The sequence below is a fragment of the Patella vulgata genome, chromosome 4, assembly GCF_932274485.2.
Source record: "Patella vulgata chromosome 4, xgPatVulg1.2, whole genome shotgun sequence".
Taxonomy (NCBI): Eukaryota; Metazoa; Mollusca; class Gastropoda; family Patellidae; genus Patella; species Patella vulgata.
The window spans coordinates 77,717,862-77,789,950 of NC_065882.2; the positions used below are offsets into that span (position 1 = coordinate 77,717,862).

At 35.9% G+C, this 72,089-nt stretch overlaps 1 protein-coding gene across 1 annotated transcript; it reads right to left on the reverse strand.

Moving 5' to 3' along the window:
• Positions 1–8,006: 8,006 nt before the first annotated feature.
• Positions 8,007–52,498, reverse strand: LOC126818070 (doublesex- and mab-3-related transcription factor dmd-4-like). Its single transcript, XM_050545248.1, has 3 exons — positions 52,138–52,498; positions 33,247–33,590; positions 8,007–8,012 (listed from the first exon to the last, which is right to left on the reverse strand). Exons 1-3 carry the CDS (start codon positions 52,496–52,498, stop codon positions 8,007–8,009), a joined length of 711 nt encoding a protein of 236 aa, XP_050401205.1.
• Positions 52,499–72,089: the final 19,591 nt, after the last annotated feature.

A 72,089-nucleotide genomic window follows, 5' to 3' on the forward strand; every position in this document is an offset into this window, starting at 1 on the left:
AGTTACACCCACGGGCACAACACTAGTTACACCCACAGACACAACACTAGTTACACCCACAGGCTCAACACTAGTAACACCCACGGGCACAACACTAGTTACACCCACAGGCACAACACTAGTTACACCCACAGGCACAACACTAGTTACACCCACAGACACAACACTAGTTCCACCCACAGGCACAACACTAGTTCCACCCACGGGCACAACACTAGTTACACCCACAGACATAACATTAGTTACACCCACGGGCACAACACTAGTTACACCAACAGGCACAACACTAGTTACCCCCACAGGCACAAAACTAGTTACACCCACGGGCACAATACTAGTTACACCAACGGGCACAACACTAGTTCCACCCACAGACACAACACTAGTTACACCCACGGGCACAACACTAGTTACACCCAGAGACACAACACTAGTTACACCCACAGGCACGACACTAGTTACACAAATGCACAACACGAGTTGCATACAAACGCACAACACGAGTTTGTAAACTGGCGTTATAGAACAAAGTATGAATGCCCTGCCCAGTGTCCGACACTGTTACTATTTATAACCAAATGGAACATCTGCACTGTAGAATATCTCAGCTGTTTTCGTTTTAATATGTTATCTGTAATTCTGTATCTTATCCTAAAAGATGTTTACATTTATTATCTTGTGTTGGATATTATCAATAACTGCTCCCTGAGCCTTTATGTTCCTCCATTGTATAAGATATCACCTTCTTCCGTCGATACAGCCAGAGAAGTTTCAACATTTCATAACATAAACGACTCCATCTCCGATATTATAACCAGCCCAGGTCAAAAATAACAAATAATCGCTATATCTTCTTCCTGACACATATATATCTAACTCAAGATGTTACTTATAGTGAAAGTAGATACGTTTTACGACACCCTCTCCTTGCATCTTGGAAATTGATAGAAAACATACATCATCAGCTTAAAGTTACAATTTCATATTTTCTAAGAAAGTCAAAATATAATTATTTCTATGTCTTTTGCTCAATAGGTAGTCAACTCACTATTATGCGTTCATAGGTGTCATTCTCACACTTAAAACTCATTTACACCGGAAATAATAACACAATTACCTCCCAATTACCTCCCCTGTTTTCTATTCTCCACCATGGAGTAGCTATCCTCAAACGTTAGAATTTGAAGAGGAAAATTATATTTTTGCCACTTTCTCAACTGGCAATAGTGAATTATAGGATTAATAGGATTATTCTTTAACAAGGTAGGACTGTTTATAGATACCATCTATTTTAAGGCTCTATTTTAATAAATTTAATATAACGTAAAAATATGAAATTGCAACTTTAAGTCAGTTATATAGAGAGAAATGAAATGAAATGGGGTTTAATGTCCTACTGTTTTGCTCCGAATAGGGAAAGAAATAGGGTTTAATGTCCACTCGATACAAACTAGGTCATTTCGGGATTCATACAAGGCATAATTTTATTTCGAAAACTCGATTGCGCGTTTATTCCATTAGCAGTGGAAGGAAACCGGTGGACCCAGAGAAAAAATCACGAAAACAAATAATGCATCGGTCCATTAAAGTATTACTCCGCCCTCCCTCCGCTTTTTTTTCAACCTCTTTGTGTGAGTGATTTTGACCTAGAGTTAATAATACAAGCAAACCAAGGGAAATCCCCGATAGTAGTGATAATGTTGTCAATTTCTCTACACCCCCCCCCCCTCCGCCACTCACATCCATCCCTCCCACCCACATGTTGTAAATTAAGCGTCTACAACACAGCTATTCTTAAATTGGTTGGCTAGCGTTCGTTTACATGTGGCGACGGACTAAAGCAATTCTGTGACGACGGTATATTGATTTGGAGATTAAACAAATAATTCAAAAGGTGGATGTGTTTCGGTAATTCTGGCAAATTAACATGTAACGGGTGTCCAAAGCCTTCAAATGAAAAATGAAAAGACTATAAAGACCAGTTAAATGTGATGAAAGTTAAGATTAATGTGTTTTTAAACACACTGATTTTAAATTTCATCACATTCAAATAAAATGGAATATTCACAATGAGAGCGAGACATTAAGTAATATATTGTAACAACAAGAGAGACGTAGGCCCGAGTGCTTTTTCAATATATTACGCAATGTCTTAAGCTCGAGACTATTAAACGACTTAAAATGCAGACAGTCCGCACGTGCTTTTACAGTGAAATACGTCACGCGAGTCCAATATTTCACTAGTATAAATAATGTACGATTGGCAAGATGCCCGTGCAATTATTTGAAATAATGGTACGCCAACATCAAAGGGTGACGTCACATCTGTATTTAAGGCCCTTTAATAAGTTTCTTGTCCAAGACATAATCCAAATCGTGTATTTTTTTCAAAATGTTTGAGGACTCGCCGCCTCTCCCACCGGTTAGTGCTAAATGATAAGGCCAGCTCAATTTTTCGTCATAGGTTAGGAGATGTAAACTGGGCTAGCGTTAATCACAGCCCTAACCCTTACTCTGGACCTAGCCCCAATGCTTACCCTAACCCTAACCTACAATCTCGCCAACAATCACGTGCCCTAACCTTATTTACATCTCAACGAGCTTGACAAAAACTGAGCTGGCCTTAACAAATAGTTTTAGCCCTCTCCACCCCCTACTGTAAAATCCTGGCGCCGCCGCACTATTTGAAATGATAAAGAGTCGGTGTGGACGTGTCATGTAAAGAGGGAGGAGTCTGCCAGGAATCTGTTACACATTAATAGACAAGTAAAGTGACATCTAAACACAATGTAAATACACGAATCACATTCCATTTAGAGCAGGATACTCACGTTGGCATATTTCAAACATATCATCTTCGACAAACTTGTTATTCGTGCATAGAGCAACTTCTAAGTTAAGTGTTCTTTTAACTTTAAGGTGTACACGAAAAGAAATAGATTCTATATTAGCAGAATTTGATACAAAATGAAATTTTACTGTTTAAATAATAAAAAAAGAACATTCGACTTTGAATAGAACAACTTCTAAGTTAATGTATTTTTTAACTTTTAGGTGTATACAAAAAGAAGTAGGTTCTATATTAGTATATTCATCCATATAACAACTTCTAAGTGGTTTTCATTTAACTTTTAGGTGTATACAAAAGGAAGTAGGTTCTATATTAGTAAAATTTGATGCAAAATGAACTTTTACTGTTTAAATGATATAAAAAGAACATAATTAAATAAATACAGGCCACTTGTTGATTAAAATATTTATTTAAATTTTTGAGTTTTATTGTTAATATGAAGAAAATAGAAATAAATGTAAAACTTTAATATATATTTTTTTAAAAATAGGGTAACATATAAACGATTAACCTTGGTGAGATAAAGCTCGCCATCGTCATTGACGTCAAGTGAATTCCTGGCCCCGAGTTCACAAAGCATTCTCAGACTTAAACATACATTATGCAAGAGCTAAATCTACCTATTGCAGGTCTTTCTTTAGGCCTGAAATGTTATCTAAATTATTAATTAACTTATCCAGGCCATAATCAACTCTCGATGGCATCGCTAGCCTGCGATGTTTATTGGATTAAGTTCCTATTTGCTGTTCAACTTCCATTCATAATTAAATCATGAACTGGATAATCGAGGCTATGTTTTTATCTTAGCGACGTTAGTAATGATGATCGAGGCTAGGCCGAAAATTCAATCGCTAAGATCTCGGTTCATTGGGACTGAAACTTTCAGCAAATTCCCTTAATAGTATTTAGTTTTTAACTATTATAGTGAGAACTACCAGCGCTTTATTTAATCTCCCATTTATGTACCTTTAAGTTAAAAATTTACTCGATATTGTTTGCCTTATTTTAACGAAGATATAGCCCTTTATAAAACTTTTTTTAATGTATCAAATACATCAGTAAGAAACTATGTGCTATTTTTTATTTTTCTGGGTGAAAGATATTTGTCGTAAACAATTCTTAACTTAAGTATGAGAATGCTTTGTGAACTTGGGCCCCGGTCACACGATGGATGTAGTCTGGTTTCTGTCGCAGACGAATAATCATTGGTGTGCGGTGGATAATGCAATCCTACTGATTGTGCCGGAAGTTTCGTCGGTTGGAAGTGTGCTACTGGAAGAAAATCCATCGCTTACAGACCATCGGGGTTGATCAAATCTATTTCGAAATGCTAGCTTTTATAACGGGGAAAGTCAGGTTAATCTTATCTATAAATTTTGTACTTTTCATATTAACAGGTTATGTGGATCCCTTGGGCCTATAAAAGAATTTTCTTCAGCTAATTATCCACAAAACAGTTTTATTTGGCGTGGATGTAGACCCAAAACATTTAAATAGCCAATATTGAATTTAAAGGTTCGTGTGTTTCCCAAGAATATGTTTAAAGTGATATTCTCCCATTATTTTGTTGAATTCAGCTATTGATCTTAGAGACTGTGTTAGCTGTGTACGCGCTGTATTATAAGGTCTGTCATTGAGCCAACTGGCGTGGTTTCGATTCCCCGTTTGTACGTGACAAGGAATGATGTCGCCTGTCCAGCATCGTGAGTTTTCTCCGGGCCCTCCAGTTTCCTCCCACTGCTAAAGACTCCTACGCGCAAGCGAATTATTGAAATAAAATTGAAGAATATGTTATTCCCGAAATGACCTAGTTTGTGTCGAGTGAACGTTAAACACCATTTCTCTCTCTCCCCCTTGCTCTTAGGGATTTGCTCGACACATTATCGCCGATAGAAAACACGGCAAATAATCGTTAGGTTGCACAGGTCTTTAGATAGAATTAGACTTATTAAAAGTAAGTTGGTGAACCAGAGCCACAGTGGCTCCGTGAGTATGACGCTGATACATTACCCAGGAGATAGTTTCTAGGGATTATCCCGCTTAGCCTCGATTTCACAAAGCATTCTCAGGCTTACGTTAAGAATTTACTTAAACTTGTTCGCCTCATTTTCTTGCTTTAATGCAGTGATTCTCAACCAGTGTGCCGTGGTGCCGCGAGCTGCATGTTCATCTTCATTAGCAGCAAAATACCACCCGATTAGATTTTATTACATACTTCGAGAAGGTATTTGTTGAGTAATAAAACCTTCTAGTAGTTTATCGAGGGCTGGCCGTCCTTACCGCACGGTATAAATAAAACCTTCTAGTAGTTTATCGAGGTTCGGGTGCTTCCGGAGTCCAAAAAGGCCGCTTTATATAAATGAGAATTTTGAGGATAACTAACCCGAACCCTAACCCTTTTTGAAAGACTGAACTTGGGTCTAATTTAGTTTTTACTTCTCTTAAAAGGGTTAGGTTTAAGAATTTGGGGGGAGAGGTTAAGTCTCCACATAGGCACTGACCTAGGATGATGAAAAATTAGTTCGTGATATTTCCTAGTTTTATTAAAATACATACAATACATTAGATTTATATACAAAGGCGATTTCACTGTTTATTGGTGTTGGTGGCGCTGATGGTCTTCCTTGGGTTGTGCTTCTGGTATTCTGGTATTATTGTTTCTGAAGAAAAAAGAAAATAAATTTGAGGCTCTCGGGAGAGAGCCACATTAGTGTGTTTCCTACAACGGATTGGATTTTCTAAAAAAATCGTGTTTGTTCCACATCACCGGGTTACGGCTAGGGATTCTTATATCTTATTGATTTTAATTACTAACGGTTAGGCATAGGATTTGATATATGGTTTGTTTTGGGTCAGGGTGGAGACTGGTCTTATTTAATCTAATTTACTGTGCACTAGGATGTCGTTCGGATTTTTATTTTTAGAATATGCAATTATAAGTTTCTGTGTGAATATTTTCGGGTGATTTTCTTGGAGATCAGTATAGTGTTTTCTGATGATTTTGGACGCACTTGCTGCTGTTGCGCTAAATGGAACTACAAAAGGAGCTATTGCGCTAGCCGTATGAATATTCAAACCTAGTGGGGGGGGGGGGGGGGGCTGTTGTTTTCACTTTGTCAATCCAGAATTTTTCTCTTGTTAGCCTAAACGAGTTCCTGGTGAACTTAACTCTTAGAATGCTTTGTGAACTCGGGCCTGGTTTGCCCGCTGTTAGACGTGTAGGACGGGAGGTGCGGGTGGGGGTTAACCTGCCAAGGAAGAAAAACGTCGAGTCGTGAGCTGGATTTCGACCAAATGTCCTCGCATCACACTGCAGGGTGCATGTGCATCTTCATTAGCAGGAAAATAGAACATTCAACACCATTTCATAAATAGTAACGCAAAAGAAGAAGACGAGTTCCTGGTGAACGAGAATGGTCAACAGATGAAAACAATCAGGGTTCATACTTCCTATTCTTACTAAGATTTGTTTTTGTAGCAAAATGTGTCAAGAAAGCGACCATTTACAAATCTATTATTTCAGTTTGACAGGATGGACTAGTGAGGAAGTCACCAAAATACAAAAAACAGAAATATACGGGCGAAATGTCAAAGTCGTGTGCTGAATGAATTATCAAGAACAGAAGACACTGAAATACCGGTCGAGTGAAATCGTATACATGGGTTCACAGAAAATTGTTAATGTTAGAAAGAAATGACATTTATTGATGAAAAACGAATGTATCTAAAAAAATATTTTTTAAAACTATGTTTCCATGATATTAATTTCTTTAAAAATAGTTGTGACAATTTAGAATTTAAAAAATCTGATTTAGATTTATAAATTTTAGAAGTTGGAATTCGACTTTAAAAAATCTAATTCTTATGACTCAAACTTCGTCAGTTTATAAACGTATAAAATATTCATAAATATCCGACATTGAAGTTGTGAATGCTGACATTATGTAATGACATATCTTAAATTTCAAAACTGTTTTCTTAGAAATATGTTTCCATGAATTTAATTTCTTTTAAAATAAAATGTGACAATTTAGAATTAGAAAATCTGATTTAGATTTATAAATTTTAGAAATTGGAATTCACTTTAAAAAACATAGTTCTTATAACTCAAACGTAGAAGATATTCATAAATATCCGACATTAAAGTTGTGAATGTCGACATTATGTAATGGCGTATCTTAAATCTGAATTACAATGTTGTGTCTAGATAATCTAGAAGCATATATACATTATCTTAATTCTTATTTCAACCTTCCGTGCCCTTTTCTTCATCTTTTTCCTATTTATTCAAGTACAATAAGATTTACGCCATTTATTTACAATATTGCGACAAGGCCTGTCTAATGATTAATTAAGACTTAATTTGTGGAGGCGAATAAATGTTATTTCAAGAATATAATAGACACACCAACCAGTCGATTTTAATTTTTCATTTTTGTGCATGAAAAAAAAAAATAGTTTATTTTGTACTTAACTCGACCTTATTGACGCCACTGTTCTAAAATTCAGAGAATAATATTAATAATAAGAGAATTTAAAAAAAACACTTTACGTACGTTATCAACTAATTCCATTATTTTAAAAATCCCCCATACACTTATTTCTTTCCTAAGTGATAGCAATCAGTATTTTAATTTTCCTTGCCTCGATTTTCTCATTTTAAAATATGTTTTAATACAATATAAGGTCATTGAGTGAGGGAATATATTATATTCGACTTCGTTCACCCTTTTTGTTTCTTAGTTCTGTTTATTTTGCCGAGTGCATGAAAATTGAAATTTTGTCATTTAAGTGTGTTTCTGGATTTAAGCATTTTTGAAGTTCAAACTTTGGTCAAAAGATCTTAAAAGCTGTGACGTAAAAATCAACACTACATTAAATTCCAGTTCTTTCGTTCATTTCATGTTTTAACATTCACAAATTTGTAAAGCAACCCAGAGTTCTGAAAGCTGTTGTGCGGTAGGGCTAATTCTTTTCGTTCCGTGGTTTTCATTATCTATAGTGATTCCGAAATTTGATATTAATTCATATTTAGGCCACTTTTATTTAATTCATCGGAAATCTAGCAGGTTTGTAAAATCTAGGCAATTCTATCCCTTCACCGTTCAATATGATTTCCAAATTTGATCTCAGTTCATATTTAGGCCGCTTTTATTTAATTCTTCAGAAATATATGATTTCAGTATTTAATTTCAATAATATTGAAGCCCAAGTTAATCTTTAATGTCCATGTGTTGTTGAATCAGACTGAATATTTATATTGATATCTAATTTAAGCTTCATCTATATGCACTGACCTCATCAAATGAACCATTATACATCGAGTCTATGGATGTACGTGACTAAAACATTTTAAAGTCTCCAAACGATATCCACAGTCGATTCACACCATCATGAAATGCTTTAAATAAAAAGAAATACAATAAGACGATATATAGGATTACAATAATTCAAGCCACAAATAAGTTGGTTCAATGTTGCATTTTTAGGCGGCAGAACGAAATACCTAATATTACCTATTTTCAGGCAGCAGAACGATGTGCCTAATGCTACGGCAGAGAGAGAGAGAGAGAGAGAGAGAGAGAGAGGAGAGAGAGGGGTTTAACGTCCATTCGACACAAACTAGGTCATTTCGGGACTAACATATGCTTTAATTTTTTATTTCAATCAATCGCTTGCTCGTAGGGGCCTTTAGCAGTGGGAGGAGAACGAAGGACCTAGAAAAAAAACCCCACAAGGTTGGACAGGCGACCCTACTCCTTGTCACGTACAAGCGGGGAATCGAAATCACGCCACTTGACTCTATGGCAGACCTTATGATGCAACGCGCACGCGTTATCCATTCTACCACCCAAACCCCCGCTAAGAAAGGAACATACTATCATATTTTACACACAACTAAATGCTCATTACTAATTTATTAATATCTTTCTCCGTTAGATATCCACTGATTTGGTGAATAATTTCCGTTAAAACCAAGGGGAATAACTTGCGTGTTGTGAGGATTGCGTGGGTTTCAAATAGTTGTTTCCTTAAATGGTATCCTTTATCTCTTGTCTGTGTACTCCATTGTATCCAGCTGTAATCGGGTACCGGTGGGAAAATGCAAGATAGTTTAATGTAGAAACTCTGTAGAACGAGGGAATCACGGTGATTAAGTGGGTAAGTCGCTGGCCGATAAAGTTCATCCTGGTTTTTGGGCGTGGTTCCCCCTTGTTAGTGATGCAGGACGGAGGGCCTGACAAGGACAGCTGTCTAGGACGAAGAATCGATGTCCCGTGTACACATTGGCGTGCACGTAAAAGATCCCTTGACAGTTAGAATTCGATATAAGAGTAGGCCGTAGTGTCGCTTTCCGGGCAAAATTTCACTCATAGTATACTGTATGGCGTTTGCCCGTCTTCATTAGCCCAGTTCGGAGCAGAACAGTAGGGCGTTAAACCCCATTTCATTTCTTTTCTGTAGAACGGGGTAATTTGGGGAGGGACTTGCGTTCCTGGGCTTTAGAAATGGGAGGAAACGGGAGTGCCCGAATATACTTCCTGTTTCGTACAAAACCCGGGTTTTGAACCCGGGTCTTGTATAGACATCAGGCCTTACGTTACACAGGGCATGCGTTGGACCACTTCCCCCACCCCGCACCCCCGCTAATATAATTCCACATACTTTACTGCTTTCCGGTCAAGACCAAATGTATTGTTGTATATAGTCGCTATGTCATGAATACGCGTCAAGAAGTTAAAAAGCAAAGAACTTCGAATGGATTTTACAATTTCTTATTGTAACAAACAGAAAGAAATCAAATCATATAATTATTAAATCTTGGCCTGACTTAATATGGTACCAGCTTGATTCAAGATGGCCGCTGAACGGGGAGCTATCATATAGATAAACATTAGGAACTATCTAGTTACACCGTCTGTTTGATACCAATTTACGCGGGAACAAGTGAACTCCACTCTGGCGTTATTAAATGTGTATGTAAAAGAGATGTTTTATTCCATCTTTCTACTTTATGTGATAAGAAACAGAGTAAACAATATTCTTATCCGCCATCTTTAAATCTTTATCTACTTCTCGTGCTTTCTAATATGATTGGTCTAAATATAGCCAGATATATATATTTTTTTAAAATTAGAAGTTATATACTTCGACTGTGTTTAAATATGCAAATAGATCTATGTTCCAAATCAGTTACTTCTTTTCGAAAAACATAGAATTATATATTTTTTGTATTCAGTAGAAAAAAACCTGGTTAATTTTCTTGCTACTTCATTTTTCTTCTTTTTCTGTCTCTTTGAAAAATTATCTTCGATTACTCTGACATCACGATGTTCAACTAGCGTTTTGTAAGGATAATCCCCTTTTCTATCGGCAAACCCTTGATAGTTGTTTTAAAGTTTTATTCCGCTTCTTATTTTATGAATTTAGAGAAATGTGTGATATTCCATCTGAATAAGCACGGTTTCTTCATGGGTCATTTTCCATTATATATCAGATACTAATATTCGTTCCGGAAATAATGTCTTTCCAATATACCATTTCACGTTACAAATAATGATTTTCTACAACAAATTATTTTTTTCTGCCAAACAATAGCATTTTCTACCAAACAATAGCATTTTCTACCAAACAATAGCATTTTCTGACAAACAAAAGCATTTTCTATAATTTTCTGCCATACAATTTTCTGCTACACAATAGCCTTTTCTGCCATACAAAAGCATTTGCCCACTATAAAATAAAAATACAATTGTTCCAATACAAAATATCAATATAACAAAATATCATTTTTTTTTGGTTCAAACAAAAAATGATACAAAATATCATTTTTCTAATGCAAAATGTCATTTTTCGAATGTAAAATATCATTTTTCGAATGTAAAATATCATTATTCCAATACAAGATATCATTATTCTTTTCTAATACTTTAAAACAAAATATCATTTTTCTAATACAAGATATCAAAAATACAAGATATCATTTTTCTATTACAAAATATCGTTTTTCCAATAAAAAATACTGCAATTTCAGTGTATCATTACACGAAATATTATTAGTTCACAATACAATTCTGTAACATAAAATATTTTTCTAAAAAGGAAAAAAAAAACTCAACAAATATTATATCCAAAATACTTCGAGTACACAAAATGAGATTCCCAACTCAAAATATACTTATATCATTTATATTATTTATATCATATGCAAAATATATTTTTTTCTAATATACATTAATATTTTAAAATAATAAATATAGTTTTTCTCATAAAAAGCTAAAATTTATTCGATAATACTAAACAAAAGGCGAAGAAGAAGAACAACAACAAAATAATAATAATAATAATAATAATAACATATCATCTAAGAGCGTTACATTCACTGTCCGGCGTGGTTTTCCCTTGTCAGTGATGCAGGACGGAGGGGCTGACAAGGAAAGCTGTCTAGTCGTTCGGATGGGACGAAAAACCGAGGTCCCGTGTACACATTGGCGTGCACTTAAAAGATCCCTTGGCAGTTGGAATTCGATATAAGAGTAGGCCGTAGTGCCGCTGTCCGGGCAAAATTTCCCTCATAGCACACTGTATGGCGTATGCCCGTCTTCATTAGCCTAGGTTAGGAGCAGAACAGTAGGACGTTAAACTCCATTTCATTTCATTTCTACATTCACTGGTTTTTCTCCGTATCTCTATTTCCTTGGCCATCTCAATTACCCAGTCGTGGGCAGAAAAGTACGACGTTAAATCCGATTTGCTTGAAGTTTTCTCCTCTATCTCTCTCTCTCTCTCTCTCTCCTTCATTTGCTTTGGCTATCCAACAAAAACACAATGATTAAGACAGACGATTCACAGTTAATGGTATAGTATATATACTACACCAAATCCAGCTACAAACACGATGTATTGCCATTTTGTTTGGAACAAGGGAACCTTGAGCACAAGACGTGTCAATAAAAAAACCTATTCAATTCGTGTAAATGAAACTGAATGAGTGAATATTATTAGGTGTAGAGTTATTTTCTCAAGGGAATAATGTGTATATATGTGAAACAGAATCTCAGGTCAGAGTAAATAGTTAGTTTGATTGTTTTATTAAGACGAGAAGCCGCGGGCAATATCTAAACATATATCTAACACAGACCGTGGGTATATCTCGTGTATTACTCTGGTTTATAAACTCGCTAATACAAATCATTACCTAGTAAAATTAATTGGAGATGTTGTGAATTTATTTAGTTCACCTTTCACCTTCGTACATTTCATAGCCGTTGAGAGAGAGAGAGAGAGAGAGAGAGAGAGAGAGGGGGGGTTAACGTCAACTCGACGCACACAAACTAGGTCATTTCGGGACTAACATATGGTTCAATTTTATTTCAATAATTCGCTTTTGTGCGTAGGGGTCTTTAGCCGTAGAAGGAAACCGGAGGACCCAGGAGGTTGGACAAGCGACCCTACTCCTTGTCACGTAAAACCGGTGAATCGAAACCACTCCAGTTGACTCAATGAAAGACCTTATGATACAACGCGCGCCATAGAACTGGGTTCTGTTATAGAGTAGGACCCGTTTAATGACACGCGTAACAACTGTTTCGTATGTCAGTGTAAAATGAACACCTAACGGAAATCAACAAAAATTTATTTTTTAGTTTGGAAAGTTATGAATTTTGATAAATGGATGCTAAAACCCTAATTTTATATATTTAAAGTTACAATTTCATATTTTTAAGTTATATTGTTTAATGTATTAAAATAAAGCCCTAAAATAGATGGTACCTATAAACAGTCCTACCTTGTTAAAGAATAATCCTATTAATCCTATAATTCACTATTGTCAGTTGAGAAATTGGCAAAAATATCATTTTCAACTTCAAATTCAAACGTTTGAAGATAGCTATTCCATGTTGGAGAATAGGAAAACAAGGGAGGTAATGGGGGTAATTGTGTTATTATTTCCTGTGTCAATGATTTTTAAGTGTGGGAAATAATGCCTATGACTGTATAATAGTGAGTTGATACCTATTGAGCAAAAGACATAGAAATAGTTATGTTTTGACTTTCTTAGAAAATATGAAATTGTAACATTAAGAATGGAAATTGTCATAGTAATATTTGATAATCATTTAAAGCCTTAAATTTAGTGTTTTATGAGAAATTATCAAAATTTGAATAATAGAACTTTTATTTTAAAGATCATTTAATATTATAAAAACAGGAAATGACGTATGCTGCTCATCTATACAATGGTAACCATGTCTGTGGATCGTTTGCCCACGCCATTTCCTGCTTCCATATTAAATATTTAAAATGAAAATTTACATTTTTGAAAATAATTTTATTCATTTCTGCACTAAAAAAATAAATAAATTTTGAACTGTTTGACATTATTTGAACAGGATATGACGTATGCTGCCCATCTACACAATGGTAAAAATGTCATTTCCTGCTTCCAGATTAAATATTTAAAATTAAAATTTACATTTTTGAAAATAATTTTATTCATTTCTGGACTAAAAATAAAAAATAAATTTTAAACTGTCTGACATTATATAAACAGGAAATGACGTATGCTGCTCATCTATACAATGGTAAACATGTCATTTCCTGCTTCCATATTAAATATTTAAAATCAAAATTTATATTTTTGAAAATAATTAATAAAATAATTTTATTCATTTCTGCATTAAAAATAAAGATTTTTTTTTATAATCTGCATTAAAGGCTCACTTCCACTCTTGTAACTGAATAATATGTCCCAATCTTTATTCTGGTCAACAAATTGTACTATTTTACAATATTCCAATTAATTGATGATACGAATTTCATCTTAACACACCCAATTTAAAAAATTGGAAAAATTCAACTAAATGATTTGAAAAGCCTGACGTAAAGCTTTTCAAATGTGACTTGGATTGAAAAATATTTTTGAACCCTCTGGACAAGTAAAATAGGATTTAATGGATAATTTACACAGCAGGTAGGACACTAACACATCTAGTGCTTAGAATAAGGCTATTTTTTATTTTCTGGAGCTGTCAAGCCAACAAGAGTGTTATTGTCCCTTTAATAAAATATTGTAGTTAATTATATTATTTTTAAGAATTTAATAAATAGTTAGTTACAAGGGGGTATCTGTGATATGAAGTGATTCTCTTCGGCGATTTTAAAAAGAAAATATGAAACCAGTTTTTGATAATAGGCTCATCAAAGTTGGCATTTCACAACAGAAACCTTAAACATAGAGTATTTTTAGTTAGAGAATGCTTCGTGGGAATGTTCAGAAATTATCAATTGTAAAGGACTAGCTTACCATATCATTTTTCAATGTTTTAGGATAATCTTGTTATTGTAACTATATTATTTGATATTTCCCATGCCGCGAGAATCAGTTCCTTGGATGGTGGTAAGGTGGCTCGGGTTACTAAAATAACTCCGCCATTTAACAATATAGTTCCCTGTAATCTGAGGTTTTCCTATTGATATAAACGACCGGCTTATTAAGAGCGGGTTTCATGATTCCACGATCTTTATCGTGATAACCTAGAATTGGCGGGAATCGCTTCCATTATTAGATAGAACTGATCTCAATATTTACAGCAGACGAAACAAATACTCAGAAGACACCACAGGAAGCTGGTGCAAAATATAAAAATACAAAAAACAAAAAATATTCTTGAAATTCAAACATTATTTTTTTTTAGATAATACATTTTATTTTGTCTTTTTTTCTACTTAATTTTGAAACAATCCAAACATACAATTTCCATTTTAGGAAAAATCTATACTATACATGTGATTTTCTTAATAAATAATTTCAATGATTTATTGAAAGCAAATAGACAAAATCTATATATAAGATAGATTGTTTTTATATCATTGTAAAGAAAAGGGTTAAAAAGGAAGAAAAAATTAACCAGTTTCTGTTTATATCACTGATGGGGTGGGAGTTGATGGCCGAATGGTTAGTGCGTACGCGTTGTATCATAAGGTCTGCCATTGAGTCGACTGGCGTGGTTTCCATTACCGGGTGGGCGTGACAAGGAGTAGGGTTGCCTGTCCAACCTCGTGGATTTTCTCCGGGACCTTCGGTTTCCTCCAACTGCTAATGACCCCTATGTGCAAACGAATTATTGAAATAAAATTGAACCATATGTTAGTCCCGAAATGACAAAGTTCATGCGCAATGAAAAGGAGTCTTAATAGAATATTGGTCTAATTAAAATAGCTCATTCCTAAAGGGGGAGCCACGTGTCTAAGTGGTTAAGACACTGACTCGCTAGCCTGTAGGTCGCAGGTTCGCTCCCGGTGTTGGTCAAGAAAGTTTATCGGGGTTTCCCCTTGTCAGCGGTGCAGGACGAAGGGCCTAGCGTTGACAGCTGTCTAGTCGTTCGTATATGACAAAAAACCGAGGTCCCATGTACACATTAGCGTGCGCGTAAAATATCTCTTGTCACTTTGAATTCGATGTAAGAGTAGGTCGTAGTGTCGCTGTCTGGGCATTATTTTAAATAATGAAAATCATTTGGCGTACTGGGATTTAAAATCATAAAGTGTATGAATGGAAATCATACCAAACTTTAAAAAACAAAACAAAACAAAGAACCTATCTTAATAATAAGGAAAAATGGTCCATATTTAAAATATTTGAGATTTGTTATGTACAAGATTCCTGAAAGACGCTACAATAATCATATTTGGAAATATTGAAGAATTTTTCTTATGTATACAAAACGTTCTAATTCCCAAATGCTCATCAATCTTGAAATCTAATAATATCAATAATAGACCGTACTGAGTTATACCCATTAAACGAATATAAATAATACATGAGATATATTTTAGGAGAGTAATTGCAAAAATTGATAATCCTGATGCTAAACTATGGATATTATTGAAAAGCAAACGTAACTCGAATAACTAATTTTCTGTATTTGATTGACACACACTAAATAATATATGAGATTTATCTGCCCTTGCTTCTTGGAGTTTATTTTACGATTAAACAAATTGTCAGGGTAAAATTGAGTACAAGTTTATCAACTGATGTAAATCTATGAATTAGTCGTGTTCCAATGGACAGAGTTGATATCAATGTCAATACCGGCCTTCGTGTTGTTAGGGTTTCCAAACAGTTTGATATTTTGTATTACGTTAAAGGGGGAGTCCGGTGTGTTGCAATGAAAACGAACTAAAAATCATCTATTTTTCTCCCTTCGTTTCTGGTTTGGTCTAAAAGTCAAGACCCATTGCAGATTTCGTCATAGGTCACGAGATGTAAATAGGGTTAGAGTTAGGATAAGAATTAGGAGGAGGGGGTAGAGCTAACCCTAACACTAACGCTATTTTCATCTCGTGACCTATGATGAAATCTCCTATGGGTCCCGGCAATTAGCCTTTAACCTTCGTAGAGCACATTGCAACTGATTACAGCATTCAGGGCCTAATCGATTGCACCTTACCTAATGCTTCACAAGAAGACACGCCAGTTTAGCACATCGCGAGCTTGAAGCAAGGGCAGATAACTTATATCCTATTCATCAAATCCTTGCTCACTGTAAAGAACAACAATTATAAAATAGCATAAATTCTGTATACAGAGAGAGAGAGAGAGAGAGAGAGAGAGAGAGAGAGACGTATCGTCCACTACCGCACATATATATTTATTTCAATAAAAACGCCCGTATGTACGGGTTCTTTAGCAGTGGGAGGAAATCTGAGGACTCTGGGAAAAGTCACGGGGTTAGGTATGCGACCCTACTCCGTGTCACCTATACATGCCTTGGATCTACACCATGGCACTCTACATCATGATGGACCCTATGATCTACAACACATTCGACAACCCATATACCCCCGAGTATTTATTTCATTTGCTTTTCCGATGTGGTTTCTAATTGTCGGTGGTGCAGGACTAAGGTCGTGACAAGGGCAGCTGTCTAGTCGTTCGGATGTTACGAAAATCCGAGGTCCCGTGTATACATTGGCGTTGGAATTCGATATACGAGTGGGCCATAGCGCCGCTGTCCGGGCAAAATGTCCTTCATAGCACACTGTATGGCGCATGTCCGTCTTCATTAGCCCAGTATAGGGTCAGAACAGTAGGACGTTAAACCCCATTTTATTACATTTCACTTATGTATTTCATATCGGAAGTCCCCCTTATTCCGAAGTCCCCTTTAATATGGACTATATTAGATAGTGTGTATCATGTATTGATATCAGTGTAATCAGATATCTGCATCGATCTATTAAAGTGCTTTAAATTAAACCAATCAATAAAAATAAGACTCGATCATTTCCACAAACGTTCAATATTATGTAATGTATTATCTTCATATCTGCCTGTATCTTTGTGTAGCGATTCTTGTAAACTGTTCATTTGTTCATATACGGCTAACAAATAGGCCGACACAAAACAGGACAAAATTAAATAAACTTTCAAGGAATCTTTTACCTGCACGTCAATGTGTACACGGGACCTCGGTTTTACGTCTCATAAAACAGAAATTAAAAGAATTAGCCAGATTATTAATGTAATAAATATTAAACATACCATATATTATCGTTATAAAATGAAAAGGCCCTAGCATCTACGATATTTTATTACACAAATATAGATAGTTATGATAACCCATTTATTTGCGAGTTGTCTGAACTTACACCGATATGTAAGTATTATATTTTGTATTTATTTGTAGTTAAATTTGAATTTTCAAAAGAACAGGGTGTATCATAAATAGGTAGAAAAGAATGACGAAATTTCAACATTTAAAGGAATGGCCAATTTAGAGAGAGAGAGAGAGAGAGAGAGAGAGAGAGAGAGGGGGGGGGGGGTAACGTCCACCATACGGTTCTAACATACGGTTGAATTTTATTTCAATAATACGCTTACGCTTAGGGGTCTTTAGCACAGGGAGGAAATCGGGGGAACCGGAGAAAACCTACGAGGTTGGAGGCCAATCTAAATGAAATGAAATTAAATAGACTTTTACATCTTACTGTTCTGCACCAACCGTGGGGTTTCTATTCGTCTTGGAATTACAACTGCCAAGGGATCTTTTACTACCTCAATCTGCTCAAGGGACCTCAGATTTTGGTCCCTTCCGAAGGACTAGACGATCTTCCAGGTCCTTCAACTGGTGGAGCCACTAACCAGGGGGAAGCAGACAGGAAAATCCCGGTCGACGCCCTCGACCATCACTGGCGTAGAATCAGAGACCTCCGGGTTGATAAAGTGAAAGGGAAATGGGGTTTAACGTCCACTCGACACAAACTAGGTCATTTCTGGACTTACACACGGTTCAATTTTATTTCAATAATTCGACTGCGCGTAGGGGTCTTTAGAAGTGGGAGGAAACCGGAGGACCCGGAGAAAACCCACGAGTCCGGACAGGCGGCCCGGCCCTACTCCTTGTCACGTACTACCGGGGAATCGAAACCAGTTGACTGAATGACTGACCTAATGATACAGCACGCACGTGCTAACCATTCGCCCGTCCCCTCCATCACGTTGATAAAACAGCACCGTATCACTCTGCCACTGTGGTTCCCATACATTTAAAATGAATGGAATGCTACAAAACATAAATACGTTATGAATCTACAGCAGTTCTTTGGAACTTGAACTTGATTTCAAAACGTTTTTATGTCGAAAAGACACAAAATGTGCCGCAGTTTGGGAATTTTAATTTGAACAACTGTAGCAACTGTAAAAGAAATAAGTTACAAAAACTTGGCTGTAAAAAAAAGAAAATATTTACTCAGGCAGTTGAGAAAGTGTTCTGTTTTAAAAACAAACTTTGAAGAGTTTCCACCAGGGAAAAGAAATTGACGTTGTTTTTATTTATTTAATTGGCCGAATCAACTTAAACCTAGGTTTGTAACAGCTGTAAGAAAAAGAAGGGCGGGGAAATTACTCGTTGCTTAATTAACGAGTTTCAGTTAATTTATTATTGTTGAAATTTAACTCTGATTGGATACTTTATTCAGCTGTTCTGTTCTCCTCCCCCGGTTGTCGTATCTTATCTTGTATTTAGACTTACTTTCGTACACTTTATACAGACTTGTTACATGTTTCGTAAATAAGAAAGTTTGGGCGAGAAGCACGAACTCTGGTGCTAAGAATATTAATCTCTATTTTTCAAGGCAAACTGAAACCCTTTAAGTCAATGGAAATAATTACCAGTCTGAATCCAGTTTTAGAATTCACGAGTTCCTCCTTTAATCAGATTGACTGAAAATTGTTTAAGTTTTTCACACTCCTGCAAAAACAAATATAACTGTGTAATAGGTACAAACTGTGAAATGAATTAAGCGTGTTATGTTGTACTCATTGATTTAATTAATCTTTCACACCAATTTAAGATGCCGCGGTGACTCAGTAAAACGACGTCCTGTATACACATTGGCGTGCACACTGATCAGCAGTGAATATACGCTAGGCCTCTACAATCACTGATAAGGATGACATCGATGCGACTTAATAATGAGTCCCAGATATTAACTTTTTTTCTTCCGTCAAATTAAATTCTAAAACATTTCTTTCATGTATTAGAAAAATAAATTATTTGTAGGTAAAAATCATTTCCTATTTAGTGTAAATGGGTATTAAAATAAGTAAAATTCACCATTTAGCCCGAATCAGTAACGTCTTATGTAAACGATGCACGCGCCATTGAGCCAAAGATTGACGCCATGTGATGTGACGTCACGTGTCGAAGCAGTCATCTGTTACAGAGAGAGAGAGAGAAATGGGGTTAAACGTCCACTCGACACAAACTAGGTCATTTCGGGACTAACATATGGTTTTAATTTTATTTCAATAATTCGCTTGCGCATAGGGGTCTTTAGCAGTGGGAGGAAACCGGAGGACCCGGAGAAAACCCACGAGGTTGGACAGGCGACCCTACTCCTTGTCACGTACAACCTTGGATTCGAAACCACGCCAGTCGACTCAATGACAGACTTTATGATACAGCGCGCGCACGCTAACCATTCAGCCATCCAACCCCCCCCCCATCTGTTACAGAGATATTAGAAAGACTGTCATAATCCAGGAATTCGCAATAAGAGTTTGGCGTAGTGCCCCTCTCCGGACAAACTTTTCCTCATAGCACACTGTACGCCCGGCTTCATTTGCCCAGTCGGTGCAAAAAAAATATTACAAAATAGGATGTTAAACCCCATTTCATTTCAATTCTAATAAATCTCTCACACCAATTTAATTGCCAAACCATTCTGTATTAGTCGCCCAAACTCACATATTTGTAAACTGTGTATACGTATGTGTGTTTGTGTTTCCCTTGTTTGTTTATTTTGGGTTTTTAACACTTGTGTTAATTCGTTCTAACTGACCCGAGAAGTTTCTCTTTAACAGGAAAATTATAACCGGTAATGTAGATGTCAGCTACGTAGATTGACAGCATCTCGTGCACTGCTCGTGCCCTGGCTCTTTAAGTATATACATGCCACATTCCCGTCATGTGTTAAAGTTTCAGCATTCTTATAACAGAGAAATAAGTTTCTGTGGTAATCCATTGCTTTACTAAAAGAGGGAACGTTGGTATGTGCGCAAGTATATATACGTGACCAAAAGGAGTTGTTTACACGCTATGTACTGGGCTATGAGGTGCAGTTTGCCCGGACAGTGTGCGTTGTATCATGAGGTCTGTCATTGAGTCAACTGGCGTGGTTTCGATCCCCTGGTTGTACGTGACAAGAGTAGGGTCACCTGTCCAACCTCGCGGGTTTTCTCAGAGTCCTTCGGTTTTCTCCCACTGCTAAAGACCCCTTCGCCCTAGTGAATTTTTGAAATAATATTGAACCATATGTTAGTCCCGAAATGACCTAGTTTGTGGAGAGAGAGAGAGAGAGAGAGAGAGAGAGAGAGAGACTTAAACGCCCACATAATATAAAATTAGCCCATTTGGGACTAACATATGATTCAATTTTATTTGTATAATTCGCTTGCGCTTAAGGCCCTTTTTAGCATTGGAAGGAAACCGGATTCCTCCTGGAAAAATTCATGAGATTGGACAGGCGACCCTACGCCTTGTCACGTACAAGCGGGGAATCAAAGCCACGCCACTTGATTAAATGACATACCTTATAGTCTAAAGCGACCCGTTCAACCATTATGCCACCCAACTCCCCAGATGAGGAAATCAGGCCAAACTACGATCATCATTAAACAAACATTATGCAAGAGCTAAATCAGGTCTTTCTTTGGGCCTGAAATATTTTCTAAATTATTAATTAGACATTAATTAACTTATCCAGGCCATAATAAACTCTCGATATTAAATAGATTAGAACAGTTCAGCCATATATGATTTAAGCTAAAAATGGAGGAGCGAGACTTACCTTCGAACAACTAGTACAGTGGTTGAAATTATTGCACGCGTCTTGTCAAACCTTCAAATGCTAATATCTTCGCTCGCAATAGAGTAATTTGAATGAAATTTTCAATATTTTCATTTTACATTATCTATTTTCGAACTATTATAGCAAGAATGGCTAGCTCTTTATCTAAATCTAACATGATGTATCTTTAAGTCTATATGTGATAGATATACTGCGACACTACTGGGGGGGGGGGGGTGTTGATGATCTTTAGATTACATATTAAACTAGGTGACAGTACCGACTCATTAATGGACAAAACATTTTAATTAGAAAGGATTAGTGGCAAATCTTGTTTCAGCCTGTGAGTGATTGGGCTAATCAAGACAGACACACACTAGGCAGTAAGCTAACATCACACCCTACTCTTATTGCCCTACAAGTCTTTTTTCAGAGTATGGAGCGTCTCTGTTGCCTGTAGCAACTGGGCGTAAGAGGACGAGCAGATGCCAGGCAGTGAGCTGACGTGACTGCCTACTGTTCGTCCCATGAGAACGACATTTCTCTTTGCCCCCCCACCCCTCCACCCCTACCCCACGTCCTGCATCACTTACGAATAACCTTGGAAATTGTTCAGCCATCACTGCACCGGGACCGTCTGGTTATTAGTGAACCATCATCATACGCACCGAGCCACGGTGGCTCCTGTATGTTTGTTTAGATGACGAGAGCAATAAAAGCGATCCCATAAAACCCAGAATTTATGCCATACATTTCCTAATTCTTCTTTATTTATTTGGGGGTTGGATGGCCGAATGGTTAGCGCGTGCGCGTTGTATCATAAAGTCTGTCATTGAGTCAACTGGCGTGGTTTCGATTACCCGGTTGTACGTGACAAGAAGTAGGGTCGCCTGTCCAACCAAGTGGGTATTCTCCGGGTCCTCCGGTTTCCTGCCACTGCTAAAGACCCCTACGCGCAAGCGAATTGAACCATCTGTTAGTCCCGACATGACCCGGTTTGTGTCGAGTGGACGTTAAACCCATCTCTCTCTCTCTTTCCCCTCTCTCTCTATCTCTCTCTCTCTGTTTATTTTTCGTGGTCACATTTTTATCAGTATGCAATATTCATTGCCATCATCGCAAAGACAAATCCAATGTTTTTACTTTTTTGTTTAAACTGTTGAAAATGACACACATCTGTTAAGAGTTGGGAAGACTAGCTTTAAAGTTTCTAATATTATAATTACATGCTGTCTGGAACACATCAACCTTTTTGAATGTTTTCGATCTCTTTCGATCCTGTCGGGTGCTTCTGAACTAGCTAGGTGGTCATCCCGAGTCCCTCGTAATGTTTGTTTTAATACTGGCACTAGGATAATAATTGAGAAGACGAAAATAATAGCCGACAACATTAGAACAATATCTTAGAATAGCCAGAACAATAACCAAAGATCATCACAAAACACGCAAACCTGGCTCTCATGAGTGTCAGATGACGTTTTATGACATTGAAAAGTTATTAATGGGCTTGTGACAACCCATGTAAATAAACCCAAATCTCCAGTCAGACTAAGACATGCTTGTTTGTTCTTCAAAGGTCTAAATATGGGTAAACATTTCACTAAAATCTCAACGATGATTACCTTCCGTTTTAAGCCGTTCGTGTGGAGATAATCCGACGTTTTATTTGCTCTTTTTGGACACAAGATGTAAGAGGGATAACGCAGGGCTCGCCTTACTCGCCTATCTTATTGATATACAGTTATGATGAATTATATCAGACTGTTTCGTCATGTTTAATGTGGGGTTAAAGTCAATATCTGTTTTATAATTGAATATCTATCTAACCGCTGTTTATATGAATCATGCATGTCACGTTATGCGAACGAAACTATCCCATCAGAAATTAAAAGGACAATTTTTATTTGAGAAACGTGGACATATCAATTAGCGAAATACAATCGTTATATGCACGTATTGAAAATAAAGGTGACCAAAATATAAAATAACAAAGTATTGAATAACAATCGGTAGAAACGCAAATGGAATTTTTTCGGTGAATTTCATTTTGACGGTCGAAGGGACAAAGACTCTCTTCATTTCGCATTACTACTCTGAGTTACAGAAAACATACCCTCCTAGATCCGCCTGACCGGGTTCGCTCTTATGCTCAGTAGAAAAGTGTACGGGTCAGTTCCCCTTTTCGTAATGTATTGGTTTAATGATTTTTTGTGTCCTTTTTACCAGATATCCCGAAGCTTATGTGCAAATTAGTATTAAATAAACACTTTTAATTAGACATCAAAAACTGTTACTTTCACTTTCGTCTACTCTTATCATTTGGTTTTGGTAGGTGAGATATTTTGTTTTCATTTTCTAAAAGGTGATAAAGTATATGATTTTTTAACAGATCATTGTGATACAGATAAAGTTAGAATAATTAACAGATCATAAAGATAGAGTTAGAAAAAATACATGATCATGGATAGATTTAGAATAATTAGAAGATTTTTAGCAGATCATAGATAAATCAAGAATAATTACTGGACCATAAAGATAACTTTAGAATAATTAAACATCATATAGATACATTTAGAATAATTAAAAGATCATACAGGTCAATTTGGAATAATTAATAGATTGTGTCCTCTGTTACCAAACGGATAGCTGGAATTCGAAACACGAATAGAGAAGTTAAACCCTATTTCATTTTGTTATCCAACGGATGACTTCGATTAAAGAATGAGCAAGCATCAAACCAACTATATTTTGCAACAGTCTAGTAATTATGTACCATTGTCGCGGTTTGACTCGGTACTCGATCTGGATGGGTTCTCTGAGCATGTGCCTGGAATAAGAAAGCATCAGTCGGGCATTTATCATGCTGCTTGATGTACATTACGCCCTACTGTTCTGTGACAACCAAGATAACGAAGACAGGCATAAGTCATGTTGTGTGCTGAACTGGCGATCCCGTGTTCGATCCCTGTGTTGACCAAGATAGTTCTTCGGGTATTTTTCGGCGTGGTTCCCCCTTGCCAGTGGTGTAGGGCGGAGGTCTGACAAGGGACAACGTATTGTCGTTCGGATGGGAAGTAAAGCTGAGGTCTCGTATACCCAGTGGCACGTAACATAACCATTGGCAATTAGAATTCGAAATAAGAGTAGGCCGTAGCGCCGCTGTCCGGACAAAATTTCAGCCACAGCACACTGCATGGCATATGCCCATCTACATTATCCCGGTCGTTGCAGAAAGTTAGGCCGTTAAACCCCCATTTTATTTCATTACTCACCGAACCACCGTGACTCTGGTATGTTCTGGGTTATAAAACTGGGATACTGAAATTTATGTTACAGAACCCAATATTTCAGAAGATTGAAGATACATTTACTGACATGATGCAGTGTATGTAATAGATGACATCTAAATCTGACACGTTCGTCATAAAACCAAACCACGATAACAGACATGGACAGCTTCTAATTGACACAGTAAAGCAACCAAAGTCGTGACGTTTTACACGTTTTATTGGCCAATTTTGCAATAAAATGTGACAATTTGCTGGTTATTGTATCTAGTTTGGTTTGAATTATTGTCTTAATACAATAACTGAACGACTCGTACTAAAAACGTTTATAACATTATCGGATATACGATACGGCCATGATGTAATTTATTGAGCGATTCCGTGCTTTTTATACACTTAACTCGATAAGAAAGATGGCGACGACAGACATGCTTTAAGCACAATATTGAGACAGTTTGCAAGAAAAATCAATTTGTTACGATGCTGATCTTTTATAAATAAGATCAAAATAGCATCAAATGAAATACAATGGGTTGAACCTCCTACTCTCCTGTCCTTGTTCTCTTCTTCTTATCGTCCCTACTTGGTTGGATCTATTTAATAAGGCCAACTTCAAGTTTGGTCAAAGGTCACGAGATGTAAACAGGGCTAGCGCTAATCCAAACCGTAACCCAAACCCTGGACCTAGCGCTAATGCTTACCCTAAACCTAACCTAGAGTCTCGCCAACAATCACGTGCCTTAACATTATTTACACCTCAGCGACCTTGACGAAAAGTGAGCTGGCCTTAACAAATAGATTTAGCCTACTTCTCTTCTTGTATCACTGGAATCTACCGTTCAGAACCGGAATCAGTTGATCTTGACCGCTGGAAACCACGGGGCGTTTTAAACGTAGTCGAAGCTGTTGTAAAAATGCACAACCTATTGAATTCCTAGTTGTGAAGTAACCGTCTACCATAGATTCAAGCTCTGATCTCCAAACCTCAGGTTTCGCTATAATTAGTTATGGGTGTCGTGCTCGAGACATGACAGGTGCACTCTTTCTAGATGCGTTACTACTCTGCAGTCGAGTTCAAATGACTATTTTATTATAACGAAACACATTTGACCAATACATCAACTATCAACTAAGTCGCTTCTACGACAAATCACATCTTTAAAACACCTTTTCCGTAAAGCATTCCGTTAACGTTTTGTGTAAGACTTTGTGAAGCGCCATTAGATGCATGGCAGTAAAGTGCGCTATATCAAATGTAACATGTAATGTATTGTATGTAATACTTTGATGTCACCAGTCATTTCAATGTTTAAGACATTTTCTTTTCTGATCAAATTTATATTATGTTATAAAAAAGAGAGAGAGAGAGAGAGAGAACGAGAGAGGGAGAGAAATGGGATTTAAAGTCCACTCGACACTAACTTTGTTATAAATAGTGTATACAATTGATTTTTCTTTAATTGATTTTCATTGTTTTCCATTATTTCATAATATGTACATCAGATCTGTGTATAATATATACCAAATGAAATGAAATGAAATGGGGTTTAACGTCCTACTGTTCTGCTCCTAACCTGGGCTAATAAAGACGGGCATACGCCATACTGTGTGCTATGAGGGAAATTTTGCCCGGGCAGCGGCACTATCCCCTACTCTTATATCGAATTCCAACTGCCAAGGGATCTTTTACGTGCATTCCAATGTGTACACGGGACCTCGGTTTTTCGTATAATATATACCATATCCCTTGTATGAGGAGAGAGGTAATAGCCCACGTGTGTTCCCTTATCCCTTTTCATCCAATTGAAATAAAAAAATATTTACAGCAAATATAAAAAAACCCCAAAGACCCATTTTACAGATCCCCACAAACTTCTGGTGCAAAGGGCATTGAAATTAACCTCAGGTAGAGTTGTCAGTTGTATTTATGTGTTGTGTGGTCCTCCTTTACCTAATCTTAGAATGAAAATAACTATTTATTAAATATCATCCGTACAATAAAAACCTGTTGTGAACAGGAGTCACGGTGGCTCAGTGAGTAAGCCGCTGGCTCGCTGGTCTGGAGGTCGCGGGTTCGATATTGGTGTTGGCCGAAAAAATTTCATCGGGATTTCCCGGTCTGGTTTCCCCTTGTCAGTGGTGTAGGACGGGTGTACATAAAAGATCCATGGCAGTTGGAATTCGATATAAGAGTAGGCCGTAGTGCAGCTATCTGTGCAAAAAGATCCTTCATAGCACACTGTATGGCGTATTTCCGTCTTCATTAGCCCAGTTGGACCAGAACAGTAGGACGCTAAACCCCATTTCATTTCATTTCTGTTGTGAACAACATAAGAAAGGGATTTGTTTACTTTGTTATCAGGGATGTAGAGCCACTTATTCACTTTTCGACATTGTCTTTCAAGGATACCTCGAAGTTCCTCAGGGACCCGAACCCGATTCCAACATCAATAATATTCCCGTCTTTGTTTCTACCCGACGTGGCGACATGTCAGATTTAAAAACTTTTAAATGATGTAATATTATCATCTGATGATCATTAGATCGTTTTACTTTCCACGAACTCCCTTTCCCTCGTTCCCTTCAATCCCTTGTGTTACCCGACCCCGTGTCACGGTAAAAAAGGGGACAAATAAACCGGTGTCAGCAGGGTTAGGTCTCGACTTGTCTCTTACAAATTAATTACTATCTAATACATGTGGACATGTTGACTTGCTTACATAATATCAGTTCGCTTCAAAGATTCAGTTTAAAAGATTTGGGGTTCATCGGATACACTTAAGACCGCATGTTCTGCTGATCACAGATAGTAGGTTCAAACACCTTCAACTGCTTCACAACCCCGCCCACCCCGACCGATTGCCGGCAGTTTGTTGACTGTGTTTTTGTGTTAAGTAGACAGCAAAGCGAGTCAAGACGCTCGATGGTTATTTAAGCCATTAGAGAACAAAACGTGAAGCGATACCTCGTTTGTTAGCCAAGCAGTCAGGGTAAACAAACTCCTCTTACTTTTGTCTCCTTCACAAATTGAAGAGTTCTAAAATGGCGGTGACGGAAGTGGCGCGACATAGCACGAGGAGTGAAATGTACCTGAATTAGAGCGTGCTCACGTTACAGTCATCTCGTGTAGCAGTACAATGGATACGATGTTTGATAGAGACAAGAAGAAAAGAGGAGTAGTTAGATCTATATATTTAGTTAACAGAATGTTATTTGATAAAAGTCGTTATAAAGAATTCCAGTCAATAGAGGGGAGACGGTATCAAACTATTTGATATTATGTGTAAATAGTCGTACATTATATCTAACCATTATCTAGAATAAACATTGAACTGTTTATACACAGTATCATACATCAACTTTATAATATCCTAATATAATGTATTAATACACTCTAAATCTCACCACTCTACTCGTATCACAGTCACAGCTTTAAAACACACCATTATGGTCACAGCTTTTACTACAAAGATCCGAAGATAATCGAAGTCTTATATATGCAGAGAAGTTTTATATAGTCTAAGCGCTTTCCCCAACCCCATTCGGATATCTTGAATCAACATATTATGTCTTGTTTTAAATAAAAAAACCCAAAAACCCAAACTATTAAGCCTGATTACCAATGGTGTCAATACGAAGTGTATTAAAACAGTTCCGAGCATCGCACGCCAAGAACTCGCCGTAACAGAACGTTTCATTGGCGAATCCCTCACTTCAACCAGAACGCCGGTGTAGTAAAGAAATTTGAACTATAAAAACGAAACGAGTAATCAGATTTACTTTTCTGTATCAAACGAGCTTATGAAGACGAAATAAACTTTACAACTTGCCTTGCAGTCACATATTTTTACAATAACGATCGTCCGAGCCATCATCTCGTTACATTGAACAAATTGTCATTCAGTTGATAGGCATTCTAATTTACTCGTTGTCTTTAAATTATTGGTCTATGGATCATAACATTGCTCTTTTATAATGGACACCGGGGTCATTTTCAATGCCTACTGATATGCCAGATCACCATAGTCCGTTTCAGGCGGCGAAGCTCAATCGTCGCTAAACGTCTAGAGTGAAGTGCCGTTCGAATTTCATTCGATCTCTGCCAGTGGCAATTACAACCAAACCTTTATGGAAAAATGGGTTTTAACGTCCACTTGACAAAAACTAGGTCATTTTGAGACTAACATATTTTATTTCAACCCAACACTTTATGGATAAACAATTACTGAATTCAACAGGGGTTACGTTTCTGCAATGATTCTCAAGTTTTGTGTTTTATTACTAAAATGACACAAATTTAGATATTGTTATAAATAACAAATTTAAATATTTTTAAATATTGTTATGAATATTTTTAAATATTGTTATGAATATTTTTAAATATTGTTATGAATATTTTTAAATATTGTTATGAATAACACAGTTAAATATTGTTATGAATAACAAATTTAAATATTGTAAATTTAGATATTGTTATGATTGGAGGAGGAGGATAACAAATAAAAATATTGTTATCAATGGAGAAGGAGGATAACAAATTTAAATACTGTTATGAATGGAATAAAATAATAACACATAAAATATTTAAATTATACACATTTATTGCTTTACAACACATTTATAGAATTAATAACAACTTAACATTTTTATACAGATGATAGACATTTACAGAGGGAACATTTCCCAGAGGAGTGACAATGAATATAGATATCATAATGTTCTTCTAGACACCTTGCTTATAACTGAAGAAAAGGAGAAGATCTTGACCAATATAAAAGTGTAACAATGTTTGTTAGATATTATTTTCGTTCCATTTGTCCGGTTGATTAATCCATTAACATGTAGACAAATGTTTTCAAAAGGCTAATACTGATCTGGGCCCTGTTTCTCGAAAATTTAACTAAAGATAAAATCCAAATTTAAGTAGATACTTCAATTTTGAGTATCCACTCTAATATTATCCAATCAAATTACTAAAATTTGGATTTTATCTTAGTTAAAATTTCGTGAAACAAGCCCCAGTTATGACAGAACAGAGTGGGTTTGAACTTGATTATACAGCCATTGCAAATGTCTTGATAATCAAAGCAGATTTTGTAGCATGAATTGCGATTGATAGAATGGTCTTGAGGCGACCACTCAGATGTTGCGCATTACTGAATGCGCCCTATAAAGAATTGTCTTCAGACCAATTTGAAGTGGAGTAAACATCGTTAAAATAAAACGGAACGACATGTTGGTAAAATTGTAATTAACTTCAATAAGTCATATCTAGGCGTATAAATGAATTACAATGAAAGATGATATACAATAAAGTATAATGCTGGTATTTGTCTTAATGATAATAAAAGTGGTTGGTTGTAAAGATAATACCAAGGGGCATATTCTCGAAATCTGATAAGAGAAAATACATCTTATAAACACTGATTTGCCCTAATCAGCTTTCAGAAATATATATGACCCTGTTGCCTTATTCGAGAAAACTTAAACTAAAATGTTTTAAGTATAAAGCCTTTTCATTGGCGGTGTGTTGAAATCCAAGTGCAAATGTTAACTATTTGGCCAATAAAAAGGCTGAATTTAGTTGACGTTTTTTTGTGAATGAAGGAATGAATGAATGAATGAGGGAATGAATGATGTTACACGTCCTATTTTTCTTCACCCAAGTTATTGGGAATAAAGTGAAAATTAAATAAATCGAGAGTTCATTTGTAATCGTCTCTACTAAAGTTATTTTTTTCGAGAATTTTGCCAAGACTTTGACTTTCAAGATGGGGGTCTATCAACACTGTAACCCAGGTATCATTTAATCTTGTGTATTTAGCATTAATTTATTTCACATTCATTCAATATCAAATCTTTGTTTAAAAATTCATAAAAATCGTTTAAAGTCACCAAAATTCATCTAATTTGTACTTGTCTCCAGTTTTAAGCTGACCATTCAATTTTGATAATGAGTGTCCAATTTACAAGCATTTAGTTTTTTTGATCACTGTTAAAAAATAAAAAAATTAAATACTTGTAAATTGAACACTCATTATCAAAATTAATCAGCTTTAAACTGATTTTGGGTGATTTTAAACGATTTTTACGAATTTTTAAACAAAGATTTGATATTAAATGAATGAATGTGAAAGAAATTAGTGCTAGATACACAAGATTAAATGATACCCATGTTACAGTGTAAGTACACCTATAGAATAACATCTAGGTATAGTCAACAGGATTTATCACTTACATATAGAATATGGTTCAGAGAGTACTCATGAACAATGCTCTATTTTGTACATTATTAACTAGGTTTTTTTTTCGGTAGGTAGAAAAATTTTAGTATATAAACAAGGTGTTCTATAGTCAGGTGCCAGAATGTACTATATTAATGTTTCAATATTTTATATTTTAAACAAATGTTTACAGCGTTAACACTTCAAGGAGATATGCCCCAAAACGAAATGAAAACAAATGGGGGTTAACGACTGGGGTAATGAAGATGGTCTTAAGCATATAGTGTGCTATGAGGGAAAATTTGCCCGGACAGCGACGCTACGGCCAACTCTTATTTCTAATTCCAGCTGTCAAGTGTTAATTCACGTGCATGGCAATGTGTACACAGAATCACGGTTTTTCGTCTCATTTGCACCCATCCCAGCCTATCCGATCAAATGCCAAAAGGCCGTGTATGTATAATATTGAAAACTGACATAAACCGCAAAAAAATAAATGTCCATCAGCGGCTCAAAGCTTTTTCATATGATATGTAACATCAGCTCTGCGTGGTTGCTTGTTATTCCAATATTCCTACTAATGTTGGGGAAGGGGGGGCAATACATCCTTCACGGGTGTAGCTGCTGGATCAAAAAGTGATACAGGCGGATAGAGTAGACTTGAATAGAAGATGACTATGATGGAATAATCCCCTACTACACAGAACTACAAACAGGCTGATTTAGAATAAACTCGGATTTTAATTCATAACGTTTCAGGTCTAAACAGCCCTTTTTATGAATTATCTTCCCACTTTATTCTACACTAGTCTGTTTGTAGTTCTGTTCAGCGGGGACTACTCCATCTGGTATTGAGATATTAGTTACTAGTCCGTGATGTTTATGATTTATTAACATGGTTAATAATAAATACATCTATTTAACGAAGACAAACATTATCACAAATATGAACTATATTAAGATATTTATAACATAGAAGAGTATTTAAAATGTTTTTAGTTATATAATACAATATTCTACAGTTATCTACCGGGCTTGATCAAGTCGTGTCATTTTAAAGGACAATATTGGTGTCAGTCATTTTTGTCTTCGAAGGAAATTCTCCCGTGTATTTGTTTTCACGCGTCACTTCAGTCAGTTATATTGAAGGATAACTCGTGTTTTCCTTTTGCTTTCGTCACTCCCGTTTCTTGAAATCCCCATTACGCATCTATCGTAGCAATGATCTCTGTGTTCTAATTATATTTGGAACGTGTTTAACCAGTTCTATCACATATGTGATAATTACTGACACCAATATTGTCCTTTAATCATAAAATCCTACTTTCATTTTGGAGCCAATTATCCAAGGGTAATTACAACCAATTAAGAAATGTGTTTGGAACCAATTATAATTCTGATCTAACAATGCACACTTTAAAACGTGTTTGTGAAAAAACAAATCACAACTACTTGTGTATTCGCGGACAAAAAGTGTGATCACATAAAATGGAATCTAACAGAGCACCTGACTATTCAGGCTAAATTCTTTTTTATTTTTGTCTAATCCTGATCGAGCCCTGGTCTATCATAAAGCTAAACGAGTAAAAGATGAAAAGACAGTTTAAACTGAGCGAGTCATAGTAAACAGTGAAAGGTAAAATTTTATATTAAGCAGAAATCACGATTTGAACGATATTAGAACCCTTTTGTGCATTTATATTATAACTTGAAAAAGATAAGTCGTGATAATAGTCGTGATAAGTTCATGCAGTATTATTTGTGTCTAAATACAATCTAGTGTCTACTAACATTTAAACATATAAATTAAAAATAGCCATAACGCTGATTGTTCTGGATTTGGTGGCACATTTTATAAGTCCATAATTTATACACATTAAAGTCGTATGTACCTGTTTCATATTTTGATTTCGTTCCTGATCCTATCTGAATTTCACAGTATAGATAATTCCACAAGTTTTTGCACTTAAGTTTCATCATGGATGTCTCAGTATTTATTGTCACGTGTCTAAACACACAAGGGAGATCACTCTATATCCTTTGGATCACGTGGTGAGGAGCCATCTTCCCAAGAATCGGATATGTGATCTGAGTCTGTATGTCCTGATTTATCACTGTTTTTATCAGGGGTACGAGATTTAGGTAGAGAGAGGCCTGTGGGTGCGAATCTGTAAGGAGTAAAACTAAACGGCGAAGTCAACATACTTGGGAGACTTGTTGCTGGGAGAGATCCTAACCCAGCATAAGCCAAATGCGGCGACGTCATGAAATCGTGACTAGCTCGAGAAGGGTGGTGAAAGAACGGCGCTCGGAGAGCTTCTGGGGGAAAGGGGGATATTTGAGGCGAGAAAGCTGAGTGAAGCCCCGATGGGGGAGGTAGAGGAGTAAATGCTGATTTAAGTCCCCCATAGGATAATTTATTCGTGCCATTAAGATGCCTAACATGGCAGTTAGTTAAAGTGTTTAGTCCAGGCATGTACGTTGTACTAGATCTATTCTCCACTCTGTTCTGTCCCACGCTCACCATAGCCTGTTGTTGAGCTAACACCGTATCTTGGGCTGATAAAAAATGTTCGATGGCTTTAACCAGATCGCCATTGCACCCTTGTAGCACTAACTCCAGTACAGCTTTGCGTTGATAAGGGAAAACTCGCTCAAGTATTTCCAAATGAGACAAACGTCCGGGGCGATAAGCAGATGGACTAGTACTGTCGTCCTTCTCGGCCTTTCTTTTATGCCGGTCGACAATCTGTGGTGGCGTGACCGGGGTTGGATGCTTTTCAGCGGGAGGTTTTTCTTCTATTACATTTGGTGGAGTTGTGGGGGTTACATCAGGTAAACCATCTCTACTGTCAATATCAATCTCTTCTAATTCTAAAACAATAAATAAACAATTATTTATTACAGGGTATTTATAACAACAAATTAACAGTTATTTATTACAGGGTATTTATAACAACAAATAAACAGTTATTTATTACAGAGTATTTATAACAACACTGTCGGTTTGAATCAATTTGAATAAAATACAGATCTATATTTCGTTGGGTTTTTTTATACTTTCGATGGCCTCTACCACATGAAGATCTGACCGGATGTAGTGGAAGGTCGCGTCAGGGGTCATACTAGCGGCTTTTGACCCTATGGAGTCAGACATTTGATTAACCAATCAGCATTGCCGTTTCTAGTGATTCCCCACAGTTCCATGCACCGCACGCCAAGAACTCGCCGTTTCATTGACTTACCCTTCACATCAATCAGAACGCGGGTTATCTAACAACTCTTTCAGATCCTAGTGTTGTGAAGATAAGTAAAACGAAATTTTGAACAACAGAAAACAAAACGAAATAGTCTCTGTGTTTTGATTAGATTGGGTTTGATTCAGATCAGAATATGTTAAAATCGAGTTTATCTGGTTTCTTGTTTCGATATTTTGGGGTTGGATGGCCGAATAGTCTATTTCGTGCGATTTAGCTCAGAAATTCTGTTACTGAGTCAAGTGACGAGATTTCAATCCAAAGCTTGTATGCGACAAGGAGTAGGGTCGCCTGACCAACCTCATGAAAACCAGGTTTTCTCCGCCCCCCCCCCCCGGTTTCCCCAATGCCAAAAAAAACACATGGCAATTATAAAGAAATGAAATGAAATGACATCGGGTTTAACGTCCTACTGTTCTGCGAATTATTAAAATTTAATTAAACTATAATATCAGTTCGGAAAAGAGCTACTCTCTCTCTCTCTCTCTCTCTCTCTCTCTCTCTTTAATTATTTATCATACTTATCTAATTACTGCTTATTGATGATAATCATCCCTTAAAAAGTATCAGCTGTGTTCGGGCAGTTTTAATGTTCCCAAACAATAATCTGACTTACAGTAGGTCAGTTTGTGATAATTAGATGGGCGTTATTTTATAATTATGATACTGAGGTACCTCTATTTACATATATCTTCATATTGAAAATGATAATATATCTTTAATGTGGTTTACACCTTAACAAATTTCGTTAGCTATATCAACGTTCCGGAAATGAAATCTCTCTCTCTCTCTCTCTCTCTCTCTCTCTCTCTCTCTCCGGTTTCCTCCCATTGCTAAAGACATTAAAGTTCATGTTCCGTCTTCAAGAAATATTAAAGGGCGTATGGCTCTATTCTTTGGGACTTTAAAATAGACGAACATGGGTCTAAAAGTATACGTTAATGTAATATGAATGTATATAAAGTGATTTATATTCAATTTTTAGCAACTTTATTGTAATTTCTAATCAATTATGTTCGGTGAAATACATGGACAGTCCTAAACGAACGGCAGTCATTTACTCCTGCTAAGTACAGTCTACACGTTTTTAGTATTATTATTTTGTCGTTTGTGAATCAGTCATTATTAATTACTTCTGCATTGTCTTGTAGCATATGTTTTTCTTTGTTCATTACAAATGGCAGCTGTAAACATATAATACACATACACAAATCGTGTGGTGATTTTAAAATGTTCATTATGTCTTAAATATTGGATATTAGGATCTCATATTTTCATAGCAAGATAACAACATAAATTAAATTGATTGAAATGGGCCGATATTGAATTTTAATTCGTGTTTCGAAGTTAGAGGTTTAGCTTCTTTAAGTCGTACGTAGGGAGAGGGAGAGAGAGAGAGCGAGAGAGAGAGAGAAAGAAATGGGGTTTAACGTCCACTCGACACAAACTAGGTCATTTCGGGACTAACGTATGGTTTAATTTTATTTCAATAATTCTCGTGCGCGTAGGGGTCTTTAGCAATGGGAGGAAACGGGAGGACTTGGAGAAAATCCACGAGGTTGGACAAGCGACCCTACTCCTTGTCACGTACAACCGGGGAATCGAAACCACGCCAGTTGACTCAATGACAGACTTTATGATACAGCGCGCACGCTAAGAATTCAGCCATCCAACCCCCAACGTACGTAGGAGATTTTAAATGGGTGATAATAATATTTTTTCTTTTGATAACGTGACACTAATATACTTCAATAATAATCAACAAATTAGAACATAACATATTTGTCTTCAGTGAAACACAATAAAATCTGATTATATTTGGACAGGTAACTCGTGGAAAACAATCCACTAAACTATAATTAATTCTGATTAAAACCAACTCAACCTATAAACACATGACCAGAAATTAATAAGTCTGATAATTGAACACGCATGCAGAAAACCACGGCTGACAATAGGAACAAAAAGTATTTGAATATCCACACGTATTATTCACCCAAAATACAAGAGAATAAAACAGAATATGAAATATAATCCACAAGAGAAATGATTTGTATGCACGACTAGTCATTTAAAATCTAAATCTAACAAGTGCTTTACCATGTTTTATATTTTTTTTTTTATAAAACAACGTTTTATTTTATATCCGGTATCTAATCTGTTTTTATTATTATTGGAGTGAGGTTAGGTGTGGTAGGGTTTTTATAAAACAGCTATTTATTTTATAAAACAGCATTTAATTTTATAAAACAACATTTATATTTATATCAGGTATCTAATCTGTTTCTTCTTATTGGGATGAGTTCGGTTTGAGTAATGTAGGGTGAGGTGGGGTGGGTGCCTGGGTGGGTCAGGGGTAATGTCTAGAATATCCAGGTTCGAATCCCGGCATGGACTGAGACGAATCGGTATTTTTAAATCTGAGCAGAAAGTCTGAGCAAAAAACTGTCGTCTAGTCGTTCGGATGGGACGGGAAAGTGGGTGCACATAAAAGAACTCTTAGAAATCGATGAATAGTATAGACGGTCCTGGCAAGATTCTCCTCCATGACAGGGAATATGTGATCACAGAAAAATAACCGCATGTTAGTCTCAAAGCGAACGAAATATTGTGTTGACGAGGCATTAAAACCCATCCCCGTCTTTCAAGATCGTTTTCCTGTCATTCCTGTGATAAACATTAGCAGTAAAATTACAATGTAATAAAACGTCCAATTTTTAAAATTTCAAGTTTCGAACGTTTTGACACAGTGCGTTGAACTGGTTGATACATACAGAGCTCTTTATTCATAGTTATATACTTATATCACGCTGTTAGTATTTAAATGTATATACATTATAGACTAAAACCTGTGTTTATTTAAATCTCAGACAATTTCCGTTTTAAAAATTTTGTATTTAGGTTAAAAGTTTTGAACCGGTTCCATCGCTGAGGTTTTATTATAAAAATCAGCAAGAAATTGTTTTATATAACATATGAAATTAATTTATATTTCATAATATCTATCAGCATACTTTATTAGGTTATAATTTAAGGCGAGGAGATTTAATGGTAGCAAGTAAACTGTACTCTTGTCAACACCTATATAGATTTAAAGAGGCACGAACACGAATAAAATTATTGGCATATACCCCGTAAACACTAGGGCTATTTCCAGATTCACGCCATCACTATGGAATAACAATTACTGATTTATTAACAAGCAACGTTTCGACGATGACACTCTCGTCTTTATCAAGCACATGTAATGTTTCGACGATGATACCCTCGTCTTTATCAAGCAAATGATAATGACGAGAGTACCTTCGTCGAAACGTTACATGTGCTTGATAAAGACGAGGGTATCATCTTCGAAACGTTACATGTGCTTGATAAAGACGAGGGTATCATCTTCGAAACGTTACATGTACTTGGTAAAGACGAGAGTATCATCGTCGAAACGTTACGTGTTAATAAACCAGTAATTGTTATCCATAAATAGTGTTAGCGTGTGAATGTTCGATTACTATAAAGGACCACTTAAAGAAGTTATTTCCAGATTGGCCAATGTTAATTTTGATTATTGATGGTTACGGAGCCACGGCGACTCAGGTAATATAACGGTGGCTTACTGACCAGGACGTTCCGGGCTCGATACCGGTGTTGACGTTTGGATGGGACGAAAAACCGAGGTCCCGTATAAGGTGCTAATGAACTCAAGCATACTTTGTTTAAATAAGCACCCACCATCCACTGATTTAAATTAATACCAAACATTCATGGATTTGTATCCACCATTTCCTTCCTTGATTTAAATAAATACCCACCATTCCCTTCCTATATCCCCTACGCGGAAGCGATTTAATGAAATAAATTTCAATCATATGTTAGTCCCGATATGACCTAGTTTGTGTCGAGTGGATTCTAAACCTCATTTCTCTGTCCCGCTCCACTTCCTTTATTTAAGAAAAAAAGTATCCACCATTCCTTTCCTTGATTTAAATATGTGCCCATCATTCCTTGATTGAAATAAGTACACTATCATTCCTCTATTTAAAGATACATTATGTAAGATTTAGATAAAGAACTGACCATTCTTGCTATAATAGCTCAAAAATAGATAACGTAAAATGAAAATATTGAAAATTTCATTCAATTTACTTCATTCTGAGCCAAGTTATCACTGTTTCTAATTTTGACAAGATGTCTGCATTGTGGTAACCAAGACACTGGTATATTCGAGACTTAGCCTCGCTTTTCCATTTTTAAATTAAATTTTTAAATGACGGACCGTTCTAATTTAGTTCAAATCTCGAGTATCCGATGCCATCGAGAGTTGATTATGGTCTTGTTTTGTTAATAAATAAGGTCTAATTAATAGTTTATATAACATTTCAGGCATAAAGAAAGATCTGCAATAGGTAGATTTAGCTCTTGCATACAAATAAGTATCCGCCATTCCTTGATATAAATAAGTACCCACAATTCCTTTCTTTTATTTAAATAAGTACCCACCATTTCTTTAAACTTCACATACGTATATACCAAGACTCAAGCTTCTCTTAAATACACTTCCCTTCATCACAGAAAATGTTTTAAATTATATTTTACACGGTGTACACTTAATAAACTACCGCTTCTCGCTAATGTACTTTTTATTTGAATTACTTAATGTGCTGTAATACAGTGCCGCCCACTAGCAGAAGAAAGGATTAAATTGCATTCATTAGGTTTTCTTTTATAACACTCAACTTCCATTTATTTTTCTAAAAGCATATAGGGTCATTTCTTAAAATTTCAACAAAATCCAGTTAGTAATAATAGGTAAGTAAGATATGGTTCGTGGACATTAGGGTTGTGTATTGCGACCAGAAATCATTATCGCAATATCCATTTTTGGCAGAAAAACAAATTTTTATTAGATCAGCCACAAGTGAGAACATATTTTTGCAAATTTTTATGGATATTTTTTAAAACAAATATTTGGATCAGACTGCTATATTATTATCGTAAAACACCAAATTAAAAATTTAATACAGTAAATAAATGTCCAAAGTCAACAATATTTTTCAAAAAACTTACGTGCAATTTAATGAATTAAGTAAAAATAGACGTGTTTATATACAATTGATTAAAGAAAAAAAGTAGAGGGAAAATGTCGATATATAAAATTTAGTATTTCAATACAAATTTTGGAAGAACCATATTGCTATATATTGATATATATTTTTTTTTACAGCATTAGTGGAATTATTCAGCCAAACCTTCATTATTACTTAAATTTAATTTAGGTCGTTTTAAAGATGCCTTCCCGCGTAAAAACTGTGTGTTATGAGGATATTATATTTGAACTAAAACCCCATTCAAACTGATTTATCTATCAAGAGGTTGCTTTCCTTTCAAAACATTTTAATTGCAAGTAAAATAGCCCATGCCCTAGAATCACAAACCCCTTTTCAAAGTTAGGGTTTGGTGTCCGAATGGTTAGCGCGTGTGCGTTGTATCATAAGGTCTGTCATTGGGTCAACTGGTGTGGTTTCGATTCCCCGGCTGTACGTGGAAGGAGAGGGGTCGCCTGTCCAACCTCGTGGGTTTTCTACGGTTTCCTCCCACTGCTAAAGAATTGTTAAAATAAAATTGAACCATATGTTAGTCATGAAATGACCTAGTTTGTGTCGAGTAGACGTTAAACCCCATTTCTCCCTCTATATATATTAAACTTTTAATCTGACATGACAAGTTGTGGGTGTAAGTATTGCCGACGCTCTAATATCAGTATTTGCATAAACGATATCCCATAGTGTATTTATATATATGCTAATACTATTGTTTAGAGGGGGGAGATGACAGGTTTTATGCCTTTAACATGAACAAATATAACATAATGGCTGCCCGTTACATAATACCACCAACGATTAGTACATACATGTAATGTTTATTTTAGTATTTTGGGAAAAAATCCATTTTAAGCGGCACGCGAACCGTGACCTTTTACCTCGGTTATGTGTTATTCTTTTAAGTGCTTTTCTATAAAACTTACTCGAACTTAATGCTTCGTTATATTATTATTCATAGCTGAAGTTTTAGATACACGCCACAATCTATCTTTGTGACCTCACTCACATTACAATGGTTTCGTTTGGTTCTATCAGGGGTATTGTACAATTTTTAATGGTGCCAAGCGCTAAAACGGAAAGAAAAGTAAAGCTGTTAATATGTCCGGAATGCGAAACAATGGCTGATTGTCGATTTGAGCATATGGTTAAAATATAAACAGGTATATAGCCGTTTCCCTTATTTCCTTCAAATTGGCGGTTTTAATCCCGCCGTGGTAGCAAGAATGGCGGATAGAATTTAGTGCTAGCTCCAAATGGTCTAGACATCTTGTTTTGTAACAACCTTTTCCCGGAATAACTGGGATATTTCCGCCATATTTCTGACCAGTTACATGAGATATTAGTGAAAGGTTAATACGGGTTAATTCTCGCGAGACTTAACGAGACGAAAGAAGAAAATTCTCAGAGAAACAAATAAAAGAAGTCCTGTATTTAAATGTTTTATGGAGAAATATGGCACCGTGTATTTCCCGATCTCGTAGAATTGTTACAATTTTAAATTCTAAATATAACAGGATAATTTCTAACAGATTGGAAGAATTAATGCCGGGGAAATAGTCAAAGTACTCTAGTATATCGACGTGCACATACACTCGAGCTAACAGCTAATCCTATTCGAAAACAAAACCTACACCATGAAATATTCATTAGTACTAAAAAATTCAAAAAATATTAAAAAAAAAAATGTCAAAGAAAAAAAAATGTCAAAAAAAAGCAACAAAAAACAGTCACCCTCCACAGAAAAACACACTAAAAAACATAAACGCAAAAGAAAAGAAAAAATAAATAAATAAAAAAAACCCCATAAAATCAAATACTATGCACATAATAAACTTAATCTTTATTACAATTTCGCAAAAAAATTTGATTAATACATTTGTCAGGGCAAGCATTTGGTATCTGGTGTAACGGAACAATGAAAAAACTCTGAATCGTGCACGATGCACACACCTGTTTTGGATATAGCTTTCAAAAGCCAAAGTTAATATTAATCCAACTAATCTTTTAAATTTAATTTATTTTTTTTTAAAATTCTAATAATTATATTTAAACATCTGTATGCCAAATTTAATTCCCATCAGGTCGAGTGGATTTATAAAAAAATACTTCATAGCAGCGCCCGAGGTCTAGACAGCACCCAGATTACACCCTACATTATTATTACATTCTCTATAGTCCTATTTATTCCGTTCTCCAATAACCCAGTCGGTGCAGAAAAGTAGAATACAAATTTCTCATAACTGTTTACCCGCTGAAGCACGGATAGAACCCTGAAAGCGGAAGTAGTATAACTCTGAAAGCGGAAGTGGTAGTGCAACGCCACAAGGCCTATGTCATATCTTGTCGCAAGCTCTTCTTATACCCGAACTGCCAGCTTCGAGTAGCCCTAGTTTCGACGCCATCAAGGAACAGACAGACAATTTAATTATTGCATATCCCGTTATCTTTCGGGTATAATCGGGTCATATAATCAACTCGGTATTTCTAATGACTAGGAACAATTAAATAAGATCATTAGCCCACAATCAATAAAATAGCATAATAAGCTCAATATCAATTAAATAGCAAAATAAGCCCAATACCAATTAAGTAGCAAAATAAGTCATTTGCAATTAAATAGCATAATAAGCCCACTATCAATAAAATAGCATAATAAGCCCAATACAAATTACAAATTAAATAGCAAAATACGCCCACTACCAATTAAATGGCATAATAAGCCCACTAGCAATTAAATAAATAAATATTATACACTGTCAATCACTATTTGGCCATTTGTATATATCACGTGCTATTGTTGATCTTTGCTTGGTAACCGCGTCCATCCACTCGTTTCCTTACATGCATAATATATTAAAGCCCTGAAATGGGGTTTAACGAATTCATTTAATTCAAACTGTTATGGGTTCTCTTACGTCACATTCGAACGAGTGAGCGCCGTTTATCAAGTTCTTTCCCAGGACTCTCGCCCTGCACCAGAGACACGGACTACCACTTTGAAAACTCGTGATGAACTTTCTCGTCCAGCACCTTGTTAACGATCCAGCGCCTGTGCATGAATTGGAGATGGTTTTGAATAGGGTTGGGATGTATTGCTACAATTCACAGGTTGGTCTATGTATCTAGAATCTAGAATGTCGAGGAAGTATATCTTTAACTTGTTATGATAAAGTAATATTATTACATGAATATGTAGCCTACATGTAAAGCTTGTTATGGATAGGGCGTGGAGGCATTGAATCGATTACCATTTCCAAAATAAACTACGTCCATTATGCTATATAATATTAAAGCAGGCTTTCACAAACTTAACATGTTACAACTAAACAAAACAATAAAAAACCTAATCTACCTGAATGGTTTAAAGGCAAGGCTGTTCTAAAATCTGAATCGTATACTGAAGTTATTATTCTTCGAGGCATTGTTACCTCTATAAGCCTGGACTACTTTTGTCCTGATTGCTGCAAGCTGTGATGAGTGTCGTGCAACAGAACTCATATATTGCCATTCAGAATTTGTGATGTTCTGGATAATTCGTTACGTTTGTGTGCCTGTATTTAATCGTGCCATTTGTATGCTTCGTTGATGCATTGTTACTTCCATAAAGTCCGGCTAGTTTTTGTCCAAATTGCTACAAGCTCTGATGTGTTTCATGCACGAGACACGATGTCATTTGCAACAGAACTCATATAATGCCGTTTGGGTTTAGTAATGCTCCTGGTGCTTTGTTACTTCTTGTGACTTTGTTTAATAGCAATATGCTATTTTCCCTCATTTGTCGATTCAGTCACGGGCGTTAAATGGGGGCTGATTATATCAGAAACATCGTTTCCTTTCGTTTTAATTTGGACAACATAAAAACCAATATGTAACACTACAAACTTTTAATTAGATCTGTCTAGCCTCGATAATATCTGGCGGAAAATTATGAAATTATATGATTTCATAAAAACGCAAACGTATTTTGTATTTAAATGTTTCCATATTTTCTCATTTCAGGCACTGACGAGGTTGCTACATTTTCCCTCTTCTAACTCTAAATTCTCTCTCGAGTATCAAATATCTAAATTGAAGAATCCTTACTCCAATTACAATTAACGTATATTCGAAGAGATCTATCTACTCAGAAATGAAACATTTCTCTAAAGGGCAGATTCAAGTGTGTCCCTACAAAATCAAGAGGAGGCGAAACAATATCAAAGGAAGGCACAAATTGTTACGTCTGCCCTAAGCGGTGTTGAGTTAAAAGTATCAAATATCTAAATTGAAGAATCCTTACTCCAATTACAATTAACGTATATTCGAAGAGATCTATCTACTCAGAAATGAAACATTTCTCTAAAGGGCAGATTCAAGTGTGTCCCTACAAAATCAAGAGGAGGCGAAACAATATCAAAGGAAGGCACAAATTGTTACGTCTGCCCTAAGCGGTGTTGAGTTAAAATGTACCCTTGTCAAGTAGTTCCGTACAGTTTAAATCTGAGCGCTGAGGGTGGTTTCAACGTGTCTATATAGTTACATGTGTAAACTATCACATCGCTTTGTCATAGGTCAGGCACAGAAACGATGGTAACTAAATAAATAAACACCGCCTTATGTTTGTATATTCTTCGGTTTAAGGAATGGGCCCCCTGCTTTTTCATGTCGTTTTTAAGAAAAGAGAAAGGGGGATATAGTTAATTACTAAGATGAGTGTGGTGTAAAATACAAACTCTCTCTAAATCTAACAAATTCTTAAGATATTAATACAAATTTTTTAAAAAAAATATTCAGATTTTGTCCCAACTAATTTCTTTTTTTTTTTGGGTGCAATTTACAACGGTGACCAAGAAAGTTTCTCGGGGTATTCCGGGATATTCCAGGCACCGGACAAGGATGGACCGAAAAACCAAGAGGTCAAACTGTGTACTCGTTGGAATCCGTACATGTAAAAGAACTCTTTATATCCATATTTATTATTCCGGTTTGTGCAGATTACGAGCCTAAATCATCTTCGAACATAATTGATGGGCCTGTTTTAATTCAGAATAAATCCATGGTCGGAGATTATTTTGATTTTGGAAGTCCGTAAAATAAGGAATTACAATAGTCTAATCTAGCTGTGATTAAAGAGCTCACTAACAGTTTAGCTGAATCTGTATCTAAGTATTTCCATACACGAACAATGTTGAACAGCTGAAAGTTACATGCCTCCGATACTGCTGCAACTTGTTTGGACATATTCATAGTCGTGTTAAACATAAGGTTTAATTAAAACTTTTATCTGGTAGCTAACAATATGAATATGGCAAACCTGAAATTGTAACTATGTACATAGCCCTTTTTTTTCATTTTATTCTTATACTATTTAGATTGATTTTATCATAACATGGTTATATAGTCTTTTGTATATATTTTCTGCCATATAGGAGAGAGGTAATATAGGCCTAGCCTATTCCCCAATCCTTTTCTGTGAATAAAATATTGTTTATACAAAAAAAAAAAAAAAAAAAAAATAACACCAGAAATTCTCAACAGATTGAACGCGGTTAATGTGATCACTTCTAACATGAACTGAATTCCCATCTTATGAGGAAAGACATGATTGTGAGCCAATGGTCATATATTCTGTTTTGCCAGAGTTCAGTTTAAAAATGTTTTCAGTCATCCATACTCTAATACTCAAATAATTTTCAAGTGTGCATTTTCTGGCAAACAATCTATTTCCTTTTCAAGGTCCATAAGGTCAAGCGGTTTACGTGATCTTAATAAGGATGTGATTTGCTTTTTATTTAAATATTTGTTTTATTGAATATTATGTTATATCATAAAAATTCCATTTTCACAAATATAAAAAAAATTCAAAAGGATCTTATTTCGCAGTTTTTATTTAAGATTGATCTAAGATTTAAAGATAAATAATATAAGAGAGCCGATTGGTTAGAAACAAACCCAACATATAACCCTTTTTTAAATTTAAACATATATACATTATGCAAGAGCTAAATCTGCCTATTGCAGGGCTTTCTTTAGGCCTGAAATGTTATCTAAATTATTAATTAGACATTAATTAACTTATGCAAACCACAATCATCTCCCGATGTCATCTTATGTGTCACATTTTCACTGGATTTGAATCCGATCTGTTGCTCAACGCTCATTGATGATTAAATCCAAAAATGGATAACCGAGACTATGTTTTAATATCGTACCAACTTTGATGATCGAGGCTAGGCTTAAAATTTAAAAACTAATATTTCGGTTCAGAGTGGAGCAATTTGACTGAAATTTTCAACACATTCTATATATTTACGTTATCTATTTCGTTTTAAACTATTACGGCGAGAACAGTCAACTATTTATCTAATCTCCCATTATGCCTCTTTAATTAATTCAAAAATTAATATAAATCTCTTTTTCTCTTTAAACTATTTCATTGATTAATTATATAGGTATTTAATATATTCCTGACGACATATCACATTAAAGGACATCAAATGTGATAACTTACAGTACAAATATTGACTTTGATTTCACACACTTTTCACAAAATTTGTACAAATTTCACAAAGACGAAACATTAAACATGTCTGTTTGCTGTTAAGTGTATTTTAATATTGTCTTAATTGTCTGTCAGATGTTTGACTAGATTCATTAAGTTAAACATTGGGTGTAAGACACGAACCAAGTCTCTTCAAACTTTTGTATTATAAAATATTGCGTAATTTCTCATACGAAACTAAAATGCGTACATTTATACTACATGTATATATAATTTCCGATAAAGAGAGAGAGAGAGAGAGAGAGAGAGAGAGAGAGTAGGTCATTTCGGGACTAATATATGATTCAGTTTTATTTCAACAATTCGATTGCGCGTAGGGGTCTTTAGCAATGAGGGGAAACTGGAGGACGCGGTGGAAACCCACATGGTTGGACAGACGACTCATTTCCAAAAAGATTTAGATTTTAAAAGTGACAGATTCTTTTAAATCAATTTCGAAAATTAAATTTGTAATGATATATCAATATTGAATTTAACATTTTCTAGAGAACACATAAATAAAATTCTATTTTGTAAAACAAAACAAAAAAATTAAACATTTTTGTATGATTTTGTATCGAAGACAAGTTGGTTAACATAAGCACATTTGATTACAACAACGCTACTGTAGACATATAGACAAATTGGAGTATAAAGTACAATACGAGTTTTTCAAAGACACAAAATATGAACTTTGTATGGTTGAGGGCGTGGTTGAGGGTGGGGTTGTGGTGAAAATTCTTTAAGTAAAACACTTTTATAATTGGGGAAAATTAGTTAACAAAAGCATAGTGCAAAACGAACAATGGTCCTATTAAAAAAAAAAAAAACTTAAAAGAGCTAAATTGCTATTATTTAGCACCTAGAAATAGGCTCTAATGGGTCGTAACACATATAATAATGTAATATGAATGTATATAAATTGATTTAAATTCAATCGTTTCTGTTTTTACTGTAATTTCTAATCAGTTATGTTCGATGAAGTACGCTAAGAGTCCAAATTGAATGGTAATGTTTGGAGTCTGGTTATTCCAGTCCACACCGGTAGTATTCTCCTGTGGGATATGTTTAGCCTGGTTCATCGAGGTTGGACAAGCGACCCTACTCCTTGTCACGTACAACCGGGGATTCGAAACCACGCCAGTTGACTCAATGACAGACCCTATGATACTGCACGCACGTGCTAACCATTCGGCCAGCCAACCCCCCAATAGATTTACACCTTTGCCCCTATTGTATACAAGTACAGACACAAAACATGAACTTTGCATAAGGAAAGACTATATAAAAAAATCTTTTACTGTCGCTGAGAATCAACAGGAAAATACATAAACGCATAATTTACAGATCAATTTAGAGCGGTATTGAATCGACGGGTTAGGTCATTTGAGAACAGAGACTATAACCATATTGAAAACAAATAAAAGTGGAGATAATATTATTGTAAACATTGAAGAAACACGATACACCGACTCGAGTAAATTTGATATCTATACAAGTAGAAGACAGCGGCTTTGATGAGTAGTCTATATATAACGTACTCTAGCTACATAATCATTGTTTAGCGTTCATATACCTGAGCAATATTTATATGTTTTGGTTGTCGACGTCAAGGTAATGGATGCAACGCGGGGAGTAAAATAAATAAAAAGGCTTTGAAATACAATTGAATAATGTCTATTTTCAGAATTTTGTGGGGGAGAGCGGCAAGTTGTAAGCATACTAGTTATCAGTTCTTCGTTACATTGGAACGACTAGATAAAGAGAGAGAGAGAGAGGGGGGGGGGGGGTACGTCCTTCGACTAGGTCATTTCGGGACTAACATATGCTTCACTATGATTTCAACAATACGCTTGCGCATGGAGGTCTTTAGCAGTACTCCAATAGCGATATTTATATAATTATATAGTTTGACAGGTGTAGTGTGCGAGGCAGTGTGTACTTAATCTCTCCAGGACATCTGATACACCTTCACAATTGGGTATTATTATTATTAGTATAACTCCCAATTTCAACATTGGTTTATGGAAACAGCTATTTTAATGCATAAAGAACGATGTCTATTTAGAAAAGAACAATTGAAAAAAAAGAAACAGAAAACATTTAATGTAATTGGCACTTTTTATGTTTTACTCGAATCAATTTCTCCGGTAATGGACTTTCGCTGATATTCCCGATACAAAACTTACTAATAACACAGAGAGAGTGGGAGTACTACAGGGGTGTAGGTAATTTAATACCATCGGAAGAATTTTGCCAGTATCAATGACTGGACTCCCAAAACGTGATGCATTACATTGTATATTGTCGTGATTCAGTTTGTTGGTAAACGTACGGGCTAACTGTTTTTATTTTAAAACAAAAATATACCCTCTTCTATTTAGGAAACAATAAAGTGTTTAATGTTAACTTTTTACTCCAATCCCTTTGTATGTTTATTGTGGCATAGAATATGTCCATCATCGTACAAACAATCGTATACAAAAGATATACTATTATTTGGATCAAGAAATTAGTCACATTTTCCTGTATTAAAATATAGGCAAATTGATCAAAATATAATCGATAGAAAGCAAACAGTTACTATAATATAGTAAGAGAGGTCATCTAAATACATTTTGTCAAGAAAATATTTCGACTGAATGAAATGATTTCTATACACTTATAGTTAGATGCGCAACTTTTAAAGCAAACTCGTATTTGTTATTTATAATACAAGAAAGTATTTCGACTGAATGAAATGATTTCTGGATGTGAAATGTTTAAACGCACACTTATTCATTTAAGAAAGTATTTCGACTGAAAGTAAGGATGAAAATAGACTTGTAATTAGATGAAAAACTTTATAAAAAATACTTTTTCATTAATACATAATGTTGTTTAATTTGTTATAAATAACAAGTTACACAATTCTCATACGTAATTTAATTTGTTACTCTCTAACAAAATTATTTGTTACACGAGACGAATTATTTTTTATATTTGTTTACTCTCCAATAAAATTATTTGTTACATAAACAGAAATATTTTCTATATTGTTACCCTTCCCTGAATCAATTGTTGCACAGCTTCATACAACATTTTATATATTACTTTCCTGTAAAAAGTTTTGCTCGACGACCTAATGCATTATTTAATTTGTTACTTTCCTTTTAAATCGCGTGTTACTCTTATCTAAATTATTATTTTGCACACCCTCATGCATCTCCTTTTTCCTAATTACTTTCCTACACGATACATTAAACTATAACACGACTTACGAAAGAACAATTACTGATTTATTTGGGTAACGTTTCGAAGAGTAATCTCACTACATTTTCAAGCAAGTACAGTAACAAATGTTGTTGTTGCTTATTACAGATTTAACGTCCAATACAATAAATATGATATTATGGACAGTAACAAATATGTAGGGCAATTATATATAGACAAGCAATAACAACAAATCAGGAACCATGCAAGACAACAAGATGATCAAAGTCAAGGTGCATATAAAGGATTAGTGAGGCCACTGATGATACATTATTTAATTCGTTATTCGCGAATAAAATCATTTGTTATACCCCTGTTTGTTTTTTTTTAAATTTTTTAAATATCTAAGTCTATGAAAATTTGTTATTTGGAATTTTGAGAGACAATTATTGTTTTTTCGGTTTGTTACAAAATAAAATGAAAACGTTGTTTACTTCTCTACTTTGAGTACATTTCTTTTGGCGTGTTCTTCACTTTATCATATGTTTAAAAAAATACATTTAAATTTGCAGCAAATATTGAAATTATTACACATGTATATCTTTATTTACAGTTATGAAACATTTAACAAGTTACAATTTATTTAATATTTTATTTATCAATTCCGACAAGACTTTATTTGTTTCTATAGCAGGGATGGTAGAAAATGATAACCAGGCTGGTGCATAGATACATATATAAATACAACATATATTCCATCATCTGAATATCTCTAAGGCCATAATTATTTTATTTCTGTTCTTCGGGAAAACCCATTAACAATTTCTTCAGGAAAAAACTAATTTAAAAACCAAAAACTTCTTAGTTGTTCTTTACAAAAACTATTACTTCCAAAAAGTTTGATTTTTTTGAAATCTTAACATCATCTGGGTGAGTTTTTTTATTTATAAAGAACTCCCACGAACTAAACATTAATTTGATGTGGCCTAACTATATAGGTTTATAAAAGAAATATCATATTTGCATAACCTTAAGCAGCGTTAACACTCTATTTTAAATCCCATTATTTATGACGTGATTGAAATGATATCTGTATTATTGGGATTTTCTTTTTTAAATTTAAATATAAAAATAAAATATTACAGAACAAATTAAATGTAGAAAAGCTCTGCTACGTTCCAGCTAACAAATATAACATAGTTAAACCAGTCTCGTATTCTATCAGTTTACAAAAGAATATAAAAACTAAATAAATAAACAAACAAAAACACGAAACGAAAACCAAAACAAATCCCAGCAAATTAAAATCCAAGAGAAAAACAACTAATTACGACCCCACCTCACCGCGGTACCTTAAATTATTTATTTCAATTTCTTACAATGTCTGAATTATCAAATATTTGTATTCTAAATTTCTTATCTTGTGCTTGTTTGTGATGTATTTTGTACATGGTGAACAGTCCATTTGCTGATTACACCATTTTGCTTATACCGTTTTTTTTAGGACTTCGAATTTTGTCTAATGGTTTGGATTGTTCGTACTTAGTTTTATTTTATTTACAACAAATGCAGCAAATTACACGAACGGTTGTTTAATTTGTTAATAATATATTTTACAATTGGTAATAATCGAATGTATAGTGGAGGCAAATATCAGAGAAAACTTCTCTTTTTAATATCCACAATATTTTAATATTTGAAAATATCACATTTAATAGTTACCAAAGAAATATTCTGTTTTGATATTGTATCAAGGTGGCAGGCAGAAACAAAAAGAGATATGAAATAAATAATAATAAAAAAAAAACACCCTATAATACTAGGGTATAGTAGACATAGATAAACGTACACAGTGAATATTATGTATCTATATGTATTTTATATATAATTGTGAAAGAAATAGACAAAGAAACGAGACATTAATTAAAAAAAATAATATTTTGAGACCGTATTAATTAAATGTTCTGGTTTTGTAAAGAAATTATCAAAAATAAAAATAAACATTTTATTTTTAATATTATATAGGCCTATTTAATATATGGGTAGACGAAAGAAATTATGCATTGTCAAGTTTATTATAAAGATATAGCCCGATCATTTTCACTAACACTCGAACATTAATTGTAAAAATGTTTGGATCATCCTTTTGTCATGCTTTAATGCAACGCCAACACCGAAGAGTCGTAATCTTTGAAAAAAAACTTGACAAAACCTCATGATATATGTGTACAAATCAGTGATTGTTTTCCATATAAATTATTTTCAGGTTGTTTTTTTTTACTGAAGAACCGGCCTAGATCTGAACACGCCTAATCAGGAAACCTAAGTTTCCGTGAAGTTGAACTCTATTCAGTCTCATTGTTCAACTTTTAGAACATAATGGATTACTTAATCTATAACAATTTGGCATTATATATTTTCAGAATATTTGTTTTTATCTAATTTTTAGAATAATGTATAGTAGTCGAAATGGTAAATAACTCTCATGGAATCAAAGTCTGAAAGTGGTCAGAACTATTTGATATAATAAAACTAACTTCTACAAAAGATAACGTTTATTGTACTGTTTATATCGAAATACAACCCATCCATCCATTTGAACAACCTACTTAAAACAAACTAGGCGAAAATAGAACTAATTTTTATTACTCATTAGATACATTAAAACTCAAAATACTTTATTTGTAAAGACAACGACAATATACAGTCAAAGTGCAGGGGGACTGCACCACACATAATTAGGCCTACAGAAAACAAAACCACGGACAAGACACAAGACACAATACGCAGAAATCACAAACAAACCTACATATCAGATTAAGTGAATGGATCCGGAGGCTAGCCGTAAGCGTTCACTGAGCTGTATATAAATGTGTTTTTAAATACATAAATTATGATCAAATCTCGAATCATGAAACATGTGTTTTTGTTGGTTTATTCTAGTTTCCTTGGTGACATGATCGCCAAATCAAAATATCAGTTAACCAGAAATAACATATAAATGCATGTCTACCTTTCTGATGACAGCCTTAATTTTTTAAAAATAAAATCGACCACGCATTTGATTTTGTGATGCTCTCAAATGAATAATTCTAATTTGCATATCACAAGAAATATTTGTACAGCCTGATGATGGCTTTAATTGTTTTTCATAAAATCGATCATGCATTTGATTGTTTGATGTTCTCAAATGAATAATTCTAAATTGCATATCACAAGGAATATTTGTACAGCCTGTGTTCTATTTTTCTCGCTTACACAAAGGAAAAGTATTTGATTTGAGTATATACTATTCAAGGTTTCAAAACTTTATCAACTGTGCAATAACTAAAATAAAACCCTATACATACCATCATCGTCGTCGGAATCATCCGATTTATTTTTATGCTCCATTTCTGTATGAGGGGCCGTCACTGTCCCGGGTCCCCATAAAGGACCAGCTGTCATTATAGGTAGTCCATTTTCTGAAACACAGGCCCTGATTCCCATGGCGATAGCATCTTCAGCAGCTTGTTGACGTTTTAGTGCAACTTGAGCCGCCATTACTCTTTGTCTTTCGGCGATGAGGTTGCATTTTGCGCAATCGCAGTCTTTGAAACTACAGTGTCGTTTGTGCCCCTTCAACCAGGACACCATGCCATGGTTACGACAACGAGCACATTTGGGTTTTCGAGTTCCCTTTTCTGTTATAGGGTATAGAAGTGGATTCATCATCGGACAGCTCAAGATACTCCCGTTTACAAACTTTCTGATTCCTTATAAAAGCAACATTGCAAGGTGTGAGTTCTTCCGTTATCTTGGTAAATATCTAAGACAGTTTTTAGAGTTCCTTTTTAAAATTCTCCTTAATTTACAAAAAAAACCACCTCCGAATATAAAGTTCTTAATGCTTACAATTGCATCTGAAAGACAAGTTCCCAGGTCGATTTGAGATTCCACAATCCAAATGAATACACTAACAAATACTGTCCTGGTTTCAAAACACTTTAAAATTATTCAGTTATGCATGAATATTATCTGATATCTCACAATAATGTCGGATCACTCATAAAGCATATATATAATTCAATGGCGAATACACATGACAGTGGTACGTCAAACTACGTGCATATATCATGGTCTACTACTTGATATATTAACTTAGCGTCAAGTCAGGGTGTAATAAAAATAATAATTTGTTAGATTTTAAACACCGCCTCTTTCCTCGTATCTTTCCGACCACACACACCAAATAACTAGATCTTCACACCAACCTCGTTCCTAATTGGCTCGTGGAGAGACTGGCGAGAGCCACCTCGTGCGATTCTTGTTTCTGATTGGCTGTGGTTAATATCAACAATGTGTTTATTAGAAACATAGTTTGAAAGTGTCAATCAGTTACAGGATCTAAAGAGAGGCTGGTGTGGTATATTGGCAGGATTTATTGGAATCTGACTAGGGGTTATATCGCTTCTGTCATTGATCACGGTAAATGCTAAGTGTCTCTGTTATCTGTTGTAGCATTGCATTCAGCATTCGTTATAGCATAGAATTAGCCGCGAACACAAACCCCTTGACAAAATTAATTGTAAATAATTTACCTACTATCCATCGAAACACCTTGTCTTATTGCACGGAATTCACTCAATATTTTTAAAACTGTCCACTCGTTTTTCGAAATCACCAGGCGGTTCAAGGGACAACTATTACGCAATCAATGTAATTATATTTTCACTTGTACATTACTTGCTTATTTTTAAAATATAAACCCATTCAAGAGGCAACATAACACACTCACTGTTATCATGTTTTCACGTGTACATTGATTATTTATTTCTAAAATGTAAACATATGTATCTATATCTGACAGGGAGAGGGGTTTACTATACGCCATGGTTGTTCCACAATCCCCAATCAAATTCAAATCTGAATAATAATATTGCTTCTAACACAAATTGTAAATTTGATATTATACTTTATTTCTAAACTTAATTATTATTTTTTTTTTCAAATGTATATCATAATATACAAGGTTTTTTGTTAGGGAGGGGGGGGGGCATGAATTTCTTAAAATCTATTTTTTTTATTAAAAGTCCTTCATTAATTATGCCTAGGTCCCAAAGGGGAAAATCATCGGCGATGTGAAAATAAACAAATTTTCTCCAGATGACTTCCGAGGCTCATCAATTTCCATCAGTAGTACATACCCGAGGCAAAAATGACCAGTGGGACTTGGACATAAAGTATAAAACAAGTCTTTCAGAATAATGACCAATAAACTTAGGTTAATTAATCATCAACATGAACAATATTTGTTTCTTACTTATCTTTATATACTACATGTTAAATTTTCCGTGTAATGGGGTTGATTTTTGTCTTTTTTACCTTTAAATACATGTTTACTTTACCTGGAAATACTAAAAACCCACAACCTTAAATTTACGAGAAACAAAATTAAATCTAACCAAATTACCTGCTATAAAATTGTTTGGGGAGGGGAGGTAAACTACCCTAGCGTGGTGGTATTTTTTACCCGACAATGTTAAATTTCAAGACACGATGAAAGAGGAATTTTTAACGAAACAAATACAATACGTCCACTGCGTACATTTTTAGCGATCCGCCCCCACCCCTCCCTTAATGAAACCTGAGGACCTACAAATAAACAATCGTCCGGTATATCGATGAATTCAAGTAATTTAATGGCGAAAATTTAAAATTAGTATCTATTGAAAATGTGTAATTAAAATAATTCTATGAGGACAAGATACGCATAATTAGTGTCTTAATTTCACTTTGCTAAGATATTCAAAGTTTCTGTTCAGCAACACTGTTATATTAGAACAGATTGATTGAAATGTGCTGTCTTTGTCTACTAGAATTAAAATATATATTTTTAAAAATTTCAACGGAAGTGTCAAATCATGAATGCTAATGATTTTTTTCTGTCATTTATTTCAAAAGTGTTAAAGAGCTATTGTCACTAAATCTTTATAGGAGATTAGATAAAGATACATTATGAGAGATTAGATAAAGAGCTGACAGTTCTCTCTATAACAGTTAAACACTAGATAATGTAAAATGAATATGCTGAGAAGTTCAGTCAAATTGTTCCACTTTGAACCGAGATATTAGCGATTAAATTTTAGACCTAGTCTCGATGATCCATTTTTGGATTAAATCTTCAATGAGTGTTAAGCAGCAAATCGGATTCAAGTCCAGAGATGACATCGAGAGTTGATTAAGGTCTTTTCATGTTAATAAATGTCTAAATAATAATTTAGATAACATTTGAGGCCTAAGGAAAGACCTGCAATAGTCAGATTTAGCTATTGCATAATGTATGTTTAAAGGCTCAATACCACTCTTGTTGTAACTGAATAATATTTCCCAATCTTTATTCTGGTCAACAAATTGTACCATTTTAGAATATTTCAATTAATTGATGATACAAATTTCATCTTAACACACCTTATTTAAAAATTTTGAAAAATTCAACATAATGGTTTGAAACGTCTAACGTAAACCTTTTCAAATGAAACTTCGATTTAAAAATATTTGCGAACCCTCTGGACAAGTAAAATAGGATGTAATGGATAATTTACACAACAGGTAGGACACTTAAACATCTAGTACTTAGATATTATATTATTTATTTTCTGGAGCTTTCAAGCCAGCAAGAGTGTCATTGTCCCTTTAATATATTCTATCATACTCAATATATCCCGAAACTGACCTAAATATCGATATATAAGTTGTTAGAACACAACCATTTGCACGATTGTCTACTAAACGTCTTGAAAACTATTTGCGGCGGATCTGTAACAATCTTCATAAACCTCATTTTAATCTCTAGGACGACTTGCCATATCTTTCTCAAATTGTACATACACTATTGAACAACTCCAGTGTTTTCAAATCACCTGACTATTATTTATTAATAACGGTATTAGCTAACTATAGGAACTCAGCTGACTAAGAAAGGAGTGTCTAGAGTGGAATGTCAATATATCCAAGTTGGATGAAATAAAGATTGTATATTATTTAATTGATTTGTATATATAAGACCATCGGTTATCCACCTGTTATGGTGGTTATTGATATATTAACAAACCCGTATTTATCCTGGTATCTGTTCTCTTATGTTTTATATTAAACCGTTTTGTCGGTTTTGTATAATAATTGATATTGTCGACAATTTTTGATCTTGTTATAATTAATATTATCAAACATTGATTCTGCTATAATTGATATTATCCATCCTGTTATAATTGATATTGTCGACCATTGCTCTTGTTATAATTGATATTGTCGACCATTGATCATGTTATAATTGATATTATCCGTCCTGTTATAATTGATATTATCAACCATTGATCCTGTTATAATTTGATATTATCCACCATTGATTCTGTTATAATTGATATTATCCATCCTGTTATAATTGATATTATCCATCCTGTTATAATTGATATTATCCATCCTGTTATAATTGATATTATCGACCATTGATCTTGTTATAATTGATATTATCGACCATTGATCCTGTTGTAATTGATATCATCCACCAATGATCCTGTTATAATTTATATTATCCACCATTGATCCTGTTATAATTGATATTATCCTCAATTGATCTCGTTATAATTGATATTATCCGTCCTGTTGTAATTGATATTATCCATCCTGTTATAATTGATATTATCGACCATTGATCTTGTTATAATTGATATTATCCTCCATTGATCCTGTTGTAATTGATATTATCCATCCTGTTATAATTGATATTATCGACCATTGATCTTGTTATAATTGATATTATCCACCATTGATTCTGTTATAATTGATATTATCAACCATTGATCCTGTTATAATTTGATATTATCGACCATTGATCCTGTTATAATTGATATTATCCATCCTGTTATAATTGATATTATCCATCCTGTTATAATTGATATTATCGACCATTGATCTTGTTATAATTTATAAGTTGTTTTGTAGGTAGGGGCCTCAGTGCGCTGCTTACCCGTGCTTATAAGACGACCCTGAAACATAAATTTCTTTGTTTATTTCAAGCGTGTTGCTGGATAAAGAAGTAGGGTCGCCTCCCCAAATCCATTGGCTTACGGACAGCTTCTCCGGGTTCCTCCCGCGGGACTGGCTATTAAATTAAAAAAAATCACTATATATTAGTCCCGAAAAGAAGACTTGGTTTGTGTCGAATGAACTTTAAACCCCCATACCTCTCTCTTTCTCTATCCCTCTATCGTTCTGTCATAATAATTATGATCATCTTGGAAATCAAATGAAATGAAACGGGGTTTAACGTCCTGCTGTTTTGCTCCGACTAGGCTAATGAGACGGACATATGGCACTACGGCCTACTCTTATATCGCATTTCAACAAAGTGTTTTTTACGTGCACGCTAGTGTGTACATACCTCTGACATCGGTTTATCGCCCGTTCCGCCCTGCACCACTGACAAGGGGGGGAAAATGAAATGAAATGGGGTTTAACGTCCTACTGTTCTGCTCCTAACCTGGGTTAATGAAGACGGGCATACGCCATACAGTGTGCTATGAGGGAAATTTTGCCCGTGCAGCGGCGCTACGGTTTACTCTTATATCGAATTCCAACTGCCAAGGGATCTTTTACGTGCACGCCAATGTGTACACGGGCCCTCCGTCTTGTATCACTGACAAAGGGGAACCACGCCAGCGTCTTACCCACTTAGGTACGTGACCCCCCTGACAAGGGGGAACCACGGCAAAAATCAGAAGCTCGAACAGGGGATCACCTTCCAGGTTAGCGAGCCAACGGCTTATAGTCACTGAAGCACCGTGGCTCCCAGGCCATCTTGGAGCGAGAAGAATGTTTAGAACGACAGATACAACAAATGAGTTTATTGTATCTTATCTAGAGGTACTTCAATCTGTCACTGGGCGCTGTTAGTAATCATATTTCATTAACTCAAGTATCTAAACGATTTCAACTCCCCTCAATGACTGACGAGCGACAAGTCATTAATAAAGATTAATGCGATATCAATATATCGTTGAATGATTGTATCGCTATAGTTGCGGATTAAGGTGACATTTTTAAAGGTATATACGACGAGCTTCTTATCTATTTCGTTTCGTCTTTTTTTTAGTTCAAAATTTCGATTTACTTGTGAATAACGCTAGATCGGAGACTGCTCTGCACATTTTAGCACATATGACGCCATACTAATATGTGGATTGTAGGTTAGGGCATGGATTATAAGGTCCATGGTTAGGGTTAGAGTTAGGTTGGTTATGACGAATGTTGTAGGTTATGCGTAGCCTTTCTAGAACATGTTATACCACTTCTAATGTACTTGAAAGTGGGAAGATAAGATACGGTATGGCTCTCATAAGCGAGTGTGAAACGTGAGCTAGCGTATGCTTTCTCTATCAGGAAATTCTTTTTGGGAGTTAATATACGATTCTAATAAGCTGTAAGTAATGACAGGTGTAATACTTCCTCTTATAGAATAAATGGTACCACCCCTAAAATACTTAGAAAGAACTGTGTCTAGTCGTTCGGATAGAATAAAAAAAATCGAGGTCCCGTGTACAGATTACCGTGCACGTAAAAGAACCCTTGATAGTTGGAATTCAAAATAAACGTAGGCCATAGGGACACTGTATGACGTATAACGGTACTCATTAACCCAGTCGGCGCCGATCAGTGGGACGTAAAACCCCATTCTATTTCAATTCTAATTTACTTCGTTAAAGGGGCAATATCGAAGATTCAATAAAAAAAACCCCAAAAAAACTGGCACCTCTCACTATAATAGTTAAAAAGTAGATAATGTAAAGTCAAATTGCTCCACTCTGAATTGAATTTTAAGCCTAGCATCGATCATCATTACTAAGGTCGGTACGATAAAAAAAAACATAGTCTCGATTATACATTTTTGAATTTAATCGTCAATGAGCGTTGAGCAGCAGATAAGATCCTAATCCAGTAAACATCGCAGGCTAGCGATGACATCGAGTGAAATCCAGTGAAAATCCGGCGCGTAAGATGACATCGAGAGTTGATTATGTTCTCTTTTCATGTTAATAAATGTCTAATTATAAATAGTTTATATAACATTTCAATCCTGAAGAATTAATAGTTTATATAACATTTCAGGGGAAAAGAAAGACCTGCAATAGGCAGATTTAGCTCTTGCATAATGTATGTTTAACATATATGTAATTAAAAATGTCCGCTGTGTTGATATCATAAGAACTTTATTTCTCGTTGCGTTGCCACTATTGTTTTGTATAAATGATTATCGCTAGATGTTTTATCATGTGATTAATATCTTAAATAAATATTGAATCCATAATATAAATAACTGTGTTGTTATGTTGTGACGAATCATTCCCTGGTCTGAAATCAACAAGTATATACATCAATCAGCTGTGATTATTATCTTTAATCATTATATGTTATATACCTGCACGTGGTGATGCACATGCATCAAACACACATTATATATATAACAATGTTACTATATACTGTTGAGAAAGTGAACGGCATGTGTCAAGAGTTTTATTTTCTATTTCCAGCAGAAAAAATCTAAACATTCCGGTTATTTCTAATGTTTGACATCTACGGCATAACAATTATTTTTGATTACTTCTCTAAGCTTATGCTTTCTTAGCAATCTCGTTTTCACAAAAACTCGATGTTTATCCAAAATCAGTGTTGGCAAGGTTCATACAGCGGTGCTCATCATGGACCCACAATTTACATTACGTTATGTTTTCTAAATATATACGAGTTTTGACTTTTAATTATTTTCACTAATGGTTATTCCCCTTTGTTGAATCAGCTGTTATCACGCCATGTGACTAAACAGCCGTTAGATGGCAACACTCGCCGTGTCAGAATTAAGTTGCAATAATCTTGCTAGTTTCAGGGTTTATAGTTGGAATAATTGGGCGGGAAATGGGGGAATTTAGAGAAGATAAACACGTGAGGTAATTAATGATTTATCAGTTGTGCGAAGTTTCAAGAGTTACACGAGGAGTAGGTGTCTCATATAGACTCAATATGTACACAAAGTATTATCTACACACCCAGGTTGATTCTTAAAGGCACCCTGATCGGTTCCGGTTCCAGGAGAACCCGTGGCATACCAGTATTTGATTGGTATTAATTTGGCACAGAAGTTCCTCACTCGGCATGCATTATACTGTATTTAGCCGCGCATGTTGTTTCTAGCATTCTGATTACTTTTCTTAGTTAATTAATTGGCTAGATCTATTTGTTAAGGCCAACTCAATTTTTGTCCAAGGTCGCGGAGATGTAAAAACGGGTTAGGCCAGGTGATTGTTGGCGAGATAGTGGGTTAGGGTTAGGACAAGCGTTAGGGCTAGGTCCAGGGTGAGGGTTAGGGTTGGGATTATCGCTAGCCCTGTTTACATCTTGAAACCTTTGACCAAACTTGAAGTTGGCCTTATCAAATAGATGTAATCTAATTATAGAACTGTATATAGTATAGATGCTTCATTAAGAGCGATCATGGAAAGCTTAATTGAATAGAATGGAATGGAGATATTATGGTATCGTAAATATAATACTTAGGTAATTTTGAGACCAACATATCATAAATTTTATTTTAATTTTTACATGTGTTATGCGAGGTGAAGTGAGGTTGTTGTCTGGGCATCTCTTCTTATTCGTTTTCTCCCAACAGTCAAGGGAATTATTACATGCATGCCGACTTATACACATCCGTTTTTCGACAAGTGAGAGTCGGGTACGAAATGAAATGAAATGAAATGGGGTTTAACGTCTTACTGTTCTGCTCCTATACTGGGCTAATGAAGACGGGCATACGCCTTACAGTGTGCTATGAGGGAAATTTTGCCCGGGCAGCGGCACTATCGCCTACTCTTATATCGAATTCCAACTGCCAGAGGATCTTTTACGTGCATTCCTCGGGACCTCGGTTTTTCGTCTCATCCGAAGGACTAGGCAGCTGTCCTTGTCAGGCCCTCCGTTCTGCACCACTGACAAGGGGAAACCACGTCGGAAAATCTGGATGAACTTTCTCGGTCAATGCAGGGATCGAACACCCGACCTCCAGACTAGCGAGCCAGCGTCTTAACCACCTAGCCACCGTGGCTCCAAGTCGGGTACGAAGTGCTCCGAATGTTCTTCTCGGCCCACGCCTGGACATTGTAAATGAAATGACTGGTCTAATGAAGACGGGCATATGTCATACAGTTTGCTATGAGGGAAATTATGCTCGGACAGCGGTAGTACGGCCTACTATTATATCGAATTCCAACTGTCAAGGGATCTTTTACGTGCACGCCAATGTGTACACGGGCCCTCCGTCCTGTATCACTGACAAGGGGGAACCACTCCGGAAAATCTGGATGAACTTTATTGGCCAATGCAGGGATCGACCTGGACATTGTAGCCGAGAGGCCAATGACCGACCACTCTACTAATTGATAGATTTCACAAATATTTGTTAAAAAAAATTCGGTTTCATTTTTGACATCGTGTTATTATTGAATAAAATTGGTATTGAGTACTTATCACGTACCCCGGTTGTACGTGACAAGGAGTAGGGTCGCCTGTCCCGAAATGACCTAGTTTGTGTCGAGTGGACGTTAAACCCCATTTTCTCTCTCTCTCTCTCTCTCTCTCTCTCTCTCTCTCTCTCTCTCCCTCTCACTCTCCGGGTCCTCCGGTTTCCTCCCACTGCTAAAGACCCATACGCGCAAGCGAATTATTGAAATAAAAAAATTAAACCCTACGTTAGACCCGAAATGACCTAGTTTGTGTCGAGTGGACGTTAAACCCCATTTCTCTCTCTCTCCCTCTCTCTCTCTCTCTCTCCGGGTCCTCCGGTTTCCTCCCACTGCTAAAGACCCATACGCGCACGCGAATTATTGAAATAAAAAAATTAAACCCTACGTTAGTCCCGAAATGACCTACTTTGTGTCGGGTGGACGTTAAACCCCATCTCTCTCTCTCTCTCCCTCTCTCTCTATCTCTCTTATCACATAAGTACTTTTAAGGCCATTTTTACACCAAATGATATGATAGCTGCTTTTATTACTGAATATTGTATGACTTCCAAGTTCTAACATAGACACATAGATACATACACAATATTTAATTAATAAATATACAGACATAAAATGAAAATGGCAGCTATAGTTATTACCAAAACACGACCTATAAAGCTAAAGGTTTGATCACTAATCTGATGAATGGTGTTCTGGATCCAGCAGTAATATAAGAGTTGTCTCCCTTCCAATACGGAAACTCGGATCTGAATGTGGTTGAAACTATCTGGATTGTGGTCATACTCACAGCCTGGCCAGGTTTTGATGTTAAAATTGTGGAACTTTCTACCACGAACACAACAATACATCCCAATCCTGTCTTGTATGAAAGCCGGCAGAGGTTTAATCGTGTTGTAAATATCGCTTTGAAAGGCTAATGTTGTGGCTCAGGGACTAAGACGCTGGCTCGCTAATCAGCAAATATTGGGTTCTCTCCTAGGATTTGGGTGGTTGGATGGCCGAATGGTTAGCACGTGCGCGCTGTATCATAAGACCTGTCATTGAGTCAACTGACGTGGTTTCGAATCCCCGTTTGTGCGTGACAAGGAGTAGGGTCTCCTGTCCAACCTCATCGGTTTTCTCCGGATCCTCCGTTTTCCTCCCACTGCCAAAGACTCCTACGCGCAACCGAATTATTGAAATAAAATTAAACCATGTTAGTCCCGAAAATGACCTAGTCTGTGTCGAGTGGACGTTAAACCCCATTTCTCTCTCTCTCCCTCTCTCTCAGTATTTTCGGGTGTGGTTCCCTCTTGCCAGCGGTGTAGGACCGTGTGTGGGTGTGTGTGTGGGGGGGGGGGGTGTTAAGAAACCGCGTCTAGTTGTTCGGATGGAGGCAAAACCCGAACCGAGGTCCAAAGAACCCTTGACAGTTGGAATTCGAAATCTGAGTTTACCGTAGTGCCGCTGATGGGCAAAATTTCCCTCATATCACATATTATGGCATATGCCCGTCTGCGTGAGCCCATTCGGAATAGAGCTATTTCATTTTTTTGAAAATTGTTGAAAACCAATTGTGGGAAGCAGTGTTTAAAGATGGGTTCCCGCGGACAAACTGGGTGATTTAATGGTATATATGGACCAAAAACATATTCAAACTAATTAATTTGTCATAATTATGCTTCAAATCCTTCTCAAACATTGTAATTGTGAAGGAATGCCCTGCTATTTAAATTCGATCAAACCAGGTCATGTTTACGTCACGTCTTGGGAGTCAGAGGAGAATTCATTGCATACATAAGACGATGTTGTCTTTAATCGATTACTATTTATTCCAAATATCGAATCCTAATTAAATTCTCGGATTATCCACTACCCGCGTCTTTATCCGTCATTTTTATCTCAGAAAGTATTGTACGTCTAACTCTTCATAAAGTTTATCAACTTGTACATCAAGCGCTCAATGTTCGCTTGTGACCTTTGACATCACGCGTACAGGAGTTCTTAATCGTCGGGCTGTTGATTAGGGGAACCCTTACATTTTTGCCCTGTACACGCTCCATGAATGTTTTTCGGGGAATCCAGTATTTTTCTAGTAAGATTGGATATCTCTACTTTCCATATATACCAAACTTGCCATACTTTTATTGGAAATAACCACCCGATAAATACTTTTCTGGGAACCCATCTTTAACAAACGTGGTGCACATGGCTTCTTGGTTTCGAATGATCCGACATCATGGCGATCGTGTAAGAATTTCGGTATATTTATAGTGCATTATAGCTTTTAATAGAAAATTGCATAAAATGAATTACCAATCGTTGTTCAAAAGACATTGATGTTGGAATGATAAGTGTAAAGGCACCATTTCTACTTCCAACTCGGCTATAAAATGACCCCAACGAAAAAAACATCACAAAATACAGATTTAAATGCGCAAGTTGTTAACAGTTATTCGGTCTTTCTGAAATCGATTCTTGAATATCTGGTCCAGTGGGATAGTGCTAGATGATAGGGCCAGCTCAGTGTTTCGTCATAGGTCACGAGATGTAAACAACCCTAACCCTAGTCATGGACCTAGCCCAATGCTTACCCTTACCCTAACCTACAATCTCGCCAACATCTCAACGACCTTGACAAAAATTGAGCTGACCTTAACAAACAGATTTAGCCTTGCCGAGTGAGTGCTGTGGGACAAGAGCATGTTTATGGTATTGTATGGGAGTTAACAGGAAAATCATGGGTATTAAAATATAGTTGTCGCCCCTTAATGGCTTAATTAGTACAGCTAAATGGTGGTTAGCGTGTCTCTGATGTTCGTAATGAACAACGGCAAAAGTCTACAAATAATTGATTAGAAAAATGAAATGTAATGGAGTTTAACGTCCTACTGTTCAGCACCGACTGTGTTAAGGAAGACGGGCATACGCCATGCAGTGTGCTATGCAGGTCATTTTGCGTGGGGGTGTTTCAAGGATTTGTTTTTTGTTGTTGTACTGATTCTTTCAAATTTGACAATGCATAATGCAAGAGCTAAATCTACATATTGTAGGTATTTCTTGAGGCCGTAAATGTTACTTTTTAAAATATGACATTTAATGTATTAACTTGTCAAGTCCATAATCAACCCTCAATGCCATCGGGTTCTCGTCATGTTCATGGATTCAAACATTGGCGGTTAATGATTTAATTTAAACATACATTATGACGTCACATTAATAATGATGTCATTGTTATAATCATATTAAACATACATTATGCAAGAGCTAAATCTGCCTATTGCAGGTCTTTCTGTAGGCCTGAAATGTTATCTAAATTATTAATTAGACATTAATTAACTTATCCGAACCAACTATTGATGGCATCGCTAACCTGCGATATTTACTGGATTGGAACCCGGTCTGTTGCTGCTGATTAAATACAAAACTGGATAATCGAGACTATGTTTTTTATCCTACGGACTAGGCCTAAAATTCAATCGCTAAATTCTCGGTTCAGGGTGGATCGTTTTACTGAAATTTTAAGTATATTCCCTTTATATTATCTAATTTTTAACTATTATAGTTAGGACTGCCACTGCCAGCTCTTTACCTAATCTCCGATAATGTATCTTTAATTGAAAAATATATAATCAAGACTTTAAGCTTATACATAGGCCTATTTATATAATATAACATAAGATAGCAAGTTTGCTTTTACATACATGTGTACATGTACATAAGGGCTTCAGTATCCAACTTATCAATGTGCGATGGTATTTGAATTTCGCGGTGATTTGGTTTTAACAGATCACGTGACAAAACTCGCCAACCAATCAGACACACACGACGAAAGGTTCAACGGGTCGTGTTGAGTGACAGGTCACCTCTGTGTTTACGTTTTGATAGTGATGGCGGAAGGATAGCCAAGACTGCATACTTCGTGTAGATTTTGTTAAAAGACACTGAAATAAAACCGTTCACTGCGACAAACTGGGAAACATTTAAGGTGTGTGCTAACCAGTGGATCAAATAAGATGGAAATGGCAGGCTTGTGCCGGAGACAAATGCTGATTTTCTGGACAAAGAACTCCAGTCACTGGGGTGTACTACATGTATTATACAGACGTCTTACATGCCACGTTACCAAAAACTGAGTATGAAACATTATCACGATTCCAAAATTGTTGAGAAATGTCCTGTTTAGAAACAAGCAGCTAAAATTTTACCAGCAAAAGAAAGAAAAGGAGGATCATATCTTAACATTTTTTCATTTTCTTGCAAATGCAAGCTGATGAAGATATTCTCCTACTCCTACAAAATGTAAATGCATGCCAACTCAGACCAATTATGTACAGCGCATATGAGCACCTAACAGTGGAAGCTATGTGCTTTATAAATTTTTCAATAATAAAGAACTACTCGGACCAAGACCACTCAGACCAAGACAGAAGACCACTATGGTACAGAATCTGTCACCATTGAGGTGGTATACCATGCGCGGTACTTTAAGAGAGAGAGAGAGAGAAATGGGGTTTAACGTCCACTCGACACAAACTAGGTCATTTCGGGACTAACATATGGTTTAATTTTATTTACATAATTCGCTTGCGTGTAGGGGTCTTTAGCAGTGGGAGGAAACCGGAGGACCCGGAGAAAACCCACGAGGTTGGACGGTACTTTAAGAAATATACCCAAGTTGTTATGGAGAAAAAGAAAACCGATATAGATGAGTTGGTACAAGTGCAGTTACTTTTTTTGAAAAAAAATATGTATGAATTGTTTCTGCACCAGATTGAGCTTGCATGAGTCTCCTGACTGAAAATGTCGCTTGGGCCCTGGCTTCACCAGTCAAAAAGGGGTATATTCTGCCCCCCCCCCCGGTTGCCTTACTGTAGCTGCGGAAATTTATGCCCCTCTTGTTAAACTCTACTGTAACAAATGACAGGGTAAGGGTGACAAGAGATAAAGCACCAAACGAAATTTTCACTGTGGATGTAAATCAGACTGCAGTACAGATAGATGTAGGCCTACTTGTTAGTGAATACTTTCTTGTATGGATTTGTGTAAATTGTTCGAATATAAAAGTGACAGCCAAACACATGCTAACAATGAGATTGATTTCAGTAGTGAAATTATGTGGGGGGGGGGGGGGTTTATGAGTAGACCTACACCTGTAAATATATACTACAGGGTCCATATACAGTAGAGCTTATTTAAGTTCTGTAAAATGCTCTGGTTAATGTATTGAAATCGTTAGCTAGTACCAGTGACAACAAGAACTAGGCTAACAAGAATATATCTGGTAGTTTAAAATCGGGCAATGACATCATAGTCTGCTAGGTGCTCATATAAGTACATTGTGTTGAAATTCAGGGTAGCGTCTGTGCAGTTGACCAATCCGATAAAGGAAGTTCCTGGTCAATTTCCCGGACCTCTATACTGACTCATGCACGTATCATCTTTATATAAGAAAGAGCTAGTTTAATTTCACTTCAAACATTGTTGAGAAGCTGGGAGATAAACGTCGTTCGGAGCTCAGAGTGAACGTCGTAGCTTCTTCGGCTGAGATAGAGACAAAATGTAGCATTTAAACCGTTAGGTCTGAGCTGTAAAGGATGCTAAACGCAGACCGTAGATAATTTAATAACGCCTAAAGTTTCTATAATAGATGTTGTAGTTTTCTTGTATTTGTTATATAAACTTAGTAACAACAAAACAGTGTTTCAGACTTAATTGATCATTGGAAATAGTTATCACAACGTGAAGTCGAAGAAAGGCCTAGACGATAAGTGACCCGGATAGTCACAATCCGTCCCCATGGTGTCACATATACATGTATTTTTGTAAGCGGTTTTTAAATCTATACTAATATTTGTGACTGTCGTTTGTCTGTTTGTCTGTCTGTTCGGGGTTGGCGGCTACAGTAGGTCTGCCCCGTGTCTGAAATTTGGGGTATAGGGGTAGCTCGGACCGGGGAGTAACATAGGCCAGGTGGCGTTAGTCTACCACTTCCGGTTTCGGAGTTATGGCCCCCGAGCGAAGCGGGGTTGGCGGCTACACTAGGTCTGCCCCGAGACTGAAATTTGGGGTATAGGGGTAGCTCCGACCGGGGAGTAACATAGGCCAGGTTGCGTTAGTCTACCACTCCCGGTTTCGGAGTTATGACCCCCAGCGAAGCCGGGTATCCTGCTAGTATTACATATTTGAAACATGTTTTACTTAAATTTACTGTCACTTTATGCTTACTATATGACTTTATTTTACTAATTCACTTCCGACATGGTTCCCCCTTGTCAGGCGAAGGGGCTGACAAGGTACAAGGACAGCGGTCTCGTCATTCGGATGTGACTTTTGACGAAAAACCTAGTTCCTGTGTATACTTTGACGTGCACGTAAAGATCCCTTGCCAGTTGGAATTCGATATAAGAGTAGGCCATTGTGCTGTGCCCGGGGAAAATTTCCCTCATAGCACACTGTATGGCGTATGCCAGTCTTCATAAATAGCCCAGTACATGTATAGGAGCAGAACAGTAAGACATTAAACCCCATTTCATTTCTAATTCATTTTACCGGAACCAATTTATTTAGATAACTGTTTGTTATATGTACTTTTATTTACTGGTATATATCTTTTAATTTTGTACAGTGTATTTGGGCACAAGACCTGATCTGTGTGTAAATACATGTATTCTGTGAATATAACAACCCGAACAGCGCATTAGAAACCGTTCTCCAGTATTAACACGCTTTATAAATTGTATTATTCAGATCACATGATATTAATATTTTTGTTTTTTCTTAACATTATATATAATTATAAGACCGAACCAGTACTTCAATCATGCCGAAATCGTTTTCAACTGTATTATGTATATGTTTCTCTTGGATGTTGTTATGTTGCACTGAAACAGTTTTGATAAAATAACTTGTTTCCAGAAAATAACAGATTCATTCAATCTTTGGTGCTATTCCCCTATTAACCATATTTATGCCACAGATCAGGGGTTAGTCGTCTTCATCGTGTCAATGCAACATTTAACTGGTTGTATTATCCAGAGAAATTCTCTGACAAATGTAAACAAGCCCACATGTTCCGTCTCGTAAAAAGTATTCTCTGGTCTATTATTGGCTATTGACCCGTGACCCTATGACGTTGTTTGCTTTTATGGTTTTTGATTGGCTTAGAATTTGATTTTTTCACCCCATTATGGCTGCACTTGACAAATATAGTTCGAGGCGTAATTCGAGTGTTAGACGTATTGTGCAATGCATCTGGTTTACTTATGCAACAAAGCGTCAGATTTTAACCTGAAATTTGCTGGGACGAGATGAAAAGATTTTCGGGGCTAAATCACAGCCTACAAGGGGAACCGGGGGGAAATTTCTCGGCCAAAACCGGGAGTGAACCCAGAAAATCCTGAGGAAATTCCTCAACGCCGGGGGTGAACCCGGAACACCCTAGTTAGCCAGCTAGCGCCTTAAACCCAACCCAACCTCACCTATCTTGTATGGATATGACATTATAATTTAATTAACAGTGACTATTGTATATGTTAAAACATCTAGTATAGTTTACCTTAATGAATACAAAACGCCGGTGAAATACAACTGTTAATTATAGATAATAGCGAGCCATCCCACCTATGTTACAACTGTTAATTATAGATAATAGTAAATGTTGGTCGACCGCCCACACAAAACAAGTACACAAGACAATGAAATGAAATGAAATGGAGTTTAACGTCCTACTGTTCTGCTCCGAACTGGGCTAATGAAGACGGGCATACGCCATACTACGGCCTACTCTTACATCAAATTCCAACTGCCAAAGGATCTTTAACGTGCACGCAAATGTGTACACGGGACCTCGGTTTATCGTCCCATCCGAATGACTAGACAACTGTCCTTGTTCACTCGACACAAGTCATTTCGGGACTAATATAGAGAGAAGCTCTAAAGCATCGCGCGAAGCTCTAAAGCATCGCGCGAAGCGCGGTGCTTGAGCAAAGCTCTTTTCCGGTAACACAGGAGCGTAATTGAAAATGTCACCCACAGACTGTTGATTAAAAAAAAATTCAGACAGGAACCGGATACACTGGGGAAAACAGGCAATGCGCATGTCTGTCAATGCGCATGTCAGCGCATGTCAACTTACCAAATCTCGCCCAACCGAGATTTTGGGTCTCTAAGAAATATTTCTATGACGCGTCGAATAAATGACGTCAGATAATTTTGACGTCAATGAAAATCCTCACACCTTTTTGTTCTTTTTTCAATTGGGGAAACTTTATTATGAAGGTTTTATTTGACAACAATCACATCAGCTTCGCTCTAATCAGGCAAGGCCTGTTACATAAAAATAAAATTAAAATTCTACAAGGAAGATGAAATGATTCATTAATTTCAAAGACATCAATTTACATATATTATCAGTGTGTTATTTACATATTGTATTTGACAATCTGCTGCACATGTTACTCGTTGTCGTTATGCCAGAACGAACAGTGTCTTTGATCTGCCGAGGCAAAATGTGACTCGATGATCGGGACTCAACTGTGCTTTTTGGCCTTGTTCAAAATAATAACAAAAACAGACTTTCAAAACCGAAACGAATTAAATACGTAATAGTACGGCAAGATCTCTGTATTAAATACTCTACATCTAGCCTCGGCTGTATGACGCTAGATGATATGTACCTACGCCTATACAATTGCGATGCGGCACCGGTTTACTTATTAGGAAAACTTGCCGATTTTAAAAAGATGTTATCAAAATTGCGTCGTTCGAAGGGGGTGTAAAATTTTTAGTGCAAAGTCGTCCTTGTTTGAAGAAAATCGGATAAATTTGAAAGAAAAACAGCTTAAGACTTTGAAATATTTGTATCATAAAACATTCTTCAAAGGCGTCGTCATGGGCAACGCCATTGGTAATCCGGGAACTTGAAAGTAGTTCCAATGGCGGAATTTGTCATACAGCCGAGGCTAGATGTAGGATACTCGAATCTGCTGAGGTTTGCCGAGTGAGAATTGGGCTGCTATTTATCCCATGGCCCTTTTCGTCCATAGCATACTGCATGGTGTATGTCCGTCTTCATTATCCCAGTCGGTGTAGGAAAGTAAGATGTTAAACTCCATTTCATTTCATTTCCTTTTTATAATGGAATGACGACATAGCATTTTTTTTCTTTTAATGCAGGAGGGTTGTATGGCCGAATGGTTAGCATATGTTTGCTGTATCATAAGGTCTGTCATTGAGTCAACTGACGGGGTTTCGATTCTCCGGTTGTACGTGACAAGGAGTAGGGTCGCCAGTCCAGCCTCGTGGGTTTTCTCCGGGTCCTCCGTTTTCCTCCCGCTGCTAAAGACCCCTACACGCAAGCGAATTGTTGAAATAAAATTGAACCATGTGTTGGTCCCGAAATGACCTAGTTTGTGTCGAGTGGACGTTAAACCCCATTTCTCTTTCAGTGCATAAATAAAGGTCATATATGTGGGGAAATCGGTGCTTGGCATATTTATTCTTACTCCCGCATTTTCGAACACTACAAAGTCCTCTTTGTATCATGGTTTTCCAGTTTTATTATTCTAAATAATGAAATGAAATGGGGTTTAACGCCTGGGCTAATGAAGACGGACATACGCCATACAGTGTGCTATGAGGGAAATTTACTCGGGCAGCGGCACTATGGCCTATTCCTTTATCAAATTCCAACTGGCAAGGGATCTTTTACATGCACGCCAATGAATACACGGGACCTCGGTTCTAAATAATAAGATTGTGGTTTAAACAAGAATGAACCCAGATAATCTGGTAAGCCACTAAAGGCCAGAGTTTTTGAGATTTCTTGTTAAACTTGGACGGTGTCTGTCAGTTACTTATTTACATACATGTAAGCTATTATAATAGGGGGAGCCACGGTGGCTAAGTGGGTAAGACGCTGGCTCGCTAGCCTGGAGGTCGCGTGTTCGATCCCTGCTTTGGCCTAAAAAGTTCATCGGGATTTCCCGACGTAGTGCACGTACTTATCTATCTTCTCTATTACTTACTTCTGTCCAGGACCAATTAACCATTAAAATACAAACTGGGTGTTGAAACTGAAAAACTGCTAATCAATTTTTAAATTTGCTAATCAAATTTGGCAAAATTGGACTATTTGATGAGATTCAACTGTGAAAAATTACCGACAGCGTTTTTCATGACAGGATATCTCATTTTGTCAACCAGCAGACCGTTTGTTCCATGTAAGACCTTTTTTTATAAACAATCATAGTTACTTTATCTAGACATTAAAGAGAGATCTTCGCGTAAGTATGAATCAACACGAATTAAAACTCTATAACTAAACTTTGGTTTAATTCCAGGGGTGTTATATAGGAATGCACGAGGATTTACACAAAGAGTGTTTTGACCCTAACTAGTTTTCTAACAGTTAGTGTGATGAACGTCATATTTCGATGCTTTCAATTCTATTATATTTCGTTTAAAATTCGTTGTTAAAGGCTCAATACCACTCTTGTTGTAACTGAATAATATGCAATATTCCAATTAATTGATGATACAAATTTCATCTTAACACACCTAATTTAATAAATTGGAAAAATTCAACTAAATGATTTGAAAAGCCTGACGTAAAGCTTTTCAAATGTTACTTGGATTTAAAAATATTTTTGAACCCTCTGGAAAAGTAAAATAGGATTTAATGGATAATTTACACAACAGGTAGGAAACTAACACATCTAGTACTTAGAATAAGGCTATTTTTTATTTTCTGGAGCTGTCAAGCCAGCAAG

Excerpts from the sequence above, each read along its gene's own strand:
- LOC126818070 (XM_050545248.1), bottom strand. The coding sequence starts at position 52,498 with ATGAATCCACTTCTATACCCTATAACAGAAAAGGGAACTCGAAAACCC. Across the intron at positions 33,591-52,137 it reads TGATTCCGACGACGATGATG|AAGAGATTGATATTGACAGT; the intron begins GTATGTATAGGG and ends TTTTAGAATTAG.